This window comes from Malania oleifera, chromosome 1 (assembly GCF_029873635.1).
Source record: "Malania oleifera isolate guangnan ecotype guangnan chromosome 1, ASM2987363v1, whole genome shotgun sequence".
Classification (NCBI taxonomy): Eukaryota; Viridiplantae; Streptophyta; class Magnoliopsida; order Santalales; family Ximeniaceae; genus Malania; species Malania oleifera.
In genome coordinates this window covers 137410499-137471446 of record NC_080417.1, presented here as the reverse complement: position 1 = coordinate 137471446, position 60948 = coordinate 137410499, and the positions used below count along the sequence as shown (strand labels likewise).

At 38.0% G+C, this 60948-nt stretch overlaps 2 protein-coding genes across 4 annotated transcripts; both read left to right on the top strand.

Moving 5' to 3' along the window:
* The first annotated feature begins 588 nt into the window (after positions 1-588).
* LOC131155094 (peptidyl-prolyl cis-trans isomerase CYP37, chloroplastic) lies at positions 589-38202 on the top strand. 3 transcript variants are annotated; one of them, XM_058108019.1, is made up of 12 exons: positions 589-891; positions 2782-3042; positions 3120-3209; positions 3958-4053; positions 4627-4734; positions 4936-4985; positions 25136-25238; positions 34560-34613; positions 37066-37224; positions 37317-37439; positions 37646-37695; positions 37836-38202. In XM_058108019.1, exons 1-12 carry the CDS (start codon positions 700-702, stop codon positions 37945-37947), a joined length of 1398 nt encoding a protein of 465 aa, XP_057964002.1. In that variant the 5' UTR covers positions 589-699; the 3' UTR covers positions 37948-38202. The 3 variants fall into 3 exon arrangements, with proteins under 3 accessions (XP_057964002.1, XP_057964016.1, XP_057964008.1); XM_058108033.1 differs by having other exon boundaries at positions 604-1212; XM_058108025.1 differs by having other exon boundaries at positions 604-1212; positions 2774-3042.
* A 15325-nt stretch (positions 38203-53527) lies between these two features.
* Positions 53528-54691, top strand: LOC131149232 (uncharacterized). The gene has a single exon (XM_058099499.1). The coding sequence runs from the start codon at positions 53528-53530 to the stop codon at positions 54689-54691; it is 1164 nt and encodes a 387-aa protein (XP_057955482.1).
* Positions 54692-60948: the final 6257 nt, after the last annotated feature.

The following is a 60948-nucleotide window of genomic DNA, read 5'->3' as shown; positions in this document are numbered from 1 at the left end:
GATTATTTATAAGAAATATTATAAGATATGCATCTTTAATTAATTATAAAATTCATTTAGAATCTCCTGCAATGCATGGAAATTTGCTATTGTATAAATTTAATAAAATTTATATAAAATGTACAACTAAAGTGAACTGTAGCATCAATTTCATAGACATTAAGTTTTGGTTGAAATCCAACAAATTTCATCATTTTTATACAAAAATTAGATCAAATTGAATCTAATTATAAGTTGAGTCAATAAATAGTAATGTAATTAGTAGTAGTGAGCACAATCGGGTTGATTCAAGCGGTAAGAGTGACTTATGGTTTTGATGATCCCAAGATCGTGAGTTCAATTTTTTTTTGAGAGTTTATCTCGACAAATTATTAGGGGTGCATCAATAAGCCGCTAGTAACAAAAGTGGGACGATGACCCATAATTAAAAAAAAAAAAGCAATTAGGAGACAAAAAAGGATGTACGGTGGTATTAATTTTATAATTTTATTTTCAAATAAAAATTTTAGAAAATTAAAATATAGACTTATTTCCAATTCTACCCTCACATTCTCCGAAGAGTTTCCAAAAACCAGCAGTTGTGTGAGGAATACTCCGGACATTTCACGGTTCCCGGACATTAGACGACCACGAGGCCCCCGAGGGATTGGTTTTGGATGAGGCGCGCCAAAGCCTCTCTGCAGCTACCAACCCGCGTCCATGGCATTACCTTTGTCGTCCCTTTGCATCTCTCCCAAAGACTCCGCCAATGTCAGTATTACATTATCATCGCGAAAACACGCTTTCCCACCAACACATTCCCCCTATCGTTTGAATCCAACGCGAAGAAATGACGAAACAAAATCAAATGGGCTCAGAACCCGCTGCATTTCACCCAAAAACCAGTCCTTGGTTGGTCCTTTTTACTTGAATTTATATTATAGCAATTGCCCATGTTTTAGCAGTCGGAAAATAAATGAAATTTATAATTTTCGTGGTTTGTGTTTCTGTGGTGTTTCTCTCTCTTTGCTGGGATCTTTTGCGGGTTCTTGAGAAAATTATTTATTCTAGAGAAAATTAATTGTTTGCGTTGTTTTTACGGTGCCTTGAGAAAATTAAGAACTTAACTGAACAAAGCTGAATGGTGTATTGGGTCTCAAGCAGTGGAAAATTTTATGATGCAATAATGTGCTTCCCCACTCCCAAACCCCAGCGTATTCCCAGCCACTAGAGGTAAAACTGCTGTTTATCCGTTTGACTAGTTTTTATTTGGAAACAACTGAATTATTGGCTTTCTTTTTCTAATCCTGCAGGAATAGATAAATTGTAGAATGTAGACAAAAGGCTTGTTATATTTCACTTCTTGTTTGGTTGCTGAGAAGTTAAAACTGAGGAAGTTGTGTTAGTTTCCCCAAATTGATAAACTCGCCACAATTTAGCCAATGGCTGCTTTAGTTTCATTGAGGGAAAATTTTATTTTTTTCATTCTACAAATGACAGAATCTTTTAATTTATTTTTTCAGGTATAAATTTTATTATATGATTCATTTTCTTTTTCGCCGCCTTTTCTGCAACCAAATGAGGAAGATACCTTTTAAATTTCGTAAATAATATTATGTGAACATTTTGTATTGCGTGCAAATTTTAAATTTTTTTTCCTATGTTCAGGAAAGAGTATGCAATATTGCAATTCAATTAACTTATTTCTTGATATGGTTGCCGTAGGTTTAAAGATAATTGGATAATGTTGGGAATTGGGATGTAATATTGTGTCATTGGGATACACGGGCACTAAGCACTTGTGATACAAATGCAAACTAAATGATTATTTAGAAGTTTTGTGTTTTTGTGATTGCATTTTGGTGATATATCCTTTCTTATTGGGGTGAATTTAGATGTTGTCCCAACAAGTATTATGTATTTGTGGCTCATATTTTAGAAGGGTAGTCTACTCAAAGTCTCCAGGTTTGTAGATGCGTGGGAGGTTTCACATGGTGACTGAGATACTTGAAGTGTGGGGAATTTAACACAAAATTCCCAAATCCTGTGAGAAACAAAAATAGAGAAAACACATGCCAAAGAAAAAATAAATCACAAGCAAAAGACAATATTTATGTGTTTCGATAATTTTGCCTATGTCCACGGAGTTGCAGGGATTTCACTATTATCAGGAAGAAAAACACAGAGAGTGCTGCAGTACAATATTTTCTCTCACTCTCTCTCAAACTGTGACAGCCAATAAACCCTAATCACCATAACAACGAATTTATATCCTGCACACAACAATGAGCTACAAAACGGGCCCAAAAAGGCCTATCGGTCCAATCCTTCTCTCCATGGATTAAGCCTTAGGATAAAAGTCTCTCATTAAAAGACCACGCAACATTATTTCAGGTTGGGTCATCATTCGGATCGAGCACAACTAGGCTTCACAAAGCCCAACATGAAGTTGTTGTGTCATTATATTGTTGTATGAAAGAATTTTGGGTTTTTTTGTGCGGGGCCTATATATACACACTTGTAGCTGTGGTTTGAAACTGCAAGGCAATTTCCATTGACAATATAGAGGAGATTTTTGTAGGGGCCCTGATGTAGGCACACTATCAAGCCATGTATATTGCTGTTGTATTCTAGGGTGTATTTCAAAATGAGATGGGTCCAGGCTGTCCTGCTCAGTTGTTTGCCGCCTTCTATGCTGGCCTTGCATACTTCTTACAAGTTGATCATATTATAATTAAGTCTACATGGAATTTATATTTCAGAAGTTTCTGCAGTTCCTTATGTCTGTTTTCAGTCATGCAGGACTCTACAAAGTGGTATGATTTTCCTACCACTTCATACATGTCGACATTGGATTGCAGAATGAAGAAAGTTGAGCGTCTGATTGCTATGATTCTTATTGTTGTTCAAATATCGTTTCCAATACCTTTGGTCGATTTGGATTCTTGGTCAACTTTTATGGCAAAGGCAGTGCTGTACTCTCCAGACACCAAAGTTCCAAGAACGGGAGAATTGGCTTTACGTAGGGCTATCCCTGGAAACACAAATATGAAAGCTATACAGGTTGTTACAACTCACTGAATTTGATTTATTACTCCATGAGTAAACCTACCAATCATTTTTTTTTGCTTTTTTCCTAGGGATCTTTGGAGGACATTGCATACCTGCTAAGAATTCCACAGAGAAAACCCTATGGAACTATGGAGGGTAATGTGAAGAAAGCTTTAAAGGTACCTTCTATTTGTTTTCCATGTGCAATGTGTTTCATGAATGGGAAACGACTTGAGCTTCTAATTCACCAATGCAATTATAGTTTCTGTGCTGTTTGTTTCTTGTTAAAACCAGCACATTGTAGGGGCAGCTTTCTTTTGTTAAGTATCCTACATCGCAAGAAAAAGTTGTTTTAGATTGATGTTAATATGCTGCAGCATTGCTATTTCTTGCATTTCTCAGGTTTTACAATACACTGCCTTATCAGTTATAACTCTTGAGCATGTTTAATCTAAAATTGATATATACATCTATATATATATTTATATATTTCAGTTACAGTCAATTTGTGCATGTGTATTTATATAGTAGATATTTGAGCATCAAACTTATCTTATAATTTAATTGTATAAAAATATTTCTGCGGTCCTAGGTTTATAGTTATCTCCCTTTCTCCCTTAAGAAGTGGGTAGTAATCTCTAGCTCTCTCTCTCTCTCTTTCACACACTTATACATTTAAATTTTAAAGTGAGAAAAGAGGCAGTGATGGATACTATGGTCAGAAAAAGGGAGAAGAAATTACCAATTGCGGTTGGCAACTTTTGGAATTGGGAGAAAGACAACTTTACCCTCTCATAGTTTGATTTCTAAAGTTACGGGTGTATTATGTCATTAGAGGGTGCCCTACCAAAATGCGCTTCCCCTTGATTTGCATTGTGTGTGTGTATTTGTTTGTTATATTTGCTTCCTTTTTGAAATTGATTTCAGATTGCAATGGATGAAAAGGAATCCATTTTGGCAAGTATACCTGCAGACCTGAAGGAAAAGGGTTCCATCTTGTACACATCTCTTATAGAAGGAAAGGTATTACAACACAAAAAAGGATTTGTCTATTATGGATATAAAGATGTTACCAGAAAAACAAAACGTGAAAAGATACCAATAATAAGTGTCTATTTACTTCGTTTCCCTCTAATAGACATGAATTGACTTTATATTTGTGTTAAGATTCCTTAAGGTTCTCTTTGGATATCAGAAAGAAGGAGGGAAAGAAGAGGAAAAAGCTCATATATGAAATTGGAATCTTTTAACTCTTTTGCCTTACCTTTCTCTTATTCTTTCAGAGATCAATATTCCATAAAAAATTTAAAGGCTTACTCCATTTCGTGATCAGTTTTAAGCCCAAAATCCACTTTCCATACTTTCTATAATTTGGTTTTTGGACTTGAACTAAATTAGGAGCATGATAAGTGTATTATCATCGATGATCAGAATAATTTGGATTTGCATCTATGCTCACATTGCTTTACTCTTTTTAACAAGAATGGAATCTTTGAAAAGTTTACTCATATAAGAACATATTGAAAACCTTTGTTTCTATAATAACTGTGAACCTTCCAGTGTGATATCAAAATGCCTACTGCCTTTGCTTGCCAGGGTGGATTGCAAGCCCTTCTCGAATGCATAAAGGACAATGACCCGGATAAAGTATCAATAGGCCTGGCATCTTCTCTGGAAACTGTTGCAGAGCTAGAGTTGTTACAGGTAGCTGCATCTATCCCAGAGTATTGGATGATTCGAGTGTTTATGAACTACAGAGCCAGGAAATTAGAGTTATCGCCGTGCTAATGCATACTGAAATTTTTTTGCATAATAAATAGTTTGATATTTTGCATGTTTTGTACTTAATAGCCATTTAGTTCACTAGAACAAATGGAGGCCTAAATGTTGGTTGCATTTCAACAGGCTCCTGGATTGTCATTTTTATTGCCTAAGCAATACTTTTCATATCCAAGGTAAGGCCTGTCCATAAATTATCATTTAGTGCTTGACTTGATATAATCTGTAATCTGTGCATAAGAATTTACTCTGTTAACTACGCTCTGACTAGAAATGAGTTATCACGTATAAAATTGGTCCGTTGATATTTATATGCTGTGAATCCTACTCTATGTTCTATGGGCGTAATTATATGAAAGCTGAGAGAAGTTGAGTGTTATGACTCATGAGCAATTTATAAAAATGGGTTAAATGCATCGTTTGTTCAAGAAAATGTTTAAGGGCAGTTTGGATTCCCATGAGAAACTCTGCCTGTGTCAGGTTTAAAGTCATATTTTTTAAGAACCGACCCTAATCTTTGAAAGTAGAGTTTTAGTGTGGTGGATAATCAGCATACTAAATATTTTTCATGTTTTATGGATTTAAATGCTGATTATTTGGAAAAAAGAAGAAGAAGAAGAAGGATTGCTGACCTCAACTAGTTGGAGTCGGGATTAAACCTTTCCTGAGCTGAAATGGAAACATGAAGATGGAATTTTAAGTCAGTCTATTTTAATGTAATAGCATGGTCAAGTCATTTTCCATAACACATTTACTAGGGGCCTTGCGGACTTTATTATTTAGCCCATTCTCATTTAACTATTTTGTTTTGTGATTGTGCTGATGTTTCCACATCATATGAGCAACTTTTGTGCTCAAATATTCCATTACATATTTTGATTCTTTTCTATTTTACATACGGATTTAAGGCCTAATGCTTATGGACATGCATGTAATAGGTAGGATTTGAACCGGTAATTAGATACTAGCAGGATTTAGATTGATGTGTTGTTAGATATTAGCTGTTACCAAATAGATCTGTTAGAATACCACTGAAAAGGAAAGGTGTACTCCCAAGAGAAGGGGTGAATTAAGAATTTTAAAATTTCTTTATACCCTCTTTAATTAATTCTTTCTCAACTTATTTTGATTTCAGCAACCACACATGCAACATTGATTTTTAATAACAAGTACAGCTGAAAATTAATTTAGTTATAAACCTTTATGAATGAGTATGAATATACCAATTTGAATGCTTTGTGAATTTTCAAAAATTCTTTTAGCAATTTAATTCAACCAACCAAGATAACCAAGACAAGATTCACAATATAGAATAATTCCAGCAATGCTTCCAAGATTCAGCAATTTAGTAAGTCAGTGTTGAGTTTAAGTATGTAGCTGATAAATGCCCTATATTAATAAACTTGATTTCTCAATATGAAGCACAATAGAAATTTCCAACCACTCTTCCAAAACTCAGAATTTAAAAAAACTTTCAATAAATTAATGAGTCTTGACTCTTGGGTGTTAATCAATCAACGTACTCCCTTACGGTTTCCGTAATAAGTATTGATCAACCAACGTACTCCCTTTCGGTTTCCGCAATCCCAAAGTCAAATTAATTTTCAGCTTATTTAATATCCAATCCACAGTTTATATGAGCAGAAAATTAAGCATCCAACCACGCAGTTTATGTGAGCAGATATTTAAATGAGAGTAGGGAAGAGAGTGACACCGCGAGTTTTACGAGGTTCGGCTATTCCCGCCTACGTCCTCGCCATAGGCAATACATCCAAGGATTCACTATTCCACTCCTTTACGGGTAGGAGCAACCTTTTACAATCCCTCCTTCAATAGGATAGAGTTCTCCTCTCCAAGTGATACCCCACGCTTGGTCCAACAACGATTCAAAAACCTGAACCGTCTACAAAAAAAAGAACAAATTCGGTGTACAAAAACATTCTCTACAAGAGCTTATTAGTACAACAATAAAACAAAACTATATACTTCAATTCCAAATAACAATAGAGAGAATTTGAAGCTTTAAAAGTATATCACCGTGAGCTTCTTTCTTGATGGAAAGCATTCAGTATATGCTTAGAGATTTGTGAGAATTTCATAGCAAAACTCAGTAGAAAACTTCAGCAAGTATGTGAGCAAGAGAGCTTTGAAAGTATTGTAAGCAAGAAAGCTTTCATTGCTGTGTATTGCTTGGTATATTCAAAAATTTTGTCTCAGGGGGCATTTATAGATGTAAAAAGGTTAATTTCGTGTTCCCCAAGTGACTTGGAGTGTTTTCCAAATTTTCATAACGAATACTTTTCAAAAACTCAATTTTGGAAACTTTCCGTTATCTTTAAAATTTGAATTTTCGAAGAGTCAGTCGACTGGATCACGAAGGGTCAATCGCCTGGATCATTAAAAACACTGAAAATTCAAAGGCAGTAAGGTGTCAGTCGACTGGGTTGTCAAGAGTCAGTCGCTTGGGTCCTCTCAGGTTTTCCCAAATTCATTTTGTCTACATGTCAGTCGCCTGTGCCATCGCAGTCAGGCGCCTGGACAAACAAAATTGCTGTTTATTCTTTTTGTTTCCAAAATCTTTTTGCTCTTTTATATTCCCCAAAGTAATTTAAGACTTTTGAAAAATATTTTCCAGGGTTTTTCAAAATTTGGTCTCTAAGTCAATGATTTTCCTAATAAGCTTCAAATCCAACCATATCATCATTTGAATGAAGTACTAACATAGATATTCTCTTAAGACTTAAAACATATTCTAAGCTTGGAGTCTTCATGCTTGTCATTTGCCGAGTCCATCTTGCCTTTAAACTTCAATTCTCTAAACTTTCATTAAGTCATCTTTGGAATTCATGCTTTCATGTCCTTTAAGCTTTCATTTCCTTTTCATGTAGTCTTGCAATGAGCTTCATGATAACTTGAACTTGAGTTTAAAAACCTGATTCCTGAAGTGTCATTACTTTCACCAAAACATGTTAAATTACCTTTGATTTGTTATCATCAAAATAAGATTAGTAACCCATATTAGGCCAACAATCTCCCCCTTTTTGATGACGACAAATGAGGAGCAAAAGTGAGGAGTTTTTTCGTGTTTTATTATTAATTTAAAATAAAATATTAAATAATACTCTGTTTGGGAAAAAATTTCCTAGTCTAATGCTTACGTAATCTCGCAGCTCGTTGCTGCGAGATTTTCCACGCGTCAAAAACCTAAAAGCTCTGGTCAATCAAATCTCGTAGTTTCGTCCTGTGAGATTTAAACAAATCTTGCAGCTTGGTGCTGTGAGATTTACCACATGTCGAACACTTGTAGCCTTGGTCAATGAAATCTTGCAACTTGGTCCCGCGAGATTTGCCACGCGTATATATTTTAAATTAAAAATTCATTTTTTTATACCCAATAAAAAAAAAAAAAATAGCTGACTTATTATTTTTTTGGGAGTCCTTAAATGCACTTCATTTAAAATGCATTTTAATAGAATTTATTTATTTGATTATATGGCATAAATTGACCATTTGTTTAAAATTTATAAAAATCTACGCATTGCCATGATCATTGTTGATATCATCATTAAAATAAGAAAAAATATTTAATAATAGGCACAACACACGATTCATTTATATTATATTTCCATAGTTCCAAATGAATATTGTTCGAGCAATGGTTTTGTAAAAAAATATAAAAATTGACTACGTTCATTTAGATAGTATTTGTAAAAAAGAAACCCAAATATGTTTCTTAGTCATTAGTAAAAGTATATAAATTACTCTTTGCTTGAGTCACTCCTTCAGTAGATTTTAAAATGCTTATTTATGTACTTTGTTTATTTCTAATTGTTAAAAATTTATTTATTTATTTTAAAAAAAAAACAAGATTTTCAAACTCAATTATTATCATGAATGATGATAATCATATACAATCATTGTTGTAGAGTTTTTAATTAGGGTCATGCATAAAAAAAATTACTCCAACATGCATTCAATGAGTATTTTATAGAATTAGGTATCCAACACCAACATAATTTGGGTTTTCAAAAAATGAAGCGCAAATTTTTATTTCAGGACAACGATGATAATTGCACAACTTTTATTCACATATACATGTTGGGGAAAATGAATAAACATTCCCAATTATAATTAAATAATACAACGATACTATACAAATGAAATGAAAATAATAAATGCTATACAAATGAAATGAAAATAATCAATGCTATACAAATGAAATGAAAATAATCAATGATATACAAATGAAATGAAAATAATGCTATACTACTTGGTGCTGTAGCGAGGTCGTCTTCGGGGTCGTGGTGGCCGCCGTCTGCGTCTACCCTCTCCCTACTGGTCATCTGCATCAGGTGTTCTGTCCCGTGGTTGTCCGGTATGTGGATCATCTCCGCCAAGAGGTATTGCGTAATTATCATAAATGCCAAGCGCACGCGGAGAGAACTGATATGATGTCTCTAGACGAGAACGAGGCGGCATAGCGGGTGCATCGACCTCCTCCCTATTGAAAATGTCATCCAATAAAAAAGACATCGATGGGGTGGTAGCAGAATCAGAAGGGGCATCAGCCTATCTACTGGACGGTCCCGCAATATCAGCTGCACTGGAAGGCGCATACGGTGCTGACGGACCGAACACGTACTCCGCCTGTACAACTGGTGGCAAGGAGATGGGACTCACTGGACGACTAGAGGAGGCATGTCGTCCTCCTCGTACTGGAGCTAGTCGACCTCCTCGTGCAGGTACATCAAGTCGAGCAGCTGGGATCCGTTGACCGTCCTCGTGGACAAGGTCCAACGCAGCACTCATCAATCGGTGGACAGCGGGATTTGGCGAGATCTGATTTGCCTCATGTAGTATGTTAGCCTGCATGATAGGAAAAAAAATTGGTTAACCCATGCAAATCGTAATGTGCACGTAACAAAAGCAAGTGTGGGTTAAAGTCTTCTTACAAGGCTCAAATATACAGCAGCGGTCTTGTCGATGAAGCGGCGTGTGATGGACCTATACCAGGTAAAGTATAGGTCATCCGGACGCATCAGACAGTCCTCCACCACTCCTAGTATAATGTACTCTTGCCGATGCTCCCACGCAGTCACGAAAATCGTGTGTGTAGCCGCCTAGTCTGTGACCCCTCGACCGCGTCCGTCCTTGCAATGGAGGTCATCCCTAACTACATCTACCCCTGACGTCAAGAAGCGGTCGAGAATGCCCTGTCGATACTCGAATTGCCGCATGACTCGGTCAGGGAGATACCACTCGATAATATGAAAGCATATAAGTGGCACTCGGGTTGCCCACAGGTCACTCCCAACTGCATAATCGGGAGGTATATCAGCTAGAATCTCAGCCGTGTAAAGCCTCCATAGGAATTGCACTTAAACATAAATAAAATTTAAGCAAACTATACGTAACTGGAAGAAAGAAAGAGACTACTATGTGCTACACTTTAATCGGACTATACCTCATGCTCCTGGTGCATGTCCAACTTGAACCTGTACCAGGGCAATGCGTGTTGCGCAACCGACGGCGCCCTCAAGTCATCCCTCTATCTGTATAAGATGAAATGTAAGTTTACGAATGTAACGACAAGTAAGTACTACGAATTAGTATTTGTAGTACTTATAGAGTGAATGAGGAAGGATAAATGATGTTGGTACTAACCGGCGGTATGCGAGTGGGAGTGGATCAACTGGACGACCGTCCTGGCCCCTCTGAATCTGCAGGAAACCTCGCCGTGTAGGAGCCAAGGACGAAAATCTCTCTCAGGCCCAAACCTGTAGTAAGCGGAGGGGGCCAGCAATCTGTGTTTTCGATAGGTGAGTGGTGCGACACATCTCCCTGTAAAGCCACGCCAAAGTCGCGGACCCCCAACTGTACGAGGGAATCGCTCCTAGGTCTGCAAGGAGTGGAAGGAACATCAGATGCACGTAGCTTCCCAAAACGTCACAAAATAGCACCCCACATATCAAGCGCAATAGGTGGGCTCGTGCATGGCACGCTATAGTTTGCGTATCTGCATCTGCCGGGAGCTAACGAAACATATCCCCCTCGAGAAACCGCATATGAATGCATGCACCAACTAACTCGTTGTCAGGTGGCATGACTCTTAACAAACGCTCGCACAGAGTACACAGGGCGAGTCGTCCCTGACGGTCTGTAGGTCCCTTTACTGGCTCGACAATACAACCATTGACGGAGCTCCCATCAATCGGCAGTCCGAACAAAATGGCGATGTCTTGGAGTGTGACGGTGGCCTCCCTGTGAGGTAGGTGGAACATGTGCGTCTCAAGTCTCCGTAGCTCCAGCAAAGCGGTAACGAGATGCCAATCCAGCTGGATATGGGCAATCCGATATATACCATAAAATCTTGCATCGCGTATCCAGCTGACGATGCGGTCATTAGCCTCCAACTAGCACTCGGAAAATTGCGTGCCCCCTCGGCAGAACAAGGGGTCAGCGGTGATGATCGCCGATTGTCAACACGCTCTGATCAAACGGCCCTGGATCGATCTTGCAAAATGCACCACCGTAATACAATAAATATATAAAAAAGTAGTGTACTAAAAATCCTATAAGTGCATGCGAAGTCAATGTGATGGTCGAACTGCATCCCTAGGTTGGGTCCTTCTCGGACACCTTGTGCGGTTATGTCCATCTTGATGACATATGCTGCACGTGCTCCTCTTCCTACCTTCCCTTTCATCCATCTCATTGTGTATACGTGAGCTCCTAGGCCGACTTTTATGTTGAGCATATGCAGGATTTGCCTGTAAAGTCGGCAACAAAGATGCTGGCTAGTACGCCTTATGCATAATTGGATGAAAATCCACAGCATATGTCTTATAGTGCTCGGCAGTGCTCCAACATGGCTCAACGTACTGGATAGCATTCAACCGTGTCTCTACACATACAACGAGAAGGTGGGAGTAGGAAAAGTGTAAAGATTGCCACGTCCCACATGAACATTTGTGTCTACCTTGAATGTTCAAAGTTTGGACGTTGTTTCCTTTATGGGGCCTCAAATGCGCGGTCGTGATGCTAAAACTACCCCTAGAGCGGTTGAATGTCGTGACTCGATGTCCAGTCGCCTTTAATTTTCTTTTTTCCATCACTAGCAATATATGCGGAGTGAATGCATGTCCTCCAGATATTGCGTTATGAGCAGCTTCCTGTCGGCTATTAAAATAATGTGCAACACGATAAAATGTGAGTTGCACAAGAGCCGTTATTGGGAGGCTATGAGCGCCCTTTAGGACGGCGTTGAAACATTCCACAAGGTTAGTAATCATGTTCCCATTACCTTCGTCCACCGTCGTGGCATTGAGTCCACATATGAGGAGGGGTTTGATCAAAAAACGACTTTGCTGGTTTTCCACCCTCCTCGAATATCCTTTCCATCCACTCATCAAATTTTCTTACGTGATGCTCCCTTCCCGCTCGCTCAGCCATATGCTTAAGATTGACGTAGTGTATTTTTGTATTAAAGTTGTTGACCACGTGTCGAAGGCAGAATCGGTGGTGGGCATGTGGTGGTTGTCAATCGGGATTGTGTTGCACTGTAGTGAGAATTCTTGGATGCCGATCTGATATAAGGCAAATGTCGTCTCTATCGGTAATGGAATGAAGACAACACAGAAACCAATTCCATGTGTCTAGGCTTTCCTCTTGAACAATATAAAATGTAAGGGGAAATATTTGCCTATTTGCATCTAAACACGTTGCAATTAGGAGTTTACCCTTATACATACCGTACAAGTATGTCCTGTCCACACATATAACGGGAGAGTAGTGACGAAAATCCTGAATAGATGCTGTGAACGACCAAAATATGGATATAAATGTCGCGGTGTTCTCTCTACCTAGAATAGGAGTCCACCTCCACTTTACTATAGGACCAAGATTGTACGTGCACATTGTTTCCATCCACTTCGGCAAAGTTTGATAAGACATCTCTCAATCGCTGAATACTTGGGCAATTGCCTTCTGTTTGCCCAACCAAACCTTCTTGTACAAGATCGAATAACCGAAGCGACGATCTATGAACTCTTTCAATGTGGCGATTGATGTCGATGCATCTCCCCTGATCATATTCACGATCTCCCTAGCAATGAGGGACAATGTGATTTGGTTATGGTCCTGCGAGAGAAGATCATTCAAACACGTGTGCGGACCACCATATTGGGTGATTTTGAATAATCTGTGTTTCATCCGATACATTGCATGCACTCTCCATCCACAATCAGACTCCTTACACCTAACAACCCATAATACTAGGATAGACTGCACAGCGTGGAAGTCATGGTAGGTTAGAGCGTGATATATTCATACTGCCGCTATCAACTGATCCTTCGACCCAAATAACATCCCCCTACTTAGCTCAGACGATTCATCCCAACGAGTCGCCCCATATAGGGAGCTCTTCATCATGGGACAAATTTGTAGCATCTATGTCAATTACACTGTACATAGGAGGTTTGTCCATAAACTGGGTGTTGTACGTGCCATCATTCGTTTCACCGGGGAGGGGGTGGATTCACATCATCGGGGAACTCATTCAACCCTTCACCCGTTTCCTGCTCGTACGTGTCATCTTGTAAATTAACATCATTCGTAATGTTCATCCCCTCGTCTAACGCATTGTTCACAATGGCGAACAACGATCTTGGACGTTCTGTTGGAACTTCTTTGCAACCTCCATGATCATCTGTGTGAAGAACAGGTCTTTCGTTCGTCAGCGGCTCGAACGACGATCCCGGATATTCATTGTAATCCACAACAAGCATCCCATAACATTCGCACTCATGTATGGTTGAATACCTTCTTCTGCAGTCATGTCATAATGACGTGTCTGTTGGGTGTCTTTCTCCGCTTCAACCACATGCTCGGCAGATGTTCCCATCTGCCTATCCGCGGTGACACCCATGTGAGGAATGGTTTCGACATATAACTACACAATTAAATATGTCGTACCTACGCGGTGTGCATCTAACACAATGCGCAGACTGTGATCATCAGATACGGGAATAGCCTCATGGAAGACTGTATCATTATACCCTTGCATAGGGTATCTTGCGGTCACTCGCAATGCATATTGATCTGGATCAATATGCAAATATTGATATATTTTCGAGTACAATTTATTTAATCTACACCTACGACCAATTGGAATTGGTCGAACTGGCGTAGTACTATAACTAACACCCTCTACTTCGGTGATAATTCCCCCCGTCCCCCCCCCCAATATACAACAATAACGTAACCGGAGCACTGCTTGAGCTTCTTGCCATTTAGATCGACCTCAGAAGATTATAAAAATTTACGAAAATCAAAATTGTATATGTCTTCAGTAATTTACACTTGCTCTAATTTTTCATTTTTTCACTAATTGCTCTTTTCTAGTAACACTTAATTTTTTTTTAATGTGCATAATTGAATCATGAAATTTGCAATAATAATTAGGCATTATAAATAATATTTTCTACTTAATATAATTTACATTATTACTTTCTACTTAACAAGAATACATATCATATAGTAAATTAACATGTTCTACATGTCGGTTCAATTTTTTATATCTTTTTATAAAAATTTAAAATTGTATTTTATTAACCAACAAATGCACTTGATTATCCAGCTGGGAATTTTTCATAAATACAAAAAATACACCTTTATGGAATATTTATATCTTTTTATAAAACTTTAAATTTGTATTTTATGAACCAACAAATGCACTTGGTTAACTAGCTAGGAATTTTTCATAAATACAAAGAATACAACTTTATGGAATACAAAAGCCACACATGCAATGCAGAAAACACTTGCATGAAATAATAAATACGAACAAAAATGCTGAACCAAATAGTTTTATTTCTTATTTCTATTTTTTTAATAATTACAAAAAATGCCACTCTATTTTTCAATTATCCACTATTTACAGTTCTAGGGGATTTGGATCAATCAATTCACAAAATACGTTTTGGTGTAAAAATTTTTAACAACCACAATGTAGCAGCAGTAAAGAAACAAAAGCTCAAAAAAAACATGGTGACTGCGTGAGATTAAAAAAAACTGAAAAAAACATGGTTTCCAAACAAATGTTTGCCATGTACAAATTTTTAACAACCACAATGCAGCAGCAGTAAAGAAACAAAAACGAAAAAAAAACATGGTGACTGCGTGAGATTAAAAAAAACTAAAAAAAACATGGTTTCCAAACAAATATTTGCCTTGTACAAATTTTTACCAACCACAATGCAGCAGCAACAGCAGTAGTAATAGTAATAAAATATTATTCACCAAAATTCAGAAATGACTTTATTTGAACAGCAAATGAAATGGAAAAACTGAAAGGAAGTAAAATACATGCCTCCTCAAATTTGGGCATTTACAAATGATGCCTTCAAACAGCAAATTGAAGGTGATATGGACTAATTTATGTACACACTAACAATTTTATGTGCCACACTAACAATTCTATCAATCAAAAAGTGTGTATTTTCAATTCAAAAATAAATGAGCTTAGGGTTTCAAAGTGAACTTACCCCCATCTCCCCCTTTTATAACTTCCTCCTCAACGTTCACGCAACGGTAAGCCAGACTGAAATGAGCAACGGTAACCTGCAGCGTTCACGAACAACGGCAACCTGCAGATGTCTGGCCTCTGCCCTCTGCTCTGCTGCACGCATCTCCGGTCTTTATCTCTTTGCTCTCCTGCTCTGTTGGCGAAGAAAATTGAAGGAGAAAGGGCATCTGAATGGGCGAAGCAAATCTCGCAGCTTGGTCCTGCGAGATTTGCCACGCGTCAGCTCACGGGTCATCTCCGAAGAAAATCTTGCAGCTTCGTCCTGCGAGATTTACTTCCCCCACATTGCCACGCGTCACCACGAGAAACGCTGCATGTTTAAATCTCGCAGCACCTAGCTGCGTGATTACGTAAGCATTAAATTGGAAAAAATTTTCCCAAACAGAGTATTATTCAATATTTTATTTTAAATTAATAATAAAACGGGAAAAAACTCCAAAAGTGAGTGAACCTTGATAAGGCTCCCCTTTACAATTAGCATATTTTTAACAATGTTTTGAAAGTACAATAATCATCCATATGATAGTTTTAAATAGTATCAACTTCAGTTTCAGATTGCATGAACGTTCATATTGCAAGATCTCATTTGTCAATAATATATCAGATTCATTTCATATATCAGCATTTCAACATATATCAGCATATCATATATCATTCTCAATTTTGCAACTTTACTCTCAATTTTGCTCAATCCTTCTCCCTCTATTGACATCAATCAAAAAGAGAAAAGAAATAACAAGGCAAAGTCCAAAGTCGACACAAATTCATACACAAAAAGATATTCATATAGAACCATAGGTGGACATAGTGTCATAAGCAACTTTGAGATACATACCAAAAAAAAAAAACTGAGATACAACCCGAAACATAACAAACTGAGTACATATATATATAGCAATGAGATGTACAACAAAAATTGATATAGCACTGAAATACACATCATAGCGGAAAAAAAAAACATCAAGCATCAGCATCAGCATCAGCTGCATCATCATCAGCATCAGCTGCATCATCATCTCCAAATCTTTCATCATCTCCTTCATCTTTCTCTTCCTCAAATTCCTCATCAAATGCATCATCACTAGGATAACGTGAGGAACTAGCCTGATACTGTTCCAAATGGCTAAGTCTTTGATCAATTGAGGAAATACTAGACTGAAGTGAGGTATTACTTTCCTTAAGAGACTGAAGTCCTAAGCGTACGTCACTACTAAAAATAGTAAACTGATGATGAAATGGTATGAACCCTGAAGGAGCATCAATCTGATGTTCTGGCTGCTGATCAGGAGGTGGAGCATGCTCAGGTGCTTGCCTTGGTGGTCTTCTTCCTCTTAGAAACCAACCCTGCTCATGTTTCTCATATCCTATCTGTTTCAGAGTTGTAGAGTTCAAAAGATCATATCGAGTTTTCTTTATGAACAACTCATTTGGACTGATGATACTAAGATGAGAAAACAAGATATTAAGGATGCTGTTATATGGAAGAGTGACCCGTCGTGCTTCCAATCTTGTCCACATCCATTTCAGAATCAAACTAGACAAGTCAAGTTTCTTCCCTTTCAAAAGGCACCACATGATAAAGCAGTCCACGTATGACATGTAATCGTGTGATCCGGCCTGGGGTACAATATTGTATGTTATGATTTTCTGAAGTATCTGTGCGTGAAGGTTCAACTGTGTATACTTAGGAGGATTCCTAAATTGATCTGGTGCTTTGACCATAATTAACGGTAAAAATTCCTCGGGGGTGAAACCTTGGTCCATGATACAGGTACGTGAGAATTCAGGACACTCAAAATCACCTTGGTCAATACGAAGAATGGGGGCGAAGGTTTGTGGTGTTAATGATATTCTTTGTCCTCTTACTTCGGTAGTGAGTACCGATTGATTTTGAACCATATTCGCATAAAAGATCTTAACGAGATTTGGGTATAGGCCCTTCGCTTGATAAACCACAAGATTTTTCCAACCTATCGCCCTAAACATCAGTAGAATATTCGGAAAATCTGCTACAAAGAAAGTTGTGTCAATGATCTTACCAAGTATTGAATTAGTTGCTCGAAGATATTCCTATATCTTTGTTTGGCGAGAGAAGCAACAAGCCATTGGTCAATGTTGTCTTCTTCTTGTTCAGAGGTAGGACCTCGATTCACTGTGCGTTTGGTTCATGGCATTTTGATGAACAAACGCAATAGAAAACCCTAGAAATCCATATGGGGAAGATGTGGGAAGATAATTTCCGCTTTTTTAATGAGATTTTGGGTTTAGAAGCAACAAGGATGGAAGAAAATGAGTTCGGGTGAGTTGTGGAGCAAAGTCCAGTTGATTGGAATGAAAGAAATTAGGGTTTCGCGCTCAAAATATATAAAGCCCCGATGATGCAGTCGACTGGGGTCTCAGAAGTCAGTCGCCTGACTGATAGAGAAACTGAATTCCTGCAAGTTAGTGGCCGATGTCGACTGGAGTCACTGAGCTTAGTTGCCAGACTTCCCAAAAATTTCAATTTTTCTTCTTTTCTTTTCTTGTATTCTTTCTAAACCACTTCCCTATTGTGTAATAGGTCAAGTTCTCTTCTTATTGATATAAACCTGTCTTCTAGAAGAGGTTTGGTAAAAATATCTGCCCATTGATCACTTCTATTTACAAATTCTAGTATGATATCTTCTTTTTGCACATGATCTCTTAGAAAATGATGTCTAATGTCTATATGCTTGGTTCTTGAGTGTGATATTGGATTTTTAGAAATGTTATAGCACTCGTATTATCACACTTAATAGGTATAGCAGAATATTGTAGATTAAAGTCCTTTAATTGTTGCTTCATGTAGAGTGTTTGTGCACAACAACTCCTTGTTGCTACATACTCAACTTTAGCAGTAAATAAGGCTACGGAGTTTTGTTTCTTAGAGAACCAAGATACTAGAGATCGTCCTAGAAAATGATATGTACCACTTGTACTTTTTCTATCAATTTTACATCCAGCGTAATCGGCATCTGAATAACTAATCATTTCGAATCCAGTGTCCTTAGGATACCAAAGTCCTAAGTCAATAGTACCTATCAAGTATCTTAAAATCCTTTTTTACAGCTATTTGATGAGATTCTTTAGGAGCTGATTGAAATCGTGCGCACATGTATACGCTAAACATTATATCCGGTCTACTAGCTGTCAAGTATAACAAACTTCCTATCATATCTCGATAGTATTTCATATCTACTGGTTTTCCTTTTTCATCCTTATCAAGACTTATGGAAGTACTCATTGGAGTTCCTATAGGCTTGCTACTTTCCATGTCAAATTTCTTAAGCATGTCTTTTATATATTTGGATTGATTTATAAAAGTTCCATTCTTTGCTTGCTTAATTTGTAGTCCTAGGAAGTAGTTCAATTCTCCCATCATGCTCATTTCAAATTCCTCTTGCATACACTTAGCAAATTCCTTACATTAATCATTATTTGTTGCACCAAATATGATATCATCCACATAGATTTGGATAATGAGCATGTCTTCCTTCTTAGTTTTGATAAATAATGTGCTATCTACCTTTCCTCTAGAAAATCCCTTTTCTAGTAAGAATCCACTTAACCTTTCATACCAAGCCCTAGGGGCTTGTTTCAATCCATACAAGGCCTTTGTTAACTTAAACACATAATCAGGATTTTGAATATCCTCAAAGCCCGGTGGTTGTGCTACATATACTTTTTCATTTATAAAACCATTTAGGAATGCACTCTTCACATCTATTTGATAAAGTTTGAATTCTTTGTGAGATGCATATGCTAATAGCATTCTCATGACTTCCATTCTAGCTACGGGAGCAAATGTTTCATCGTAGTCCATTCCTTCTTCTTGGTTATATCCTTGAGCCACAAGTCTAGCTTTATTTCTTACCACAATTCCATTTTCATCCTTTTTATTCCTAAATACCCACTTTGTTCCAATAATTGAATGGTCATCCGGTTTAGGAACTAATTTCCATATTCTATTTCTTTCAAATTGATTTAATTCTTCTTGCATAGCCACTATCCATGAATCATCACTTAGAGCTTCTTCAACGTTCTTAGGTTCATCTTGAGATAAGAATGCATAATGATTACATAGATTTTAAATGAAGATCTAGTAGATACACCTTGTGATGGTTCTCCTATGATTTGATCTCTAGGATGATTTCTTACAAATTTCCATTCTTTGGGTAACTTGGAATTCTTTGTAGCATCATCATTTGAAGTTAATTCATTTTTCTCTTCTTTCACTTCTATAATTTCTAAGTCTTCTGGTTTTCGAGTGGTTTGAACTTCTTCAACATTTATTGTTTTATTAAATGGATTTTCCTCATCAAATGTTACATGAATTGATTCTACTATTTTGAGAGTTCTTTTATTATAGATTCTAAATGCTTTACTCTTTAATGCATTTCCTAATAATATTCCTTCATCGGCTTTTGCATCAAATTTACCTAAATCATCTTTATCGTTTAATACAAAGCATTTCCATCCAAATACATGAAAATAAGATATGTTAGGCATTCTACCTTTCCATAGTTCATAGGGAGTCTTATTTAGCCTTGATCTTATGGATACTCTATTTATTACATAGCACGCGGTATTTACCGCCTCAACTTAAAAATACTTAGGTAGCTTATGCTCATTGAGCGTAGTCCTAGCCATTTCTTGAAGAGTTCTATTCTTTCTTTCGACAACACCATTTTGTTGAGGAGTTCTAGGTGCTGAAAAATTAAGTTTTATTTCATGTTCATTACAAAATTTTTCAACTTCTTTGTTGTTGAATTCTCTTCCTTGATAACTCCTAATATTTGAGACACCATATCCTTTTTCATTTTGAAGTCTCTTGCACAAATTCATTAACATATTACAAGCTTCATCTTTGGAGGTTAAAAAGAGTACCCAGGTAAACTTGGAGTAGTCATCAACTATGACAAAAGCATATTGTTTTCCTCCTATGCTTTGTGTTCTAGTAGAACCAAACAAATCTAAATAAATAAGTTCTAGGGGTCTACTAGTAGAAATATGTTTCTTCTTTTTAAAGCTTGTCTTAATTTGCTTCCCAAGTTGGCAAGCATCACAAATTTTGTCTTTTGTGAATTTTGTGCTTGGTAAACCTTTGACTAACTTCTTTCTAGATAAGTTTGATAATAATTCCATGCTTGCATGTCCTAGTCTTCTATGCCAAAGTCAACCAACTTCATTCATAGCAGCTAAGCAAGTCTAAGTTTATACAATATACATTATTTACTCTATAAGTTGTAAATAGAACTTCATGTTTTCTTGGATTTTCAACTATGCATTTATCTTGTTTAAAGATTATGTCAAACCCTTTATCACTTAATGGGCTTATGCTTAAAAGATTATGTTTTAACCCATCCACCAGTAAAACATTATCTATTGTTAATGAAGATTCATTACCTATTTTTCCGATTCTGATGATTTTACCTTTAGCGTCGTCGCTGAACGTGACATACCCTCCATCTTTTTGAACTAGGGTGGTGAACTTTGTTCTATCCCTAGTCATGTGTCTTGAACATCCGCTGTCCAAGTACCATTTTTCCTTTGATGGAGTGGTCCTAAAGCATACCTACAAGGAAGGATTCAAGGTGTTACTTTTGGAACCCAAACCTTCTTAATTCTTTTTAAGCCATATCTACTTTTAGTGTTTACTTTCCATTCATTTTGGATTTTGACATATTTCTTTTTGAGTGGACGATTAAACTTTATGTGTCCCTTATTCCTACACAAGAAGCAAGTAGTGTGTTCATAAATATTTGTAGAAGATGTACTAGCATAGTATTTTGCTTCTTTTACGAAATATCCCATAAATAGGTTGTTCTTCTTTTTTGCTTTCAATTCTATTGTATCCAATTCCTTCTTTATCACTAATCATTCTTTGTTGTCCAACCATCTTTTCATATTTTTTTTTTCCTCTAGTAAAATTATAGATGATCTTGTTTTTATCTTCAATTTTACTTTTCAGGTTACTTATTTCTAACTCTTTCTTGCTTTCCCCATTTACTTGTAGTTTTACCAAATCTTGAGACATGTTTATATTTTTCATGAGATCATCAATATGAGAGTCCTTTTCTTTGTCAGCTGATTTAGAAGTTTCTAGCTGATTTTTCAGATTTTCATTTTGTTCTTTCAAAGCTATATTCCTTTTAGTTACTTTTATGAACCTATTGTGTAAGGCAAATAATTCAGCCTGGAATTCTTTGTATGAAGGCATACTATCGCATGAATCATTTCATGACTCTTCACTAGACTCTTCTCATGAACTATAATAGGAGTTTACCTCAGCATTGTGAGCCATGAAGCATATGTTGGCAACTTCTTGTTCACTTGATTCGTTCTCTGATTCGTTTGAGCTTGTATCATCCCATGTAGCTTTCATTGCCTTCTTTTTCTTCTTTTTGTCTTTCTTCAGCTATGGACAATCAGGTTTAATATGCCCAACCTTTTTGCAGTTATAACACGTAGGAGGTTCACTCTTAGTTTCCTTTTTGTTTGTTTCTCCTTTGTTAGTTTTTGATCTTCTAAACTTCAGAGGGAACTTCCTATTCTTCCTAAAAATTTTTCCAAGTCTTCTAGTAATGAAGGCTAGTTCTTCATCATCTAATTCATTTTCTTCGTCTTCATCACTAGAGCTTTCTTCGGTAGCCTTAAGGGCTATTGATTTCTTATTTTTATTATTATTCTCATAATTTCTTTTGTTTATCGCCATCTCATATGTGAGAAGGGATCCAATTAACTCATCAAGAGATGTATTTTTCAGGTTTCTTCCTTCTGTGATTGTTGTGGCTTTGGGTTCTTATATTGTAGGAAGTCCTCCAAGGATTTTCCGAATCATTTCATATGTTGAGTAATTTTTCCCTAAAGCATTTAAGGAGTTTATTATGCGAGTAAACTTAGTCTACATGCTAGTGATAGTTTCATCTGAGTTCATCCTAAAGGCCTCATACTTGCTTGTGAGCATGTCGATTCTACTATCTCTAACATCGACTGTTCCTTCATAGGTTACCTCTAACTTATCACAAATTTCTTTGGCTAACTTACATGCCATGACCCTATTAAACTCATTTACATCCAAGGCACAATATAGTGCATTCATGACACTTGAATTAACTTGCAGCATCTTAAAATCATTATAGGTCATGTCGTTTTCCTCGTTGGGTACTTCTTTGCCATCAACTAATTTAGTGGGGATGTGGTCACCATGTGTGACAACTTTCCATGCCTTCCAATCCACGGTTTGTAGATAGATTCTCATTCTTTGTTTTCAAAAAGTGTAGTTTACATCACAGAAAATAGGAGGTCTAGTTGAGGATTGACCCTCAGCAAAAGGGGATACACCTAGGTGTGCCATTTAGATCTTTATGTAGCTTCTAGATTAAGATTTGCTACAACTTGGCTTTGATACCAATTGAAAAGGGAAGGTGTACTCCCAAGAGGGGGGGTGAATTGGGAATTTTAAAATTTCTTTTTACCCTCTTTAATTAATTCTTTCTCAACTTATTTTGATTTCAGCAACCACACATGCAAGATTGATTTTTAATAACAAGTATAGTTGAAAATTAATTTAGTTATAAACCTTTATGAATGAGTATGAATATACCAATTTGAATGCTTTGTGAATTTTCAAAAATTCTTTCAGCAATTTAATTTAACCAACCAAGATAACCAAGACAAGATTCACAATATAGAATAATTCCTGCAATGCTTCCAATATTCAGCAATTTAGTAAGTCAGTGTTGAGTTTAAGTATGTAGTTGATAAATGCCCTTTATTAATTAACTTGATTTCTCAATATGAAGCACAACAAAAATTTCCAACCACTCTTCCAAAACTCAGGATTTAAACAAACTTTCAATTAATTAATGAGTCTTGGGTGTTAATCAATCAACGTACTCCCTTACGGTTTCCGCAATAAGTATTGATCAACCAACGTACTCCCTTTCGGTTTTAGCAATTCCAAAGTCAAATTAATTTTCAGCTTATTTAATATCCAATCCCCGTAGTTTATATGAGCAGAAAATTAAATATCCAACCACGCAGTTTATATGAGCAGAAAATTAAATGAGAGTAGGGAAGAGAGTGACACCGCGAGTTTTATGAGGTTCGGCTATTCCTGCCTACGTCCTCGCCTTAGATAACACACCCAAGGATTCACTATTCCACTCCTTTACGGGTAGGAGCAACCTTTTACAATCCCTCCTTCAATAGGATAGAGTTCTCCTCTCCAAGTGATACCCCACGCTCGGTCTAACAACAATTCAAAAACCTGAACCGTCTGCAAAAACAAGAACAAATTCGGTGTACAAAGACACTCTCTACAAGAGCTGATTAGTACAACAATAAAGCAAAACTATATACTTCAATTCAAAATAACAATAGAGAGAATTTGAAGCTTTAGAAGTATATCACCGTGAGCTTCTTTCTTGATGGAAAGAATTCAGTATATGCTCAAAGATTTGTGAGAATTTCATAGCAAAACTCAGTAGAGAACTTCAACAAGTATGTGAGCAAGAGAGCTTTGAAAATATTGTAAGCAAGAAAGTTTTGATTGCTGTGTATTGCTTGGTATATTCAAAAATTTTGTCTTAGGAGGCATTTATAGATGTAAAAAGGTTAATTTCGTGTTCCCCAAGTGACTTGGAGTGTTTCCCAAGTTTTCATAACAAATATTTTTCAAAAACTCAATTTTGGAAACTTCTCGTTATCTTTAAAATTTGAATTTCGAAGAGTCAGTCGATTGGATCACGAAGGGTCAGTCGCCTGGATCATTAAAAACACTAAAAATTCAAAGGCAATAAGGTGTCAGTCGACTGGGTTGTCAAGAGTCAGTCGCCTGGGTCCTCTCGGGTTTTCCCAAATTCATTCTGTCTACATATTAGTTGCCTGGGCCATCACAGTCAGGCGTCTGGATAGACAAAATTGCTGTTTATTCTTTTTGTTTCCAAAATCTTTTTGCTCTTTTATATTCCCCAAAGTAATTTAAGACTTCTGAAAAATATTTTCCAGGGTTTTTCAAAATATGGTCTCTAAGTCAATGATTTTTCTAATAAGCTTCAAATCCAACCATATCATCATTTGAATGAAGTACTTACATAGAGACTCTCTTAAGACTTAAACAAATTCTAAGCTTGGAGTCTTCATGCTTGTCATTTGCTAAGTCCATCTTGCCTTTAAGCTTCAATTCTCTAAGCTTTCATCAAGTCATCTTTGGAATTCATGCTTTAAAGTCCTTTAAGCTTTCATTTCCTTTTCATGTAGTCTTGCAATGAGCTTCATGATTACTTGAACTTGAGTTTAAAAACCTGATTCCTAAAGTATCATCACTCTCACCAAAACATGTTAAATTACCTTTGATTTGTTATCATCAAAATAAGATTAGTAAACCAAGTTAGGCCAACAATCACTTTACTTAAAAGCTTAAGTTGTTAGGTTGTGGATCAACAGTGTATATCAAGCTGTAACACTCTCCTGCACGTGCAGCTCAACAGCAAGTGGAAAGATAAATAATGATAAATAACAACCATTACAGGGAATACTATAATTCTTTAAATACCACACAATAAACACAGGAAACAAGACTAGAACATGGGACCTCCTGGTAACCAGCTTTGATACCACGTTAGATTACTACTTTACCTAAAAGTTTAAGCATTTAGGTTGAGGGCCGACAATGTCTATGAAGCTTTAACAAGATCAATGTTTTTATGCAATTTACAGGCTAACGGGGAGAGGAACTGTTGAATTTACCATCGCAAAAAGAGATGGTTCAACATTTTCTCCTGAAGCTGGTGGCGAAAGCAGAAACACTGCCACAATTAAGGTATGCAGATTGTACATTGTTCAGAAGAAATCATGTCTTCTAGGCATCACTAGTGATTGTGTGAATGCTAGGGGAGCTCATCTTGCATGAACCTAACCATTGACCTCTTTTATTGCTTTGTTATTTTTAGGTGTACTGAATTTAGAGTTGACCATTGGAGCTTCATTGAATGTATAGGCTAGTCTTGGGTTAAATTGATTGGCTTTTGCAGTATTGGGCTGCTAGGGGCCCATGACAATTTCATTTTTGGTTTCCAAATGTTTTGTTTCTTGATTTCTGGATAAAAGAAACGTGTTTGTGTATGGTGCATATTTTGAATTTTTTTTGAAAATAAAAAGCAGGAAATTTTTTGCTAATCACTAATGTTCAGTATAAAATATTATTAGAAATTTACTACCTCAACACATAGGGTATGAAGATTGTCCATCATACATAATTAGGAAGTGCCTACCTTCTCAAACTTTCTTTGAGAAGTGCTTTTCTATTAACCATTTTAATTAAATGCTTAGTATTATTATTATGATTATTATTATTATTATTATTCTTGCTCCTTAAGATCCTATGGAGGATTGAACCTACAATCCTTGTGCTATAGCAAAACCCGTTTAAGCTAAAAAGGAGATCATAAACAGCAATCTAAAATTGCAACTTAGCAAGCAGCAAATGTAGCAAATCTTGGTTTGCAGATTTTGCTAAAATGGATGAAAGCATCTAAGGCTTAAAGTGATTGACATCTTCCAACCAAAAAAGAAAAAAAAAAAACTCAGCAAAAGAATGTTTGTTAGTAATGTTATTATCCTCTTCTAAGCACCCTAATTTTCAAGCTTTCTCTTGCTTAGATATCACCCACAAATAAGATCAAGGTTTAGTCTTGATTCTCCCTGTTATATTTTAAATTGCACAGAACAAGTTCCCCAGATCCACAGAATTATGGATTCTCCTGTTTTTAAAAAACAAAATTTTAAAAGAAAATTTAAAATTTATCAAAGATTTAAAGCAGTAGCAAAGAAGCAAAATTGCAAAATAGAAGCAATAATTCAAAAGTTCAACAATCTACGTCTTGATTTTCAACATGCAGTTGTAAAAAACACGGCATCCAGGACATGGTGGAAAATAAAAATTAATCCCATGCATACACACAGTGAAAGCAACATAGATTAAGGTGTTAATGCTAGAGATTAATCATGTCTTAGATCAATAGGGTTTGTGTGAACATAGATAATGGAAAAACTAAAGTTTATTCTTCAAAAGGTATCTCTCATTTTATACCACAGATGTCCTTTTATATAAACCCAATAAAACTTGACCACTAAATGAAGACCCTTCTAGAATATTCCTAACACATGGTGTTCTACAAGGATGCTATTTTGACTATCAAAAACTCATAAAAATGCCTAAAAATCAACAATAAAATACATACAAATAATGGCTAGGAAAATTATAATACAATCAATATGAGTAAAAAATGCAAGGTAAGGTTGTGTACTATAGACCCATCATGGTCTGCCCTTTCCTTGGACCCCACATACGTTGGAGCTTCGTCCACCGGGCTGCCCGTATTATATATATTATTAATCAATATGAGTCAAAATATGTGTTTAATTTATTGCATCATACATCAGACCCTCCACTTGTAGAAACTCATCCTCCAATTCATGAAACCTTCCGCTCCAACAGAAAAAATATTTAGAGTATATGACAATTCTTGATTTTCTTTCCATTTTTTTTTTCAATATATGCACATTCCACATGCCAATAAATAATTGTTCAATTCATTACCTAGGTCTTTGAAATTCTCTATAGTTTTCAAATTAGCTTAACGACTTGACCTCAATTGAATCCTCCATTATTTTCTTAGTAGTAACCTGTTTTGAATTTCAAAATTTTCTTCAATGACCTGTACAATAACCTCTTTAGGGGAATCTTCATTATAATAATTTCCCATATTCAAGGTCTCAGATTGTGGACAAGCATGGTCATGTTAAAGAACTTCAACATTTTGCACATTTTAATATTTCTTGGAAATTCATCTGCATCCATGGTCATCAAATATTCAAATTTATATTTTCATTTGGTGATTGGATATTTTGTGATGATTGAATATATGGTTGTTCAAGATAATTTCTTTCCCCAAAATCAATTGGGTAGAAATAGTGCTTTGTAAAATACAAGATTACAATTTACACCACAATCATAAGGGAAAAAAAATTCCATAGACCATAGTCAACATATTTTTCATTTGAAACCATGATTTATGTGTACTTTTGCTTTGACAAACCATGTGAAATCGTATTCATTCCTACCAATAAGTTGCATGGCAACTAAGTTTATTTTAAACAAATCTCACTTTCTGTTCTTCATGTATATTTATGTAATAAAAGAAATCTTCCAGATCAAGTGACCAATTAGAAAATATTTTTTTACACAATAAATTTACCATATATCAAAGTTCTTACATCCCTTAACACTCACGCAAGGATGACGTGTGAGGTTTCTTAGGTTCTGATCATTTAGTCGTGAGTTTGGCTATAATAGCTTATAGATCTTGCATCATCTACTCATTCTATTGCACATGCGTCTTAAGCTTGACTTTTATGAGAGCTTTGTTGCCCACAAAATTGCTATCTTCTTTGTTGTTTATCATTAATCAAGGTAACACCGGAGTGGTTATTTTAATTCCCTAGATTAAGTCTAGGGTTTTTGTGAACCTAGATAATAGAAAAACTGAAGTTTATTATTAAAATAATATATCTTGATTTACACCACATTGCCACAAATGCCTGTTTATAGACCCAATGAAACTTCATGGGTAGTAAAAACCCTTCTAGAATATTCCAACTTATATGGTTTCCTACCATGAATTTATTTGACAATCAAAATCTCAAAAATAACTAAAAATGATCAAATAAAATCCCAACAACTAATTGCGACAAAAATTATAATAAAATCAATGAGAATCAAATATGAGTTTGCTTTATTTATATATTGCATCCTGTATCAAATTCCTTTGATTTATCCACTTCAATTACAAAATTTGAAAGCATGTGCCAACTTTGGTTTTGGTGGAGTTGTCTTGATTCTCATTCTTCTAGTTGCACAAGCATTCATTTCCAAATGGAGCACGTGTCAATTAAGAGGTCTCTCACACATGGACACACTTAAGCACAGAGAGCAAGCAACCTGAAATGGCCTTCAAACCCTAGCCATAATCAGGGACCTAATATATTCGCTGTACTTTTGTTTCCTCCCTTCCTTTATGTATCTCTTTAAATCTCCATTTTCTTATTAATTGAACTTTGCCCCATTTTATGTAGGTTTCTTATACTATATTAATGAGGATAATGACATTAATCTCCGATGTCTCAATTAGAATGTAGAACACCATCTATTTCTTGCAAAAGAACTTGAGACATCGACCATTTGTGATTGACACTTAGCGACACATCATCCAATCCATAATAAATTAAATTGAAAGAACATCCCATGTGATATATTCTTTTATCATTTTAACAACTGATGTTCTTGAAGAAATTATTAGGGTAACCTTACTATCAAATCCTTAACTTAGATATGCCCCCCCAACTCCCAGGAAAAAATATGAAACTGTAAATGAAATAAGGAACTTATTTTGAATACTCATTTTACCTTGGTCAAGGATTTTCTTGAGTTAGTTATGCAGGTGGACATTTTTTTTTTTTTGAGATTGATTGATCCTATGTTGTGTTTTCACCTACCTCTACATTTAAACTACTAAGCTGAGTCAACTCATGTTTAAGTTTCTTGGTGATAGTATAAAGCATAAACACATTGTCTCATCAAGCTTAGGGACTCAAATACAAGGCATTTGTGAAGTCTCATTGGAGGATGGCCTCCATATATTTGGATTGCTCCACTTGGATGTATTGGTCCATGCCCAAGCAGAAGATGATATTGTTTGGTGGTAGCCCACTTAGTTGGAACTTGGATGCCCTTGCAATGGAATTTGAATTAATGGCATAGTTGTCATTTGCTTTAGAAGATGAGAAGTCGCCTTTGGAGAAGTAAAGTCAATTCTTTTGGAAGCAAAGCTTGCTAGCAGCTGTAGTTTGTGCATTTCTTGGGATAGCCAAGAAGAGAGAGAGTGAGAGGAAATTGGATAGTGATTTTTGGTTTGATTAAGGTGAAATGTTGTTTTGACTCATCCTTCTTCATTTTGGATGGTCTGTTTTGTGATTTGGAGCTATCTCTTCATTTTTCATCTTATTTGGTTCCACCTTGTTGGTGATGATTTATATTGTTTTGGGTGTTGGGTGCTGAGAATTTGTTGTTCTTGATGATTATGGTTGATGTATGCCTCTAATTTTGGTTAGGGAAGATTCATTGTGATCCTACTAGTTTGACATGGTGGATGATTGGAAGTGAACTTTGGTCTTGTGAGTTTTCCATGAAGGTTTTTTCACATAAATCTGTTACCTTATTTATGTGCTTGATCGCCTAGATATTTGGTTATGTTATTGATTATTCTACTCAATTGTTGATTTGAACAAGGGGAAGGGTTGGGCAATTTTTTGACGCCATCATCTCCTCCTTCCTTTCACGACAGTGCTGATATATTCTTAACTTGGTCAAGATCATTGTGATTTTTCTCTTACAAGCACTAGAGACTATCCAGATAATTTCCCAATTGACAATCCTTTGGCGGGGATTATTTAAGAATTAAGTGTTTGGAAGTATAAGTGATGCAGGGACAGCATCAAGGATTTGCAGCCATGGGAGAGATAATAAGAAATTGAAGAGAGGAAGGAAGGGAAGAAAGGGGATGGGAGATACAAGGGGGAAAAGAATAAAGTGTTTCGAAGTATAAGTGATGCAGGGGTAGCATCAAGGATTTGCAGCCATGGGATAGATAATAAGAAGTTGAAGAGAGGAAGGAAGGGAAGAGAGGAGAGAAGAGACACAAGGGGGAAAAGTCACGTTCACTTCAAATTCAAATTCAACAACTGGTCTACAACAGGGCTTTCACACTATTTATAAGAAGCTTCTTCACATGAAATTACACATACTACATTACATTAGAAAAATATCCCTAGAATACACAAATATTGCAAACAAGCCCCCAAATGTACATGATCTTGTAATGATTAAACTAAACACATAATAAAATACAAACTAAACCCAACAATCTCGATCTAGTTCTTCTTAGGCATTATCCAACAGGGATCTTCCCAAGGTCTTGCCTCTTGTCCTACATCAAATCTCCCCTAATTAGAAAAAATTCAACCTCGAATTTTGAAATGTTGGAGGATCAGAAGCAAGAAGCAAACTTGGATTCTTCGAAATCTAGTGCTTGAGTGATAGAAGAAACCATGATCCTTTGGCAGCATCATACTTGAATTGAGAGTTGGCGTCAATAATACATCAGGAATGACAAACTAAATAATAGGAATGTTTGAAAGACTTTGGATGTCTTCAAGCACATGCATTTCCTTGCTTGTAGTGTTTACAAGATGAGTAAATGTGGCTGGTTCTTTGGGTTGGTTGATTGGTAGAGCAGGATTCAAAATGATTTTCTTCCCATTATAGAGGAAGACAATGTGTTCTCATGTCCTTTTGAGTCACACCCAAATCATCCAACCAATGAGGACATGGCCAGTACTCACTAGTATGATACCACACCAAACATTATCAAAATAGTCATCCATTTGGATGGATTAACTTTGCCATATTCTTTGCCATGAATAAATTGCAATAGGACATGACCATAAGCCACCCACACCTTGATTGGCCATTCCTTTTGACTTTTGAAGTGAAAAGAGCATAGGTAGACTTGAGTGCTCTCACTAACCCCTCTCCTCCTCCAAGTGAGCTCATTGGGTGTGCCTATAAGGGGCAAGCACACCTCCATGCACACACACACCCTCTTGGCTAAGGAAATGCTGCAAAACTCTTGAGGACGGTCTCCAAGCTAAAGAAATTCTACCAATTTTTTGAGAGCTGAAAGTATAGCAGAAATTCTGCAAAATTTGTTTTAATTAGCATTATGCTCCCTGTCTTTTGTGGAGGTGAGCACCATCTTCGGTAAAACATATCAGAGGAATTAAGTTGGTCTTTGTTTTATAAGCTCTGAATTTCTAATTCGACATTTTTATTGGAGTACTGCAGGAATTTCTCATCCATTTCTTTTTCTTTTATTATTTTTGATTTAGGTGCCTTTAAATACATAAAAAAATTTATAAAATGGAAAAAATGTTGAAAAAAATACAAAAAGGTAAAAATATCAGAAAATACAAAAAAAAAAAACATAAAAAAATTAGAAAATTTTCAAAATTGTAAAAAGGCCCCGTGTTTTCAAAAATTACAAAAATGGTCCTAGAGTTGAAAATTACCCAAAAAATCATATAAAATTCTTTAAAAATTTTTATCGAACCTAAATTACACAAATTTTCTCACCCCTCGTCATTTTGGGTCGGAGTGTTAGACCCCTAGTCCACACCTTGCGATAGTAGTAATAGCAAAAGGTGGAGAAAACACACACACACACACACACACACACACACACACACAGAGCAATCTGCCAAACCCCTCACATGATTGGGTGGATAGGATTGAATTTCAACATACAACAAAAAATTCAAAACATAGAGACAGAAGACCTGCTAAACACCAAACTTGTTAATATCTAAGTTTAAATATAAGAGACTATGAAAATGAAGAAAAATCTTGTTAACTCAAACAAGAGCTAAACAGAGAGAAGAGAGAGAAGTAGCTCATTAAACAAAGACAAAATTTGTTTGGGAAAAAAGAAAAATAGAAGGAAAAGAAGAAGCCTAGAGAGGTAGATTGCTTTAAAGGAATAGATAAATTGATTTGGGTTTCTGATTTCCCGATTGGAAGAGAGGCTTAAGAGGAGAACAGTAGGGAATGAAAAGAAAGGACAAAAAAAAAAGGGTGTAAGAATTGGAAGAGAGGCTTAAGAGGAGTACAGTAGGGAATGAAAAGAAAGGACAAAAAAAAATGTGTAGGAAAACAGACACGCACACACACACACACACACGTGCACACACACACACACACACACACATACAGATAGAAGTGAAAAAATGGAAGGTTCCAAGTTTCAAACATGGACCTCAAATGTGATAGGAAGTGAGCACATACTCCACTTTTGCATTATTTTTTGCCTAAATTTTGAAAGTGTTTGCTCTTTGTTTCCTCTTTGCTAGAAAGGAAAATGAATTACCAAACATATTTTTGTTGTCAATTCTAAAATTTTTGAAAAGAAAAACAAAAAATATGAAACAAAAATGTTACCATACAACCCCCCCCCCTTTTTTTTTGGGGGGTGAGGGGGGGGGGGGGGGGTGTAATGACTAGTATATACTTGTTTGAAGGACTTAAAATAAACTACTAGTCACCACCTCAAGTATTGTTTCTTGCCTAAAAATGGATTAGGTGGTAAATTCAGAGCCTTGTCAAAAATTAGTTAGAGCAGGAGGAAGATCTCAAACATTAATCACATAAGAGCATCACTAAAGAGCTGAAAATGTGATTGCGTTGCAAAACTGATTTTGGAAATAAAAAGCTACAAATAGAAAAATGTTTCCTATGTCTTTTTCTCACTTTGGTTCCATTTTCGTAGCATTATGAAACTATCGTGGAATTAAACTTATGAGACATACGATGAAACTATGGGAAAGGGTACTTGAACAAAGATTAAGGTTAGAAAAAAATGTCTCATAAAATCAATTTGGTTTTATGCCTAAGAGATCTACTACAGAAGTTATATATCTTTTAAGAAGATTAATGGAAAAGTTTAGGAAAAAGAAGAGGAACTTGCATATGGTATTTATTGACCTAGAGAAAGCATATGATAGGATACCTAAGGAAGTCCTATGGTAGGTTTTAGAAAAAAAAAGGGTGTATTTAGTAGGTATATTGATGTCATTAAGTATATGTACGATGGAGTAATGACTAGTGTAAGGACTATAGATAGAGAAACTAGAGAATTTCCAATCGCCATAGGTGTATATCAAGGATCTACTTTGAGCCCTTATCTTTTTGCGTTAGTGATGGACCAACTAACTAAGAGTATTCAAAATGAGGTTCCATGGTGTACGTTGTTTGTAGATGATATTGAATTAATTGATAAAACTAGGGGCGGAGTAGAGGCTGAGTTAGAATTATGAAGAGAAGCTTTAGAATCTAGAGGCTTTAGGATAAGTAGAAATAAGATAGAATATATGAAATGTAATTTCAGTAATGGTAAGAGCAATTAAACTTGATGATGAAGAAATAAATAACACTTGTAGATTTCAATACCTGGGATTTATTATGCAAGCTGAAAGAGAAATTGGAGATGATGTAATGCATAGAGTTAAAGCACGTTGAGTAAAATGAAGAAGTGCTTTAAGTATGCTTTGTGATCATAAAATACCCTTAAAATTAGAAGGGAATTTTTATAGGACAGCTATAAGACCAGCTATACTATATGGATCAGAATATTGGGCTACGAAAAAACAAAATATCCAAAAAGTAAAAGTTGTCGAGACGAGAATGCTTAGATGGATGAATGGTATAACACTGAAAGATAAATTAAGGAATGAACATGTTCGTGGTAAGTTAGGTATAGCTCGTATAGAAGATAAGATAAGGAAATGATGACTTAGATGGTATGGACACTTGCAACGTAAGGTACATAGTGCGACAGTGAGGAAGAGTGAGTTAGTTACCATGGGGGTAGTAGAAGGGATAGGGGTAGACCTAAAATAATTTGGAAGGAGATAGTAAAGATTTAATAGCCTTGAATCTGTCAAAAGAAATGGTCCATGATCGCATAAATTGGCGGAAAAAGATTCATATAGCCAACCCCACCTAGTGGGACTTAAGGCTTGGTTTTGTTATTTGTTGTTGTTTGGTTTGGGACATAATTTATTTGTATATTGATTTGGGGCATAATGTAGCCATTCCGGTTAAATACTTAATTTATGTCGTATATCTACTTGGAAATTGTTCAATGACTTATTATTTTGAACTGAGTGACAGGGATTTTTTTCTTCCCTATTTCTATTCACTCATTTTTTGCTTTTACCCTTTTGAGTTACTCTTGATTATGTATAAAGTTCATCTCTTTGTTTAAATCTTTGGGTTATGACCCAAAGACATTTTTTTTTTTTTTGCCTTTTGCTTTGGGTTTTCTTATTTATTGTTTGTTAGGTTTAGAGTTGGCATTTTTTATTTTTTATTTTTGCATTATTTTTTCTTTCCTAGCTTTGTGGATAACTTAGCATATATTTGCTGTTCTCATTACTTTGATGTTAACTAGTTATTATTCCACTAATTCAGGTTGTTCTAGATGGATATTCAGCTCCGTTAACAGCCGGAAATTTCGTAAAACTGGTAAGGTATTTAAACCTCACTCCTTACGAAAATCTGAAGCAGGTTTTGTAATTACTGCTTAATATTGGTCCCTCAGGGTTTGTGAGTTGGGCAGGAGTGAAATATTTCAAATGGGATGTCTTTGTTTGAGTCCTCTGCACAGCATCTGTGGGATTACTCGATGAATCTTTGTGTATTATTTCCTCAATTTGGTTGTATCAATGTGTGGTCCTTTCGCTCCCCCTCCCCTCTTACCCTTGGCAAAAATGAACTTGACCCATGCATTATGGGTGGGGTCATGCATTCAGGGTTTCTCCTAATGCTTCATAGTTCATACTGATGGAAATGACTGGTGATAGTGGTCATACCAAAGAAAATTGGGACACGCTAACATCCTTCTCATTAGTAAGCTCATTAAAATATGTGGAAAGTTGAAGAAGCCAATGGAGCAGATAAACAAATTGATAAGCAAACTCTGTTAAGAAATCTAAAACCCAAGCAAGTTGAGGCACTCTTAACAATGATTTTGTTATTTCGATTCTATCATGTTGGAGGAGGAAGCGGATATGTTGTGCTAGCTGGGCAGAAATGATGAAGTTGAGAAATATGTTTGGTGTGTTATGTGATTACTGATTGTTGATCACTGTAATCAAACTGCCCATATTTATAGTGATTAGGTTCCATGGTTGTCTGTGCTTGGTCATGACTTTTTCGAGTAACATTTATGTGGATAACATATGGTTTGAATTCTATTCTATCTGAGGATCAGAAGAAGAAAAAATTGCTGAGTACTAAACCAAAAAAAAAGACATTTCTATAAAATGACCTATAGGAAGATGTTGAAATTGACCAAGCGAGGAGGGGCTTAAGTAGAGGTGAACAAAGTAGAGCATGCCAAAAGAAGATAATATTGGTAAGGATGTTCAGTCTTGGACAAAAAAGTTCAAATATTGTGAAAGAGGTGAATTGGTTTAAGAAAAGTGGAAATGCCAACGGAAAAGGTGGCTTGGGCATTAAGAAAGAACATGATATGCCCCATTAGATGACATGGTCCTATTCCTACTGCCAAAGCCCAAACATTTGTGAGAAGCCTAGCAATAGTTGTTTCTATTAATTGGATTAAATAATTCAATCTAAAATATGAAATCCAAAAATTATTCTTTCGTGGCTATAGATTGTTGAACCTAGTAATTGGGATTCTCCTAAACAAATGTGTTTTTTTTTTCCCGAAAATCCCAATTTTATGATAGCCTTCACTTATGGCGGAGGAAAACCATGGTTACAAATATGGCACAAGGGATTTGCAAATAACTAACAAAACCAGCCTAGGCACCAAAACCAAAACAAGCCTATCAAAACCCCTGTCATTAACCAATTAAAACAAACTAAACATGCCCAAATGAATTTAAAACAAACAAACAAAAACAAAAACAAGTTACTTGCAAACTGAAGACAAATACCTACAAAACAAAAACCCGAGGAAAACATAGGAGAGGCAAAAATGACAATTAAAGACGAAGGCTTGGAATACTCATCTTATCCATACGAATTAGATCTCTCATTTTATTCGGCATCTCATCACCTACCAAATATCTTCTCGTGTTGCCTCCCTCACCTTGACGAGTCAAGTAATCTGCCACCTGATTACCTTATCTAAATTGGTGCTTTATAGAGAATTGAAAGTCTTGTAGCTCCTCCTCTTAGCAATTCTCAAAAGTCCCATAAGTACCAGGAAAAGGAAATTCCAGATGCGATCCATCCCACCACCAATTCTAAGTCACTTTCAATACAAATATTCTGATATCCCAACTCTTTACAGAGCCGAACATCACTAGTAAGAGCTTGCAATTTCGCTTCATTATTAGTACCTGACTCAAATTTTTCAAAGAAAATGGCCTTAATATTACCTGATGAGTCGCAGATGATACCACCACAAGAACCTAGATTTCCTATACAAGAGCCATCTATATTTAGTTTCAACCATCCTACAGGAGGTTTTTTCCAGATTACTTTTCGAGGAGTTCTAACCTTCGGAGTTATCGTTTTCACTTGGAACTCTTCCAATAAATTCTTATCAGTAGTAGGCAGGGAACCCTTCACGCCTTCTGCAATTTTTGCAAGCCAAAACCTCACCGATAGGCGATAACCACACTGCATTCCCCGACTCATACTTATCTTCCATGCGGGCTTCACAACTTCTGAGCCATAGTCTCCAAGAAATTATAGTAGGTAACAAACCGATGATCGTACCTTTTTGGGTTGACTTTTTGGCACATCTGAACCATCTACTAATTTTCAGCCTCCAAGGTTCATCATCTGAACCAAATGATGTTGTCAGTTAAGTTAGTGCTTGTTAAATCTTGTGAACTTTCTTAACTAGTTAATTTATGGTCAGTGATATAGATATTTTTGCAAATTAGGGTCAAGACTGGGATTTTGCTAGCTAAATCTTGTGAACTTTCTTAACTTTCAGGTGATTGATGGTGCATACAATGGGGCAAAGCTTAATTGTACCAACCAAGCTGTTATCTCTGATACTGGGTTTGATAAAAGTAGTGGTTATAGTGTTCCCCTCGAAATAAAGCCATCAGGGCAATTTGAGCCACTGTACAGAACAACCTTGAGTGTGCAGGTATGATCATGATCCGTTCCAATTAAAGTTCTAGGAGTGGCCCAACAAGCCTTTTCTTTAGATGAATAATCTCTCTCTCTCTCTCTTGGAAGGATGGGGAGTTGCCAGTGCTTCCACTATCTGTTTATGGAGCAGTTGCTATGGCACACAGTGAAGTCTCTGAGGAGTACTCATCACCATATCAATTTTTCTTCTATTTGTATGATAAAAGAAATGTAAGTCTGACAACAAAAATGCTAGTATGAAAACAAATACAGTTGTTTTAATTGATAATATTTGTGGCTGTCAGCTAATTTTTAGTGGATGTTTGAATTCACTTATTAGTTCTCCGTTATATTTTCTATCTTAAGCTGACACTAACCTTTCTTTTAAAAGCAATTTCAACTCAAGAATTGATGTGTTATTATGACCCCTATTGCAGGCAGGCTTAGGAGGACTATCATTTGATGAAGGTCAATTTTCTGTTTTTGGGTATGTCTCTTCAACTTCTAGCTATAACCTCTTTTGTATGTTCTGACTTGCTTCACATTTTGCAGAAGTAGTTGCATATATGTTAGTATTCCAGTAGTTGCATTCATTCATTTTCTTTCTATTGCCATTCCAACATACAGATACACTACTGTCGGGAGAGATATTCTTCCACAAATTAAAACGGGAGATGTGATTCAATCTGCCAAGCTTGTGGAAGGTCAAGATCGCCTTTTATTGCCATCTGAGAATTGATCTGCTCTTGTTCCCCTTCAGTCCCTTACACCCCTCTTTCAAAAATTGTTGCTTTCTTGGCAGCGTCAGCCTGATTTTCCTGGAGCAGGCTGTGTTTCAAGCCTCTTGTTCGTCTGTTAATAATGTAACTCTGGTTGCATTTGAAATTAATGTGTCTGAAATGAGACTTTACGCTGACCAAGAATTGGAAATTTTCCTCACTGTATGATGTATTTTACAGCCATTGACAATGAATTTCTCTTGCAGCTTGAGAAATGATTGTTAGTATTCTTGGAAGTATACTTCTTTTTCTTTTTAAACAAAACCAAATATCAGGAAATATTGGTCCTGAGATCAACTCTCCCCTGGAGGGATAGCCTCTAGGGATTTTCTCAAATTTACCCGATGCAGATGGATGGCTCACCCGACACAGATGGATGGCACAAGGGAAAATCTAACTATGGACGATAAGAGTATTGCCACCAATAAAATAAATAGAAAGCATAAAATTCGTCAGCATGCTTATTTCATGTAGTATTTGTCAAGTTGTGTGGATTCATTGTGGGGTAAGATCATTTTCTACTTTTGTCATTTTTCTTGTTCTCTTTATTTTTGGCTGGAAGGGGGTGGGGGGACGGTGTTAGTCACTGGGAGGCTCACAAAGCTAGGATTGTAAATGAGCCAATTCGTTTGTAAACATCTAGGTAGCGGTTTGTTCAAACTCATTCATGTACATAAATTAGTGATTTTCAAATTAGGTGTTGAAGCTCATTTATTAAATGAGCTAATCTTGGACAAGGTTGAGTTTCGTTGGTTTTGGTTTGTGAGCAAGTCATTATGATTCATTTAAAAACTCATTAATTGACTTGTTTATAAGTTCAGTTGTTTGGGAGTTACAAGCGGTACAAGGGTTTTTTTTTTTTTTCATTACTACTTTCCCCCCTTCCTTTATCTTCCTTCCTTACAGCAAAAATGAACTAGGTCATTTAAAAAGCAGAGTATTAGTTTTGGTGCAATCCCAAGAAGGGGGTGAATTGGTATTTAAAATGTTTTATCTCCTAAGTCAATCCACTAACAGTAGTATTACACAAATCTAAGGTCAATCTAGTACATATAAAATAAATCAATGTAAATTTACAGTGGAATTTAAATTGCAATAGAAATCTAATCAAGCATGCACAATAAAACAGTAAAGGAGACAACACTAGAAATGTTATCGAGGTTCAGCAAACTGCTTACGTCTCCGCCTTGACTAACAAGTATAAGGATTACCATTATAAGCTCACTTAACTGGTAGAATGACACCTAAACAACTAGGTCAATTAGCACATGACTGACCTTAACCTTTACAATCATATCAAATTAACACAAGGCTGACCTCAACCTTTTACAATCAATCTTTATAGAACTGGATTACCACCCCCTCAGGCCACGCTTGGAATGCAACAGATTTCTTAATCAAATTTGTGTACAACAAATATGCTTCTTATCTAAGCAGATTATGTACCAATCTAATCAATACACCATCAAATGGTATGAAAAAGTAAATTCAATGTGGTCTAATTGTCTACTCTCAAATATTTATGCAAATATTGCGATTAGTGCGTGAGAGTGTAAATGATATGATCTTTGTGTCAAAATAATGATTTCAATCACAATGCACAAACAAAGATCCTTAGCACACTTTAAATATCTCAACAAATACTTTTCTCAAAATATAAACCTCAAGAGATATTCAGATTTAGTTTGTAAAAGTTATTTGATCTTTGAGTTCAAACTGATAAAATTAATCAAAGGATATTGCTACAAAGATCTTTTAGCACATAGACAAATATCTCAACAAATATTTCTCAAAGTAAACCACACGAGATATTTGAAGAGGATTTGAAAAATATTTTTAGCAATCAAAATACAATGTGAACTCCTTGAGATATTGCAATGAAAATGCAGTACTCAAAAGTTCAATGAAGTTTTTCCAAAGGAAGACTTATTAATAAAATTTTCTGGGAAAGACTTAATGTTTTGCTCTCCAAGAAAATAATTTCAATTAATTAAGCAAGAGAAAGCAAAAGCCTATTGATAATAACATTCAAGCACACTTATAATGGGATTTTAGCAATAAGAAATAGTAAGAGTGAGTGTAGGAGGCTTGGAAATGAATATATGAGCTTTGGAATTTAAGAGGATTTTTGCTAATTAAGATTGCTAATCCTTAACTAATTTTTGCAAATAAGGGGGTATATATAGAATTTCCCAAAAATATAACTGTTTAGGATATATTAGTCATTTTAGGAAAAGTTTAAATGAGGTTAGTTAAAACTAAAACATTTTTAACCTCGGTAAAATTAGCCAACTCGAGAGCACCAGTCGAGCGAACTTAAGGTTCGGTTGACCAAGTAACATAGTTCCGTCGACCATTGAAAAATTGAACTAAGAGTTCGGTCGACCGTACAGAAGGTCTTAAAGGCGATTTTCCAATTTCGCGTGGTTCGGTCGACCAAGTGAAATTTGTACTCAATGGTTCGGTCGACCATTGCGTTGAGATTTCCCACATAGGGGTTTGGTTGACCAAGGCGTTGCCCATATGTTAGCTGTGGTGTATTCCTAAGAGGGGGTGAATTGAAATTTAAAACTTTTTCCTAAGTTTGACCTAAATAACAGCAGTACATTCACAACCTAGGGTCTGTCTATGCAGTTCCAAATGCGTAAATAAATATAACGTGCGAAAATTAAAATCGTGCGTAGCATTCACCAACTATAACATACATGTGCAGCAATATAAATTGCAGAAAGATAAATAATGCACACACAATATGTTATCGGGGTTCGGCCAATACCGCTTACGTCCCCGCCTTGGCTACACAAGCACAAGGATTCCACTACGGCTCACTTAATGGGTGGAGCGACACCGATTATAACCAGGTCAATTAGCACGGGGCAAACCTCAACCTTTACAAATTCTCCTTACGGGGCAGAGAAAGCCCTAACAACCCTTACGGGCTAGATTACCGCCCCCTCAGGCTACGCCTAAAATACAACCATATTTTTCACAACAAGACTGGTACAATAATAATGCTTTCATGTAAATCAGATATGTACCCAATATAATCTATCACAAGCACATCAACAGTATAGGTAATGTAAGCTCAGTGATGTGAATATATGTGCAAATTCAATAAGATATGATCACAATAATGTTCAAGAGTGTTCTAAACAAGCCGTATCTGTGAAACAAATTAACATCAAATCTCAATGTTCAATCAGAGTTTCAAAATGCTTAATCAAATATTCAAACCAACTCAAAATATTTTCTTTCAACGTAATGAGCTCAAGAGTAGTTTGAAAAATATTATAACTTGTAGAAAATATTTTTGTACAATAAAATCAAAGCTAAGGGAATCTTGCAATGACAATGCAAAGATCCCTAAGCTTGTTAATTTATCCCAACACAAGATTTATAATATTGAAATCCGTGGGATAAACTTAACTAAACTCCCCAAAAATGAATCACACAATTATACAAGAATAGTGGGAGTATTAGTAGTATCTAATAAACACAAGAACAATCAATAAACTCTCACAATATCAAGATGTGTCAAGAGAATGAATATTTGAGAGTATTTTGGGTAAAATGAGATTTTGAGATGGAGAAGATTTTTGCTAATAATTTTGGCTAATCTCATGTTAATCTTCACAAATGAATCCATATTTATAGACAAGGTAAAAAATATAACCGTTTGAGACCTATTGGGTATTCTTAGAAAAGTATAAAACACTTAAGAGTCATTTATCCATTTTAACCCATATTAACCTCGGGTAAAATAAATTTAACCCGAGAAGGTTCGGGTGGCTGAACCAAGGTTCGGTCGCCCGAACAGACTCATTTTCAAAATCACTTTAAAATAGTTCAGCGACCCAAAATATTAGCTCGGTAGCCCGAACTAAAGTTAGTAGCATTTGTTCGTAGGTTTGGGTGCCCAGTTCCAAGTTCGGTTAACCGAACCAGCCAATTCGGTCGCCCGAGCCCATTTTGAACATGATCATTCGGGCGCTCGAGTAGTTGAAAAGGAACCTGACATAGGTTTAGGTGCCTGAGGGAGATACGCTCAATATAGGTTTGGGTGCTCGAAACATGAAGTCAACATGTTGACTTGTTCGATTGTTCGAGCCGTTTTACACGGCTTGGGTTCGGTCGCCCAAACCCACTCAACCTTTTCAATTAAGTCCTGATTTTGCCTTATTTAATTCTCCTGATATAATTAGTGATGTTGGAGACTATTTTACGTGTAAGTGCTTGGACTTAGGGTCTTTCTAAGGTCTTTGAGAACACCAAAAAAATTCGGAGTCGGTCGACCGAAGGGTGCCTTAATGACATTCGGTATCCTATGGTTATGTTGTGCTTACAAAACCTATATGCATGACATGTAGAGATTATTATAGACCGATATAAATTATTACAGACCCAAATAATATAAATTACAAGAAGAAATAATCTTTAGGGTCTTTAGGCTTTACTTCGTGTGCCATCAATTGATTTGCTAATATAAACCTGCACACAAACTTGAAAACTATCAAATACGAGAGTATTTGTCATTATCAAAACTGAGTGTGACCTATAAGGTCAACACCATATATTTCTAGTCAGTCGACCGAGGGGTCAAACCATTGACCCGATGGGAGTTCGGTCGACCAAGTTGTATGAACTTGACAAGGTTCGATCGACCGTGCTATGGTCAAAACGTTGACCTCTGATTGGTTCGGTCGACCAAATGCTTTTATGCATTCTGGTTCGGTCGACCAATGCATGTTCGGTTCTAATCCCCTTATACATTAACCCTATTCATATAAACACATTTGTTTATGCATGCATGTGGGTCCTAAGGTCATTCTAGGTCTCTTTGAGCTTACCTTTCACATCATGCATATAATGCATTTGATTATTACGAACCAATTCCTATTTACTATTACAGACCCAAATGAAGAATTGAATTACAATACAACATGAAATATTTTTCAGGGTCTTCAGGTCTTTACTTCACGTGCCATTAACTTGATTTGCAAATATATACACCTGCACACAAACTAGATAGTCATAAAATATAACAAGTATTTGTCATTATCAAAACCGGGTGTGACCTATGAAGTCAACAGAGAGGGTTCCATACAACTTGTTTGTTTACATTAATGAACAACTCCACTTCAATTTTAAATCTTAATAAGCAATAATCATGGCATAAATAAAGTTGAAAATTAACTCATTTAAGCTTGATTGATAAATGAATTGAGTTCAAGTCCAATTTTAAACTCATTTATTAGAGGTGAGTCAAACTTGTGCATTTTAAACCTCAATTTAGTCCATTTCAATCTTAGGCTAGACAACATCTCTAGTATTCTAATAATAGTGGAACCGTAGGCTGTACAACTTCTCTTCACATCACATGTTCTAATAATATTATAATTAATTTCGAAGTCTTTGTACTCACTTTTAAGCTAGGGCATAGTAGTGTTATTGTACTATTATGCATGCCTATGGTACAATATGTATGTAGTCACATGATTGAAGTCTTACAAATTTTGTTTTCAATATATTAGAGATTTTCATTAGGTCTATTTGAATCATGGATTTTGATGGAAAAAAGGGAGGGAAAGGAAAATGAGTAGGAAACTCATTTTTCATTATATTTTTCTCTCTATTTCAAATACTTCTAAAAATAAAAGTTTGATATAATATGATTAAAACTAAATTTTTATTCATTGATTTGATATATATATATATATATATATATATATATATATATTACTGTACTTGATAATCAAACATAAAAAATTAAATTTTTTTTTTGTATTTTTATTCCCTTTCCCTTATATTTTCTAAATTCCAAAAAGTCTTTAAGGATTTTGTGAATAGATGCACCATTCTAACTACATAAATTATTTTGTTCTCATATTTCTCTTATTTTTCTCTTGATTTATTGCATGCGCACATAATCCTAATCCGTATTCCTATCCCCGAATGCAAATGACAGGTAGAATGCGCTTCCCATTGACTCACAAGCGGTAGAGAAATCCTAGGCCTTCCATTTCACTTCCAAGTTCAAACAATAAGATCTATCCAGTTGAACCATGGCCTTAAAAATTGAATGGTTAAGAAAAATTGCAGCCCATTTATTATTTCATTTTACAAGCTAGATTATGCAGACTACTGGAATGTGCTGGTCATGCACTCTGGATATGTGGGCTGGCTAGCAAGTCTAGGGACCCATATGCCCACAACTGGTGGACCCAAGGAGAGTGATGATTGGTGAGAGGAATTTTGTTTTGTTCAAGTTGAGGTGGTGTTCATCCCAGAGGGAACTCTTATGGGCCTTCACCGCCAAAGATGCTTAATTACCAGCCACATGCAATGAAATGTAGGGCAGCCCTTTTGAATCTCCCACCATGTTCCAGTTTGGAAGGATTGACTTGAGAGGCATTCATTTATTTTCTTGAATTTTAGAGAAATTAATTTAAATTTTTTTTAAATAAGGGTACATAACGTTCTTTGGACACTTGACTAATTCATCGAGATAATCGATTCATCCCTCCACTCTTCTCCATTTAAATATCAAGGTATTATCTCAAATGAAAAATCTTTACCTCCCAAGACTCGAATCTTGATTATTTAACCAGGAGAGCTTTGAGTTTAGTGCAAACCATTTTGTTTTCATTTTTTTTGTATCTTTAATTTTTATTTTAAGAAATTTTTTTTTTCATTTGCAATTTTTTTTTTTTTTTTTCCAGTTGACCAAGGACTCACACTTGCATTACAGATGTGTATGCTTTTGAGATAATGATTTTGGCCCTATATCATTCTTTTTTCATTAGTGATTTTGTTTTAATTGATATCATCGTTTTTGTATTTGCTATTCATTCCTAAAATATACTAATGCAAACATTAGTTGAACAATAAAAAAATATATTTAATAACTCATAACTATTCAGAATAAATATATTATAACTATTTGATAACTAAATCTCTTTTGGTTTTTTGACTCAATTTTTTAATGTTATTAAATATTTTAATATGTTTTTTTTTTCAAATTAAAAAGTTTATTGGACCATATTTTGATCAACAACTTACAATAATTCATATATTGTTATACAATAATGTTGGCGTGAGTTGTCCTCCGAGAGATTACAGGAAGGAATTTTGGATAAAAATCTCTCAATTATAGGGTCATCCCTCAATTATATGGACAATCTTCAATTTAGCCTTGATATATGTATAACTAACTATAGATAAATTTCTCTTTTATATATATCCATTCATCCTTGTAAAGAATGTATTGAATATACCGATTTTTTCTATATTTTTTCATGGTATCAGAGTAAGGTTGTAGGACCTCTACTCCAATTATTTGGTGATTAAAAAAAAATTTTGTTCATCATCGAAAGCCTTGTGCACAGGCATCTCTCGCTTAGACGACAACGACGGCGACACGTCCAGACACACCTATTCATCAATGACCCGCTCGACGACAAGGCCAAGGCTCGCCTCATCGGCAAAGGCGTCTGGAATCGGTGTACATCAGCAGCAGCAGCGAGCACGTTGCCAATGTCGACAACGACGACAATGCTTCCCTTTGCCTTCCAGGCCTCGTTCATGACTTCCTAAAACTCGTAGGAACTCAATTGTTGAATAACGAGTCTAAGTCGGAACACGTCGACTCGGCCTCCGATCAGACGGGCTTGATCCTAAACCTCCTAAATCCTTTCATAAAATGATTCAAACTTAGTTTTTTGCTAAAATTTGAATCCTTCGATATGATAATGGTGGAGAATATATGACTCAACAGTTCTGTGATTATTTCGAACATCATGGCCTAATTCATGAGACCTCATGCCCCTACACTCCTTAGCAAAATGGTATTATGGGGCGTAAAAATTGGCACATCCTTGAAATTGCTTGAGCTCTTTTACTTAGAGCTCACGTGCCTAACCACCACTGGTGTCACGCCCCGAACCCGGAAATGGGACCCAAGGGTGAAAATGTAACCTAACATGTCCCTGTATCCGATAAAACATCCAAAGATACAGTACAAAGGATGAGGGTCCGACCCCGTGGGGTTTCCAAGCACCCTAAACACATCCCAACATAATCATATACGCAGCGGAAAAAGGTCATTCTATATATACATATGCAGTACCATACCAGAGTCTATACAAGAGCAAAAACAGGCTTTAACAAAACGTACAAATGGGTGCCCGAATACATCTCAAAATGGCAACCTACCAAAAATACAGTCCTAACACTTATCCAAGCGCTAACCGCAATACACCAGCCACTACGCTCCCTACACCAGGACGCTAGTTCCGATTACTCGAAGGACATGTAAAAATGTACGTACAATAGAGGTGAGACACCGCTCAGTAAGGAAGAACACAAGTTATATCTGTGATACCCCATGGATGAAAAAGACTTAAAAAGATTAGATGTTACTGCCCATATCAACAAAGTGCACCTATCTTTTTGGGAGCTTTCTCATAAAAACTCCACGGTTAAGTGTGCTTGCCTTAGAGCAATATTGGGATGGGTGACCTCTTGGGAAGTTTTCTCAGGAAGTGTGTGAGTGAGGACAAAACATACTGAAAATGACACGTGTTGATCTGTGGGGCCAGTCATTGGTCCGAAAAGACCCGCCTCCTATTGTCTGGTCCAAGTGGAGGAGGAGAGACGCAGTACTCCCTAACAGACCTAGGTGGGGCGTTACAAATGGTATCAGAGCCAACACCCAACCAGAAGTGCGATGAGATTCACATCGCTTGGATTTGGAAATGTGGGTTCGCAACGAGGACGTTGCATTCTATAAGTGGGGGAGAATGTGATACCCCATAGATGAAAAAGACTTAAAAAGATTAGATGTTACTACCCATATCAACAAGGTGCACCTTTCTTTTCAGGAGCTTTCCCATAAGAACTCCACGGTTAAGCGTGCTTGCCATGGAGCAATATTGGGATGGGTGACCTCATGGAAAATTTTCTCAGGAAGTGTGTAAGTGAGGACAAAACACACTGAAAAGGACACGTGTTGATCTATGGGGCCAGTCATTGGTTCGATAAGGCTCGCCCCCCTGTTGTCTGGTCCAGGTGGAGGAGGAGAGATGCAATGCTCCCTGACAGACCCAGGTTGGGACGTTACAATATCGGTGTATGACATTTGAGTGTTATCACGATGCAACATACACACAGTTAAATACAATTCAGTACTAGTTTACACAGTGCATACACGCACACATACACATATACATGATCAGCAATCCTGGTGTCGTCACACCCATCGGCCCGAAGCCGGCCCACGACATACGGCGTTGGCCCGTAGCCAACCCGTGAACATGACACCACCGGCACATGGCTAGTCCCTGACTCCCATGGCATCGTACCAGCGCTAACTGGTGGATCCACACCCTTTGGCCTGATCTACCGGAATAGGCTCACGACCTCGTATATAGAGCCGAACACTCTTGCCCACGTGGCAGGCGGTAAACACACATCCTCGGATATAGAGCTGGACACTCTCAGAACCTGGAACAATTCAGAACCGCGTTCCTACTAGCATTTCAACATATCACACACATATACATGCTCATATAGCTAAACAAACCACACTCATTTGGTAATCTAAATCATGGTTTTCCAAAAAAATAAAGTTTAAACAAGTCAAGGCACGACCATCCCTATAACACAGTATAAATCACCATATACGTTCGGTTTTCAACAAAACCAGGGATGCAACCCGTTGCCCCTTTTTTCCCAAAACTGTAATAATGAAAAACCCATAGTTTTTCCTGTTAGATCCCCCCAAATGAGTAGTCAAAACACACACAGGACCGTGAACCACAGTTCCGCTAAGTCTGATTTCAAAAATAACCAATATAAATATGGTTCCCTTTACCTTTTCCCCGAATAGTCTATCTTGAACTCCAAGGTCCCTAAACAGCAAACCGATTTCCAAAACCTACAATCAAAAGTACAGAATATACTCACAACACAGTTTCCTACAAAACTACTGGATCAGAATCGAAAACCGAGCCTTATCTCGATTTTACGCCAAAACCCGAAAATCTCCGAAACGGGATTCCGATCCATAGAACTTGTAGAGAATCCTTCCACCATCCTCGTGGTAACTTTAGATTCCCGATTCCAGCAACGATCGACAAACAAATCTAGAGAGAGAGAAAGAGTAGGGAGAGTTCTAAAGAGAGAGAAGAGATTTGAAGTTTTCTTAGCTTGGAAGTAAAAAATATTCTGTTTATAGGTCCTTTGACCCGGGCGAACTCGTCGACGAAATGGTGCCTTCGTCGAAAAAGGCCCTATAGTCTTCTCGTCGACGAGACGAGGAATTCGTAGACGAATCCTGATATTCCCGATTTTCGAAACTCCTTGGCTTCTCTTTGTCGACGAGTCTCTGAATTTCGTCGACGAGAAGGATGAAGACTTCGTCAACAAATTCTGGCTTCGTCGACGAGGCCTGCTCTTTTACCAAAATGCCCCTCTCCTTAAATATTTAAACCCATTTACCATGGTTCGGGTTCTTACAATCTCCCCTCCTTACAAAAAATTCGTCCTCGAAATTTGCCATCTCTCATTCACAGACTCATACATACAATTAAACACATATATACCAATCTAGAGAAAAACTGGCGACCACTACAGCGTAGCCCCATCATATACATATACATACATACCCTCACTTATGGCGGAGGAATACCATGGATACATGTACAACTGTCTCAGGAGTTCACAATATACACACTCCCGATGAGTAACCACCTATCCCAACCCATAGTAGGATCATGTACAAGTGCTCAAAACAACTGTGGATACTTTCGGCGTATTTCTGTTTCTAGTTCCCAAGAAGCTTCCTCAACCTCATGGTTTCGCCACAATACCTTCACTAACAGTATCGCTTTGGTACGAAGCTTCTGAACTTTACGGTCCAAAACCTGAACAGGTTTCTCCTCATACGCTAAAGTATCCCCAATTTCCAACTCATCATAACTAATAACATGTGAAGGATCCAATACGAACCTCCTCAGCATGGATGCGTGAAACACATCATGGACCCTCGAAAGTGCTGGAGGTAATGCAATCCTGTAGGCTATCGGACCCACTCGCTCAAGTACCTCGAATGGTCTGATATACCTCGAGCTCAGCTTGCCCTTCCTCCCAAATCTCATCACCCCTTTCATCGGAGCAATACGAAGAAATACCTTACCTCCCACTTCAAACTCTAACTCATGGCAGCGAACATCTACGTAACTCTTCTGCCGACTCTGAGCTGATCTAATTCTCTCTCGGATCAAACCCATCTTCTCAGATGCCTGCTGCACAAGTTCAGGTCCTAACACCTGACGTTCACCAACCTCATCCCAACACAAAGGAGATCGACACCTCCGATCATACAAAGCCTCGAACGGTGCCATCTAGATACTAGACTGGAATCTGTTATTATAAGCAAACTCTACAAGTGGCATAAACTGTATCCAGCTCCCACCGAAGTCTAACACATAAGCTCGCAACATATCTTCCAAAATCTGTATCGTCCTCTCCGACTGTCCATTAGTCTAGGGGTGGAACGCCGTACTAAAAGTAAGCTTCATCCCCAATGCCTCTTCCAAACTCTTCTAGAATCGAGAAGTAAACCTCGGATCTCGATCTAACACAATGGACACCGGTACCCCGTGCATTCTCACAATCTTATGCACATACAACTCCGCCAGCCTACTTAAAGGATAGCTAACTTTCATCTGTATAAAATGGGCAAATTTTGTTAATCTATCCACAATCACCCAAATAGTATTCTGCCTGTGAAGTATTGGCGGGAATCTGATCACAAAATCCATGGAAATATGCTCCCATTTCCACACCGGAATAGGCAAAGGCTGCAACGGCCCTGCCGGCCTCTGATGTTCAGCTTTCACCTGCTGACACGTCAGACCCTTCTCCAGGAACTGAGCAATCTGCCTCTTCATACCAGACCACCAGAAGGTCTTGCACAGGTCTCGATACATCTTTGTACTACCAGGATGTACCGTATACAAAGAACGATGCACCTCCTCTAGAATCATCCTTCTGATCTCATCATCGTTCAGAACACATAGTTTGGTCCCAAACCTTAACACACCTCCCTCAAAGATGTTAAACTCCGTAGCCAGTCCCTATTGTACCATTTCCATAACCTCTGCCAACTCTGCATCACTAGTCTGCGCGGCTTTTATACGCTCAAATAAGGTCAATTGGATCACCAAGCTAGCAATGAAAGCCTGATGATCACCGGACACCAACTCCACGCCAAGGCTTTCCAGATCCCGCCTAACATGATGCTGAGCTACAACTGCAGTTACTACTGCATGCTCTGACTTCCGACTCAACGCATCCGTTACCACATTAGCCTTTCTCGGGTGATAACTGATCGTGCAGTAGTAGTCCTTGATCAACTCTAGCCACCGCCTCTACCTCATATTCAACTCCTGCGTGAAGAAATACTTGAGGCTCTTATGGTTTGTGAAGATCTCACACTGCACACCATACAAATAGTGTCGCCAGCTCTTTAGTGTATACACAACAACAGCCAACTCCAGAAGATTTAGTCCTACACCTCTATAAGTCAAGTTAGAGAGAGAAGCTCTCACCTCTCTCTAGAGAGAGGCGCTTGACTGTTGCTGATTTCATGCTCGCGGGTTGGATTGGGAGGTGATTGAAGGTGTCAATCTGGATGCTTATGCTTGAGTTTGTTCTTGCGGATTGCTCAGGCTTGATTGAAGCGTAGTTGCTTGTGAACACTCTAGTATTCTACTGGGGTGTCTCAGGATTTTGTTACGTTAACTAGTCTCGGCAATTTGATCTGGTGCATTAGGGACTTTGTTAATCCGAAGTTCACTCTGGTGCAGTGGTCATTTGAATAGCCGTCTGGTAGTCTGTTCTTTGTTTTGGGAAGAAGTGATTATCAGTTCCTACTAGCGTCCAGATTCTTGTGGTTTCTGGGTCATTCGGTCCTTTAGGTTGAATGGTCCCTTGTTCGTATGTTCGTATGTTCTTGGCTCTGAGGCTCCTTGAGCGTTCGTTTTGATCCATCTCTTGTATCTCGAGTGTGGTTGAAGTTGTTTGTCTTGGCGGGATTTCAAATTTCAAAACCTGGCGCAACGTCGTCTGTGCTGCCCCTGTTCAGAGATCACGTGCCGTGTCTGACCCTCCACAGCCTTTGTTCGGGACTAGCGTATGCGAGACCGCCATGTGTTGGCCTCGGTTCCGGTGTTCTTGAACGCATCATTTACTCTGGGTGGGTTCTTGAGCTGGCGATCCAACACGTGGTGGGTGTGGGACGGTGCATGTAGTCCCTATGCCGTTCTATTGCTTCTACACGCTTCCTGCTCGATTGCGACATGTGGAGCTGACAGGTCAGTGACTTTAATTGTGGATTATTAATTATTGTATCTTGGTCTTTGGTCTTGTGGCTTCAGCTGCGTTCCGTGCCTCATTGTCCTTGGTGCTCGCCACGTGTTTCGTTCCGGCCTGGCTACCTTACTGTTGGAGGGTGTGGGTTGTGAGTGACAGCCTGTGCTCTGGTCGTGTTGGTCTACGTGTTTTCATGCACGTTGTTTTTGTTTGCTGCTGGAAGGAGGTGTAAAGGTGGTGAGCGATCATGGGAACTTATGGTGACAATGGCATGCCCTTGGCTGCTCCGAGCCAATTTGACAAAGGCGTGGCTACCTCAGAGGACTGTTTGGAGTATGGTGATGAATCAGAAGGAAAATGTAATTGGGTTGAGGATGTACCTTCTGTCTCTGCCACACTAGGTTCGAAGGACTCGGTCGAGCTTCTTGAACCTGTGGGGGATGAGCAGATGGAAGAAGAGGATGCTAACATGCCTGATAAACAGCCTGTCCAGACTGAAACTAAGAAGAGTTACGCTCAGGTCGTGAAAGGTGATAATGATAAGATGTATTCCCGTAACAATAAGAGCTCTCCATGGTCAGACTTGCTTGCAAACAATAGAAACCCAGAATGGTGCATTCCTATACCTGCTTTTGCCTCGGATGGCATGGGTGCAAAACTGCAGACTTCTGATATCTCCGCCCCTGAATGCTCTTACCTCAAATGCCTTATTGGTTACTTCGTTGGCAAGTTCCCAGGAAAAATTGCTCTCAACAGTTTGGTTTCCTCTTGGAATGTTGAGGTTAATTGTGTTTGCCATAATGATGGATGGATCGTTTTTAAATTTGTAAAGATGGAAGATTTGGAGCATATCCTACAGGAGGGGCCTTATGCTATCTATGGAAGAACACTGATGATGAAAAAAATGCCAAAGAGATTTCAGTTTGAACCAGAACACAGGACCATCCTTCCGGTTTGGGTTCAACTAAAGAACCTCCCAATCGAAATGTGGACTCCGGAGGCTTTGGGGAGAATATGCTTAGAACTTGGGAGACCCCTGTGTGCAGACAAACTTACTGGCCAACGTGCTAGGATCTCCTTTGCCAGAGTCTTAGTTGAAGTGGATGTAGCTAAGGAGATAAAATACTCTGTTAAAGTGCTGCTCCCTGAGGAGGAGGAGGTGATGTACCAGGAGGTGTTTTATGAGAACTTACCGAGGTACTGCTCTCACTGTAGAGTGGTGGGACATACAGTCAACTTCTGCAATTTGAAGAAAGATAAGGCTGAAAAGGAGAAGAGGAAGGGGAAAAAAATTTATGTAGTAAAGAACAAGCATACAAACAATACAGGCAACAATATGGTGAAAGAGATGGAAGAAGAGAAAAAACAAGACACGGATATGAACCAGGTGCTCCCCGATTCTCCATCAAATAAAGGTACTGCTAATGAGAAGGGTAAAACAGTCGCTACCCAGGAAGATTTTAATAACCATGAGGCCTCTTCCTCTGGCCTGGGAGACAAGAGCGCGCGGGTAGATGGAGAGGATCAGATGGCCCCCACCAACGTGGAGGCATGCAGACCTGTGGGGAGATCAGATAGTCTAATTAATGAGGAAAGGTGTGCCTATCTTTCTGATCAGTTAGTTGGAGAATTTCAGGAAGGTACAACAGAGACCCGTAGTGACTCCCCATCTCCTGGTGAAACTACGTTGGCGACATCTCAGGGTCAGGGTGAATGCTGCGCCTCTCAGTTGGCGGGTGGGGGGGTTATATGTGCTCTTCCCACTTCTGATGCAAGAGAAAACATTTTGAAGAAAGGCTAGTCGACTCAAAAGCATGACCCTGATGGTGTCATTCAAGCCAAAAATAAGAAAACCATGAAGAAGAGTGGGGCAGCTCCAAGAATAACCAGAAAGAGGGGACCTGGTCCCCCTCGGGTATTATGAAGATTATGTCATGGAATATAAGGGGCTTTAATAGTCCCTTAAAACAGAATGGGGTCCTTGACCTCATTAAGAGGAATAAAATTGATGTTCTTGGCATTTTGGAAACCAAGCTCTCTGCTGTAAACTTGAAGAAGCTATTGGAAAAGAAGTTTAGTTCGTGGATGCAAGCCAATAACTTCGAACTTCACTCTGCTGGGAGAATCTTGGTTCTTTGGAATTCTTAGAAAGTTCAGCTGCAAATTATGGATTTGAAGGATCAGGTAATTCGCTGCAAGGCAAAATGTTTAAGTACTGCTAACTCCTTTGCTCTGAGCTTTGTCTATGGGTTTAATTCAATCTTGGCCAGAAGAGGATTATGGATGGACCTCACTAGATTCAGCCATACTCATGACCCCTGGTTGGTTCTGGGTGACTTCAACTGTGTCATGTCTTCAGAAGAAAAACAGAATGGTGTTCCTGCCACTGCCTACGAGGTAAAGGATATCAATGACTGTTTTATGGAAGCTAGTCTAATGGACCTCAACTACACCGGGTTCCACTTTACCTGGTCAAATGGAAACGTTTGGTGTAAACTGGATAGGGCCGTGGTGAATCACAATTGGAGTAATGCAGGCTTTATCACCCACACTGAATTTCAGTTTCCTGGTGTCTACTCAGACCACTCCCCGTGTATTGTAACTCTCTTTGAGGAAATCAACTCTGGAAGAAGGCCATTCAAATTTTTCAACATGTGGGTGAACCATGATAATTTTTTGGAGGTAATTAAGAAGGGTTGGGTGCTGAATGTTCAGGGATATGCCCAATACAGATTTTTGGAAAAGTTGAAAGGACTGAAACAACCTCTTAGGAACCTAAATTCTTTACACTTCTCTCATATCACTAGTAGAGCTGAAAAGGCCATGGAGGAAGTTGTAAAGACCCAACAGTTGCTTCACGACTCTCCTGGGAATCTGGAAATTCAAAGAAAATTAAAGGAAAACAAAGGCTTGGCCAACAGACTTGCAGAAGCCAACAGACAGTTCCTGTCCCAGCGGGCTAAAGCAAAATTCTTAAAGGACAGTGATAAGGGGACCTCCTATTTCCATGCTTTAATGAGAAGACAAACTCATAGAAACCACATCTCTGCTGTAATGAAAGAAGACGGGGAAAGAACGACTTCCGAGCAGCAAGTGGTAGAGGAATTTCTTGGTTTTTACAAAAACCTCCTTGGTAAAGAGGAGCATACAGAAAGCATTGATGCTCAGGTTGTTGCTAGGGGCAGACTTATTAATGTAACACAAGCTGATCAAATGGTTGCTCCAATCTCTGAGGAAGAAGTCAAAATGCTCTATTTAGTATTGGAGATAATAAATCACCGGGTTCAGATGGTTTTACTGCTTGTTTCTTCAAAAAAACCTGGAACATAACTGGGAGAGATCTTACTAATGCGGTAATGGAATTCTTTAATTCAGGAAAGCTGCTGAAGCAAATTAACCACACGGTCATTGCCTTAATCCCCAAATCAAAACATGCTAACTCCGTCCATGAGTATAGACCTATTTCATGCTGCAGTATCTTGTACAAAGTGATTGCTAAGATAATTGCAGGGAGAATCAAACCGAGCCTGCAAGAAATAGTGAATCCTGCACAATCAGCGTTTGTTGAGCATCGGAGCATGGTGGAAAACATATATTTAGTCCAGGAGATAGTGAGGAAGTACGCAAGGAAAAGAGTGTCTCCTAGATGCTTGTTAAAGGTGGACTTAAAAAAAGCTTATGACATGATGGCCTGGAATTTTATCAAAGAGATGTTGATAAAACTAAACTTTCCTGGAAGAATGGTAAAGTGGGTGGAGCGGTGCATTACCACTACCAGTTATTCTCTCTCCATTAACGGTGGATACTATGGTTTCTTTAAAGGAAGAAAAGGACTAAGACAAGGAGATCCGCTATCACCACTCTTGTTTGTAATTGGAATGGAATACCTCTCAAGATTGCTTGCTGGGTTGGAACAAGACAGACTCTTCAGATTTCATCCTAGATGTGAGCATCTTAAAATCTCTCATTTAGCCTTTGCGGATGATCTTGTTATGTTTTCAAGAGGCGACTCGAACTCGGTGCAGGCTTTAATGAAGTGTCTTGATGCTTTCTCAAAGTGTTCTGGGCTTCATGCTAATAATATGAAGTCTAACATTCTCCATGCGGGAATTAAAGCTGTGGAGTTGGAACAAATTAGGTTGATTTCAGATTTCCAGGAAGGGGACTTCCCATTCCGCTACTTGGGCATCCCTCTTGCTGCCTCAAGACTAAACAAAATGCACTTCTCACCTTTGATTAACAGAATCTCTGATCTTCTATGTGGGTGGCCATCTCAAACAATCTCCTATGCAGGTAAATTGGAGCTTGTTAATTCTGTAATTCAAGGCATTGAATGCTTTTGGCTTGCCATCTTCCCAGTACAAAAATCTGTTCTTGATCATGTGGTTAGATTGTGTAGAGCTTTCTTTTGGGGTGGCAGGAAAAAACCTCCGATTGGTTGGAAAGAAATGTGCCTCCCAAAAAAAGAAGGGGGCTTGGGGATTTTTGATCTCAAATTCTGGAACAATGCACTACTTTCCCGAGCCCTGTGGAACATACAAAGTAAAAAAGAATCTCTTTGGGTAAAATGGATGCACCACTTTTATGTAAGAGACTCTAATTTTTGGGAAACCCAGGCCAAACATGAAGATTCTCCCTTGTGGAAAAAATTAGTAGATTTGAAAAATCATCTGATTCTGAATTGTGGGAGTAGCAGGGCAGCAGAGAGACAGATTGAGCAGTGGGTTGTGGATGGAAAAATATCATCATCCGTGGCTTATGAGTACTGGAGAAACAAAGGTAATGATGTCCCTTGGTTCAAAGAAGTTTGGAAGTGTGGAAGTATTCCTAGACATGCATTCACCGTTTGACTAGGAGTTAAAGGGAGGCTTCCTACGAATGACAAATTAATTGGGGATGGCATCAATAGAGATTGTGTTTTCTGCAATTCTGAGATGGAAACTATTGATCATATTTTCTTTAAATGTCACTTCTCAAAAGAGATTTGGGGTCAAATTAAGGCTTGGCTTGGCTTAAGAAGGGAAATGTCTTCCTTAAAGGCAGCATTAAAATGGCTGCATAAGGAAGCTAGAGGCACCGGGATTCAACCAACGGGGAAGAAAATCGGCTTGGCTGCTACGGTTTACTTAATTTGGCACTTCAGGAACAGGAGAAAGTTCGAAGGTAAGATCATATCTCCTCCCGAACTGATTGAGGTGATAAAAAGGTACACTTACAGAGCTATCTTTGATAGATTTAATATGTTTCATATCCTTTGATTGCTCCTTTTGTTTGATTTGGTGTTTCTTTTACTATCATGTTTGTAAGAGAGATCATGTGATCTTCTCCTTTTGATTATGATCTTTGTATCATTCAGTTCTCTCCTGGGTATGCCCAGCGTAGTTGTAAATATCAGATTTTGATCAATACATTTACTTTACTGATAAAAAAAAAACAACAGCCAACTCCAAATCATGCGTAGGGTAGTTCTTCTCATATTCCTTCAGTTGCCGAGAGGCATAAGCTACTACCTTACTCTGCTACATGAGCACACATCCCAGGCCTTTCAGAGATGCATCGCTATAAATCACAAACCCACCATCCCCCGAAGGAATGATCAACACTAGAGCAGTACCCAGCCGGTGCTTCAACTCTTGAAAGCACTGCTCGCAATCACTGGTCCACTCAAACTGCACTCCTTTCCTAGTCAATCGTATCAGAGGTCTAGACAGTTTAGAGAAACCCTCTACGAACCAACGATAGTAACCCACCAGTCCCAGAAAACTCCGAACCTCCTGCACATTCTTCAGCATTACCCAATCGACCACAGCTTCAATCTTGTTAGGATCAACTGATATATCATCCCCAGTAACCATATGGCCTAAGAATACAATCTGAATCAACTAGAATTTACACTTCATCAGTTTAGCATACAGTTTCTTTTCCCGCAGAATCTGTAACACTAACCTCAAATGTTCCAAGTGCTCTTCTGTACTCCTCGAGTATACCAGAATGTCGTTAATGAATACCACTACGAACCGATCTAGGTACTTGTAGAAAACCCTGTTCATCAGATCCATGAACACCGCCGGAGCATTCGTCAACCCAAAAGACATGACCAAAAACTCGTAGTGGCCATATCTGGTTCAGAAAGCCGTCTTCGCTACATCCTCTGATTTGACCCTTACCTGATGATATCTTGATTGCAAATCGATCTTCGAAAAGACCCGTGTCCCCTGCAACTGGTCAAAGAGATCATCTATACGCGGTAAAGGGTAGTGATTCTTCACAGTTACTTTGTTAATCTCATGGTAATCAATAAACATCCGCATTGACCCGTCCTTCTTCTTCACAAACAATACTAGAGCTCCCCAGGGCAAAACACTAGGTCGAATGAATCCCCTATCCAGTAATTCCTGTAACTGCTCCTTTAACTCCCGAAGTTCTGCTGGAGCCATCCAATACGGAGCTTTAGAGATCGGTGCCTTACCAAGCAGCAACTCTTTTGCAAACTCCACCTCACGATCCGGAGGTAAACCAGGTAAATCATTTGGAAACACATCTGGGAATTCGTTGAGTACCCGAATGTCCTCGAGTCTCAACTCATCTCACGGCGGTTCCTTTATACAAGCTAGGTACTCCTGACATCCGTCCAAGAGTAGCCTCCTCGCCTGTAGTGCCGACAGAATCTGTGGGGCTGGACGCACACACGATCCCATGAATTCGTACTCCTGTTCCCTAGGAGGTCTGAAAACTACCACCTTCTTACGACAATCGATCACAACATAACTGGAGAACAACCAATCCATCCCCAGAATGACATCGAACCTCGACATGTCATATACAACAAGATTTACAGGTAGCAGTTTTCCCTGAATTTCCACTGGGCAGTCTACCAACATCTTCCTACAGAAAGATGTGTAGATGGTGTAGTAACAGATAACACATCATTCATATCCCGGGTCTCAACCCCACCCCGTCCCACAAAATTCACAGACACAAAGGAATGGGTTGCACTCGAATCAAATAAAACAGAAGCCTTATTCGAAAGCAATAATAAGGTACCTGTCACCACATTCCCTGCCTGCTCAGTGTCCGCTGGAGTAAAAGTGTATACTCTGGCCGAAGCTATGTTCGTTTGAAAGGTTCCATGAGGTATATGATTGCTCCCTCGGTTCCCATTGAATGCAGGCACATCTCGCTTCGGTGCACGACAATCACGAGACATGTGGCCTGGCTGGCCACAGTTGTAGCAGTTACCCCAAATGACTAGCACTCACCCTCGTGCCACCTATGGAATCTAGTACAACGACCACTAGTCTGGCACATCTAAGAGTCCTGGCGCTCAGTATTCTGACGGTAATCCGAGCCCTTGCTCCTCTTCTTCCACGATCCCTGATGAGATCCTGTTTGAGAACCAGAAGGTACTGTCCTCTTCCTCGATTCCTGATCCACCTCTTCCTCTCGGATACCGATCTCAATCACCGTGGCTTTATCCACTAACACCGAGAACTCGCGGATCTGAAGCATACTCACCAATCTGCAGATATCCTTCCTCAAACCCTTCTCGAACCTCCGAGTCTTCTTATACTCTCTCGAGATCAAACATGGTGCAAAATGGGACAACTCTATGTACCGAGCCACATATCCTGCACCATCACTCCCCTGAGTCAGAGTAGAAAACTCATCTGCCTTCGCATCACGTACTGAAGCCGGGAAGTATCTATAGAAGAACAGCTCCTTGAAACTGCTCCATGTCATCTCCTCAGAACCGGCTCTCTGCTTCTCCAGCAGACTCACTGAAGTCCACCATCGACCTGCCTCTCCAGATAGCTGGAAGGTGGCATAAAGGACTCGCTGCCTATCCGTGCAGTGCAGGACCTCCAAGATCCTCTCAGTCTTCTCCACCCAATCCTCTGCTATCATCAGGTTAGGTCCTCCAGAGAACGTCGGAGGGTACATGTGTGTGAACCTCTCAATGGTGCACCCCGCAGCAACAGGAGAACGCTCACGTCTCCTCACACTCCTCCCGATCTCCCGTAATACCTGCCTCGTCAAACCTTGAGGCACAAAAGGGGACTCATCACTCGCAGTCTCCTCGGAGCCACTTCCTAGGTCATTATCCTTGGGCTCCATTCTGTAACACAATAGGAATCTATCAGTATCCCTACAACACATACAGTTAACACAATGATCTACACTAATCGTGTTAACTACTCCTTGTCAGGTCTAGGTCTGTCCTATCACACCGACATGAAAGTCATCAATGATCTGCCCTACTTTTACTAGAATTGTTATCCCAAGAAAAACACAGAATACCGTCGAAAAATCTCGGTCTAGCAACTGAACAACCCCCAAACAACTCTACCCATATCCAACATCTTATACTCTGGTATGTACTCATAGCTAAGCCTAACCAAGTCCACAAGATATAGTAACCTGATTAGCTCTGATACCAAGTTGTCACGCCCTGAACCCTGAAATGGGACCCAAGGGTGAAAATGTAATCTAATATGTTCTTGTATTCGATAAAACATCCAAAGATACAGTACAAAGGATGAGGATCAGACCCCATGGCGTTTCCAAGCACCCTAAACACATCCCAACACAATCATATACGCAGCGGAAAAAGGTCATTCTGTATATACATATGCAGTACCATACCAGAGTCTATACAAGAGCAAAAACAGGCTCTAACAAATGTACAAACAGGTGCCCGAATACATCTCAAAATGGCAACCCACCAAAATACAGTCCTAGCACTTACCCAAGCGCTAACTGCAGCTGGCTACTACGCTCCCTACACTAGAACGCTAGTTCCGGTTACTCGAAGGACCTGTAAAAATGTATGTACAGCAGGGGTGAGACACCTCTTAGTATGAAAGAACACAGTTTATATCAGTGTGTGGCATTTGAGTGTTATCATGATGCAACATACACACAGTTAAATGCAATCTAGTACTAGTTTACACAGTGCATACACGCACACATACACATATACATGATCAGCAATGCTGGTGTCGTCACACGCGATATACGGCGTTGGCCCATAGCCAACTTGCAAACACGGCGCCACCGGCACATGGCTAGTCCCTGACTCTCATGGCATCATACCAGCACTAACTGGTGGATCCACACCCTTCGGCCTGATCTGCCGGAATAGGCTCACGCCCTCGGATACAGAGCCGGACACTCTTGCCCATGTGGCAGGCGGTAAATACACACCCTTGGATATAGAGCCGGACACTCTCAGTACTTGGAACAATTTGGAACCACGTTCATACTAGCATTTCAATATATCACACACACATACATGCTCATATAACCAAACAAACCACACTCATTTGGTAATCTAAATCATGGTTTTCCAAAAAAATACAGTTTAAACAAGTCAAGGCACGACCATCCCTATAACACAGTATAAATCACCATATACGTTCGGTTTTCAACAAAACTAGGGATGCAGCACGTCGCCCCCTTTTTCCCAAAATTGTAATAATGAAAAACCCATAGTTTTTCCCGTTAGATCCCCCTAAATGAGTAGCCAAAACACACACATGATCGTGAACCACAGTTCCACCGAGTCTGATTTCAAAAATTAACCAATA

Bases quoted from the DNA above. Each gene is read 5' to 3' on its own strand.
- LOC131155094 (XM_058108019.1), top strand. From the start codon at position 700: ATGGCATTACCTTTGTCGTCCCTTTGCATCTCTCCCAAAGACTCCGCC. The intron at 3,043-3,119 runs GTTGTTACAACT...CTTTTTTCCTAG, and splicing joins CAAATATGAAAGCTATACAG to GGATCTTTGGAGGACATTGC. The intron at 4,735-4,935 runs GTAGCTGCATCT...GCATTTCAACAG, and splicing joins CAGAGCTAGAGTTGTTACAG to GCTCCTGGATTGTCATTTTT.
- LOC131149232 (XM_058099499.1), top strand. From the start codon at position 53,528: ATGGATTTGAAGGATCAGGTAATTCGCTGCAAGGCAAAATGTTTAAGT.